Here is a 72,089-nt window from a genome sequence, read left to right on the forward strand (position 1 = left end):
AAGAAGTCTTACTTTACCCAGCTACAAGATGTTATATTTGAGAAAAAAATAAAGCTCTATGTATCAAATGTTGTTGGGATTATATTGGAAGAGACCTTGTAGATATTTAGACAAGTCTTTATACACACGGCTCTACAGAGGACATGTACTATAATTTGTGGGAAGGCATAACAGATCTGCCAAAAATAAGAATTTGTGCATGGCCCCATAAAAATGAATGGGTCAGTGTACTATCCACATAAAATGTACACGGTTGAGTGCATAAGGCCTAAAGATAAAGAAGTAAACTGTATCATTTATGATTAGAAATTCATCAAAATCCTTTTCACAAACTACTACAAAGATGTGTGACTATAGCTATTTAAATGCTTGCTTCTTAAAGAAGTGAGGTAATTTCACATTCTCAAGGCAATACCCTAGGACGGAGCCGGCGATAACACAATTTTAGCCTAGATTTAAGCCTATGGAGTATTTCTGTAGTCAGCCAAAACTGTATACAAGGCACTAAGGTTATAATATTCTGTACACTGCGCACTTATTTATATAATCAAAAACACACATTCACTTCTTTCCATAAAATCTCGGCATTCTGAAAAACAATATTATATATATATATATCTAGATAGATAAATAAATTAAATCACTGTCCTTCTGTAGGAATCCCTCTTCCAGTTGAAAGGCCATCATCTCCTGGCTGAACATAAGCTCCAATGCCTCAAGGGGAAAAAGGCAAGCTGTAATGGCAATACCAATTCCTTATATAAAGGCCTCTTATGATACAGAGCACATCCCCTTCCTCTATTAAAGTGGATGTCCACAGTTTATTATTATTTTTTTTTTCCAGAACATCCCCAAACTTGTCCACTGAACTGAATGGGGCTGAGCTGTAATACCACGTAAAGCTGTGGACATGTGGTGACGTTTCTGAAAGAACGTGGCCATCTTTTTCCAATCCTTTAATGTGACAACCCTACAGCGTCACTGGATAAGCTGAGGAACTACATTTTTAGCAAGGCGTTACCAATCCTAGGAGCTAGGTAACAAATGTATATTTTAAGCTACTTTGCACTGGCATTCGAAGCCAGTCATTTGTCCATAACTAGCTATCTACTATGAAATTGTGTTTTTTCTGAAAAAGCAACCTTTCACGATGACCAGGCACATGTGCCACATGAGCATCTGAAGCGCACCTATCTGGCATCACATGGTTAACCAGAGTAAGATGTGAACAGAACTGTATGCAGTGTGAGGGTATCCCCCTAACGGAACAGACATTCAGACGTCCATACATTTGGCTGTGACCGGTACTACAACTCAGCCTCAAATCAAGTGGCGCTCTGGAAGGCAGCAGCCGCGTCTGCTGATCAGTTGACCACCAATTATGCACCAATTGCAAAGATGTGCTTCAACGCGTTTTCTCTGAAAATCCATTTAAAGAATAAGGCCCCTTGCAGACAAGCGTTTGTCACGCTGCGAGTCCGCAGCGCAGCTCCCGGCCTGACCGGGTAACATAGCATTATATGGATTTATGATGCTATGTAACCCTTACAGTTCTGGAATGTATTGTATGACGCTGACAGCATTATGTCAGTGTCATCTAATACATTCCAGAACTGTAAGGGTTACATAGCATCATAAATCAATATAATGCTATGTTACCCTGTCAGTGCTAGGAGGTCAGGCCGGGAGCTGCGCTGCGGACTCGCTCGTCTGCAAGGGGCCTAAAGGCCCTGTTACACTAGCTTAGCATCAAGCACATAATTGCTGGCTAGCATTTGTAGGAATGCTCGTTAGCCATGAACTGCAAGTGTAAAGGTGCCACCAATTACCCAATGACTAAGCAACACGCTCTTCATCAGGTAATAAGATCATTTGCCGTCTAAACAGCACTCTGCTGCTGGCAAACAACGAATCTGTATGGGAATAAGCAATGGCATTAGCAATCACTCCTCCTCAAATTGTGGGGTGGGGGTCACTGCATGTAAATACAGCTTTCTTGAGCAGTGGAAAGGGGCCTTTAATCCTGTTCTAAGTGATAACTAAAACCCAAAACGACCTCTTGCTTTGGGCCTCATGCGCATGGCCGTATTGCGGCCTGCAAAAAGCGGGTCCACAATATGCGGGCACGGGCTGTGTGCTCCCCGCATCACAGATGCGGACCCATTCACTTGAATGGGTCCGCAATCCGGAGCTGCGGAACAGAACCCCATGGAAGCACTATGGAGTGCTTCCGTGGTGTTTCTGTCCGTGCCTCCGCACCTCAAAAAAAATAATTTTTATGCGGACAGATCACAGACCCATTGCCCGTGCATTGGGGACCGCAAATTGCTGTCCCCAATGCACGGAACGGCCGGACAATGGCCGTGTGCATGAGGCCTTAGTGTTTAGATCCTCCTGCCCCTACTCCAGAATTTAGAGCAACATTTTAACAGCTTATTTTTATTAGAAATATCTTGACAATAACCAAATTATTCCAACAGTCACGTTACTGATGACTAGACAAACTAGTATTTGGTCTAAGGGTGATTGTTGTATGATCCTATTGGAGTAAACAGCGCACCTACTGCAAGGACGCAATCTAAATATGGATTCCTAGCAGCATGAAAGCCAGGAGTATATGATGGTACAGCCAAATTTAGGATTTAGAAGGCACACCATGCCATAAGGGGGATAAACCTTTCAACAATGAATACAGTTACGATTTTATACTGACCTTATATGACAGGTCCCTGCTAGGGAACTTTAAATGCCCATCTAATACACTGTAGGCTAGGGCTTACCGCACCTAGAACTTTCTATGGAGGTCTTTACTGTGACTGCTACACTGATGTAATTGACTCCTTAAATCTAAAGTAAGCTGTCTACTCTTCGTCTCTGGTTAAAAATAAACTGCATTCATTTTCTGCCTTAAAGATTTTAAACTATTAATTTATGTGCAAGTGCTTAAATAAACTAATGTAGTAGATTATTTCAGTAAGACATTTCTGTTTTCTTCAAGCCTAAAGTTCATTTAGGTTCTAACATTCCCTTCTCTACCATTCAGATATTCTGAAGAGTCCAAATTTTTTGTCTTGCATTTTCATGTTGTGTTTATTAATCTGTCCTGCCTTCTAGCTGAAATAAGTTAATACGATCTTTTGAATTGGCTGTCTGCATACAGGGCAAGGCTTGTTCCTCCTCTTAAGTTTTTTCGCGCATGTATAACATGCCATGAGATGCCCTGTACTGCCATGGACAATGCATCCATTCTTCGCCTAGGTCTGGCAGATTACGCAAGGTTCAACACAAGAAAGTGGAAGCTCCCTTCTGAACTTTCCTGGTGAGCTGGTTCACTTTCTCTTGCTCCTCCTGACTACAAGATGCGATGCTTTCAGATGTGGAGGCTGAGAAAAGTCCTCAGTTTCCTGGATTCACAGCTCTGTATTCCCTCGTCATCTTTTCTTGGCGAGAACTGAATCTTGCTTATCGGTCAGTTTTGGCTTTTTGCCATCTGACATCATGCCTTCATCTTCCAGGAATCTTCCATCTCTTTTCTTTTCAAGGGGCAATTATTCTTTTCACTTTGGTCTGGGAGCCAGTCTTTACGAAGAGACCAACATCTTTTACAATATCTTGGAATAGGAGGATTCATCTCATCACACTGTGAACACTTCCAGTAATCCTGTAATCAGATTTAAAAAAAAAAAAAACATTAAAAGGGGTTTTCAGACATTTTTATACTGATTACTAGGGAATGAGCGAATTCGTATAAAACTTGTTTCATGTCTGTACATTAGGATGTTTTGGCTCCTATGAGCCGAAGGATATTACTTCGCGAAATCTAGGGTTTGGTTCCAAGGTACCACTTGTGGAAAAGATTCAGTAAAACATTTTTTTTTTTAAATCAGATTATTTCATTAATCAGTTTTCAGTCATTTTACATACCATTATCATGACTTTTTTTGTAGACAGAAGGACATATACCATTATCAATCATGTATAGTATATAATATATGCATTATAAAACATATTATCTACAAAAGACCTTGGCATGAATCTACGTAGAAACTCAGGTATCAAAAACATCTTCAATGTGATTGCAAACATCATCCATTAACAAATAAACCCAAAACACCCACCCCCCCACCCAAACCCTACAAGAGCAGGACACATTTATAACAGCCTGCCTTCATCATCACTCCTGGGGTGTCCGGTACCGCAGTACTCATTAGAAACCATTCTTCCAGCTTCAATTTCCAACCACCTATATGTCTATAGAGCATCACCATCCAGCGTCCATCCTCCCACACAGCCATATTGCAATTCCAAGTAAGCCAGTCACCAGCAGGCTTCTGTACATAGACCACACACATACTACCATCTGCGGCCTCTTCCCTTCCTCTCCCATTCTCAGATTCACCTCAGTATCATATGTATCCTCCACCTGCACTGCACTCACCTAGTACATATAAAACTTCTTGTAAGCACTAACCAGGAGCTACAACACCCAGAATTATCGATCCAGCTGCCCCAGATCGCTTCAAATTTGGACAGAGACTTCCTTTTTTGATAGACTCCCCTTTCTAAGCGAATCACCACATTTAATCTGGCAACATACTCTGACATATCATGGGGTATGGATTGGATCCACTTTGCTGCCAATGTTTTCCTAGCTTGATATAACATCCTTCCTATTCCAGTAATTGTAACAGATTGTAGATTATTGTCTGGTATCAAGCCCAATATGCACAGTTTGGGATCCAACTTAAGATTAGCACTATACACCTTGTTCACCAGATGCAGTACCGCCTTCCAATAGGATGTCAGTGATGGGCACGACCACAGCATGTGCAATAGATCAGCCTCAGCACTTCCACACTTCGGACAGGCCGGGTTATCTCTGTAACCTATTTTATGTAAAAACACTGGGGTCTTGTAAACCCTATGTATTAAATACAGATGGGATAGACGTGCTGCCTCACTAAGGGATAAAGTAGGGGTGAGTTCCACTACCTCCATCCACTGCTCATCCGTGAGTTCACCTAAATCTCTTTCCCACTGGCGCCTACTTGTTAGTGGATATCCTTTAAGAAAGTCCTCTAATAGGGCTTGATATACCATGGAGATTGCTCCCTTTACTGTTCCAGCAGCAACCACTATATTTAGTGTCTGATTTGATATAAACGTCACCGGGGCTATCTTAGATTGAGCTTCTAAAGCATGCCTAAGGCCTCTTTCACACTTGCGTTGTCCGGATCCGGCGTGTACTCCACTTGCCGGAATTACACTCCGGATCCGGAAAAACGCAAGTGTACTGAAAGCATTTGAAGACGGAACCGTCTTCCAAATGCGTTCAGTGTTACTATGGCACCCAGGACGCTATTAAAGTCCTGGTTGCCATAGTAGTAGTGGGGCGCGGGGGAGCGGTATACTTACAGTCCGTGCGGCTCCCCGGGCGCTCCAGAATGAAGTCAGAGCGCCCCATGCGCATGGATGACGTGATCCATGTGATCACATGATCCATGAGCTTGGGGCGCCCTGACGTCACTCTGGAGGCGCCCGGGGAGCCGCACGGACGGTAAGTACACTGCTCCCGCTCCCACTACACTTTACCAATGGCTGCAGGACTTTTAGCGTCCCGGCAGCCATGGTAACCACTCTGAAAAAGCTAAATGTCGGATGCGCAATGCGCCGAAACGACGTTTAGCTTAAGGCCGGATCCGGATCAATGCCTTTCAATGGGCATTAATTCCGGATCCGGCCTTGCGCAAGTGTTCCGGATTTTTGGCCAGAGCAAAAAGCGCAGCATGCTGCGGTATTTTCTCGCGCAAAAAACGTTCCGTTCCGGAACTGAAGACATCCTGATGCATCCTGAACGGATTTCTCTCCATTCAGAATGCATTAGGATAATCCTGATCAGGATTCTTCCGGCATAGAGCCCCGACGACGGAACTCTATGCCGGAACACAACAACGCAAGGTGTGGAAAGAGCCCTAAGTTGCAGATATCGGTAGAACTGTGAAGAGGGGCAGCTCAAATTCAGAGCACAATTGTTGGTATTGTTTAGAATTCCATTAGAATAGATATGGCCTAAATTCCATATCCCTTTATTATTTCCATGGGAGAAATCATTCAGGTCAGCCAGTTCCTGAAGTGTGGGATTATGCCATAGAGGCGAGATGTTCATTAACCCCGTTATCCCTAAAATACTCCTTGCCTTATTCCATACTTTCCTCATGAGTAGCAGGGTTGGAATGTTTCCCACTTCTCCCTTTTATTTCTCCTTCAATAGCTGTCAGCGGGGAGACCTATTTGAAGCCCATCTCATCAACCGACCACATCTTCCCTCCCATGTCATCTAATACCCCCCACCCTTTGAAGTGTTGCAGTTGGGCCGATAAGAAATATAGCATAGGATTGGGTAAAGCCAGGCCACCGGCTTCCTTATTCCTTTGTAGGATTTCATACCTTATTCTTCCTCTATTATTTTTACATATAAAAAACCGGAACAGTTGTTGTATTTTTTGGAAATAATGCACTGGGATCCATATGGGGGAATTGTGTAGAATATATAGCAACTGAGGCATGAATATCATTTTTAACAAATTGCCTCTATCATAGAGAGAGGCAATTTATGCCAGACAGCAACCTTTCCTCTAAATTTCCCTAACAGAGGCAATAGGTTATTAGGAATGTAGTCTGCAGGGTTCATTGATACAGTTACTCCAAGATATTTAAAAGAACGCACCACCTTGAGTTCAGAGAAAGTAGCATGAGTGGTATGCATCTGAGAAGATATTGGGAGAATTACTGACTTATCCCAGTTTATGAGAAGTCCAGACTGGTCACCAAACTGCGATATTATAGAGATTATAGAGATTATAGAATCTCTGGAATCTACTAGATTACCTACATAGATCAGCATATCATCTGCGTATAGGGATACACGTTCCTCACTAGAACCCCTCACTAGCCCTCTCATCAGTGGAGTAGATCGCAAAAGGCATGCCAATGGTTCAATTGCCATCGCAAATAGTAAGGGAGACAGCGGGCAGCCTTGTCTCGTCCCCCTTTCCAGTGCAACTGTGGGTGATAGTTGACCATTCACTCTAATTCTAGCTCTGGGCTCACAATATAGAAGCTTGACCCATTTTAAAAAAACCTGTTCCAAAGCCCATCCTAGTCATGACCGCCCACAAATATTCCCACTCAACACTGTCAAAAGCTTTGGCAGCATCAAGTGAGAATACCTCAGCTCTACTATCCTGACCTTCCCTCCCCTCCAATTGTAGGTTTAAGAACAAGCGCCTAAGATTCAACGCCGTGGATTTTCCAGGCATGAACCCAGACTGATCATCATAAATAATAGTTTGAATGACCCTCCATATAATCGATTAGCCAAAACTTTGGCCAGAAGTTTCACATCTACAGTCAGGAGTGAGATGGGCCTATATGAGTCCACTGTGAAGGGTCCTCAGTAAAACATTTTACTCTTAAATTCCTGCTCATTCTAGGCTTTGAAGTCCAGGAGTCGGTCCTATCAGAGATGACAGCCTTCCATCTATCACTGTGTATACAGAGATAGCTGTCAGTCACTGATAGGACCGTCTCCTCAACTTCAAAGCCCAGAATGAGCAGGAATTTAAATGTATAAAATACAAGGTTTATTGAATATTTTCCCATAAAACTAAATATCAATCTGCTCAGCTCCTCCTGCTCTATAACATACTGCCTGCAGATTAATTAGCATTTTCATTAAACCCTGTGGGGCCATTACTTTTACTTACTTGTAATTGTTTTAATAGAGTTGACTATCCATTTATTCAGTAATGTTTGGGGACTTCATTTCATAAATTTTTTTGTTACATATTGGTTTGGAGTGTTGCATTGTTTTGTAGCGCACTAGTGTTAGGACTCTTTCACGCCAGCGGATGCCATGCGGTAAGGCTCTTTCACACTTGCGTTCTTGTCTTCCGGCATAGAGTTCCGTCGTCGGGCTCTATGCCGGAAGAATCCTGATCATGGATTATCCTAATGCATTCTGAATGGAGAGAAATCCGTTCAGGATGCATCAGGATGTCTCAGTTCCGAACGGAACGTTTTTTGGCCGGAGAAAATACCGCAGCATGCTGCGCTTTTTGCTCCGGCCAAAAATCCGGAACACTTGCCGCAAGGCCGGATCCGGAATAAATGCCCATTGAAAGGCATTGATCCGGATCCGGCCTTAAGCTAAACGTCGTTTCGGCGCATTGCCGGAGCCGACATTTAGCTTTTTCAGAGTGGTTACCATGGCTGCCGGGACGCTAAAGTCCTGGCAGCCATGGTAAAGTGTAGCGGGGAGCGGGGGAGCAGCATACTTACCGTCCGTGCGGCTCCCCGGGCGCTCCAGAGTGACGTCAGGGCGCCCCAAGCGCATGGATCATGTGATCACATGGATCACGTCATCCATGCGCATGGGGCGCTCTGACGTCATTCTGGAGCGCCCGGGGAGCCGCACGGACGGTAAGTATGCTGCTCCCCCGCTCCCCACTACTACTATGGCAACCAGGACTTTATAGCGTCCTGGGTGCCATAGTAACACTGAACGCATTTGGAAGACGGTTCCGTCTTCAAATGCTTTCAGTACACTTGCGTTTTTCCGGATCCGGCGTGTAATTCCGGCAAGTGGAGTACACGCCGGATCCGGACAACGCAAGTGTGAAAGAGGCCTAATCCAATGAGTGAAAGAGTCAAGCCCCGTTCTGGACAGCAGAGACACGGAGCATTAACATGATTGACAATGCTCTGTGCCTCTCTGACCATTTTACTACAAAAGGACAGCGAGATAAAGTGGTCAGAGAGGCACAGAGCATTATCAATCATGCTAATGCTCCGTGTCTCTGCTGTCTGGAACGGGGCTTGGCTCTCTTTCACGCAGCAGATTACCTGTAGGGGATCCGCTCGTGTGAAAGAGCCCTTATACAGTATTTTGCAGTACCAACTTTTTGCATTATATACATGTAGTTACTACTGAGGACCATAAATGTGTGGCACAAGCACAGAAGCTATATATTAAAGATAAAGCCAATCTCAGCCATTTAACCACTTCCTCTGTCACACCTTAGGTGCTGATGGCTTTCCATGGAAACTAGAGGCCTAAACAATGGCAAGACCAGAATAATACACTGCAATATAGAAGTATTGCAGTGCATTATTAAAGCAAATGCATGCTCAGGGTCCCTAGAGGGACTAGAAGACAAATAAAAAGCTAAATAAAATGCCCACAAATATGAAAAAAAAATAAGCCACAAAAACAATTTTCCCTATAAAAAAAAATGCTTTTTTTATGTAAATAAAATCTTTAAAAAATTACATAATGGCAGAATGGAATTTATTTTTTTATTACCACCTCCCACGAAAAGAAATACGTTAAAGGGGTTTTCTGAGATTTTCTTACTGATGACCTAGAGGGGATAGGTCATCAGTATCTGATCGGTGGAGGTGCAATGGGACCCCCGCCGATCAGCTGTTTAAGGCGGCACCGGTTGGACAAACCCGTTAATTAGTAAGTCCTATGTTAAAATGGTATTTATGCAAACTAGCTGATCGCACAAAAAACAAGCCCTCACATAACTTTTTATGTCTTCATTTGTGTAAGACAAATACAGATTATGTAAAAATATTTTTTTTTTGCTCATAGGAGTAGTAAAACAATAAAAACCCAACCATCATCTCACAGATACACCCCAATCCAAAAAAAAAGCTCATAAAGCTATGTGGATGTAAAAATTCTAAAGTTACGGTTCTCAAAGTGCAGTGATGAAAAACAAAAACAATAGCTGCACCCTTAACCCGTAGGATACCAGTGCCGTACATGTACAGCGCTGGAAACTGGGACAGAAATCCCAGCACTGTACAGCTACGTCGCTCTGATCGGGCAGGCGCTGCAGGGGTCCGGCAGTCACTGATAGCCGAACCCCTGCTGTATGCGCCGGCAGCGGTGAAAACATCGGTGCCTGCCCATTAACCCTTGCACTGCCGCGGTCAGTGCTCACCGCGGCACGTGGGGTATCCTGCTGGGTGCAGGGTGGCTATCGGGTCCCGACGCTGCTGTGACGTGGATCCGATGGCAGGGAAGGCAGCCCAATGCTTTCCTTAGGCATTGTGGCTGCCTTCCGTAAGAGCCTGTGAGATCCAGCCCCCTGGATCTCACAGGAAGCAGGATGTAAGTGTATTACAGTCTGTAATACACTTACAGCCAATGCATTACAAGACAGAAGTATTGTAATACATTGTAAAGGGGATCAGACCCCCAAAAGTTGAAGTCCCGGAGTTGGACAAAAAAATAAAGTGAAAAAAGAAAAAAAAAAAAAAAAAAAAAAAAGGGTCCTGTATCAGCACGCCTGTATTGACTGGCTCTATAAAAATATCACATGATCCACCCAGTCAAGTGAATCCCGTAAAAATAAATAAAAAATAAAAACAGTATCAAAAAAGCCATTTTCTGGTCACCTTGCCTCACAAAAAGTGTAATACCAAGTGATCAAAAAGTCTTATGTACCTCAAAATGGTACCAGTCATCTCATCCCGCAAAAAATGAGCCTCTACCTAAGATAATCGCCCAAAAAATATTGTTTTCACTGTGTAAAACTTAACAAAAATAAAAATGAGACATATTAGGCCCGTAACAACCTGCTCTATAAAAATATCACATTATATGCCCCGTCAGGTGAATGCTGTATTAAAAAAAAAAAAAAAAAAAAAAAAAAGCGATCAGAGTCTTGTGTACCCCAAAATGGTACCAGTCACCTCATCCCGCAAAAAACAAGCCCCCCCACATACGACAATCACTTAAAAAATAAAAACCAATGGCACCCATAAACCTATCCATCAAAATCTGCGCTGCAAAAGCCATATAGCGCTCCGTCTGTTCTGAGTCCTGCCATGTGCCCCCACAGCAGTTTACCACCACATATGGGGTGTTGCTGCATTCAAGAGAAAATGGGTAACAAATTATGCAGTGCTTTTTCTCCTGTTACCCCTTGTGAAAATGAAAAATTTGTGGCTAAAGCAACATTTTATTGGAAGAAATTAAACTTTTAATTTTTACAGCCAAGTGTTTCCAAATTACATAAAACGCTTAGTGGGTCAAAGTGCTCAGTACCCCCCTAATCTATTCTTTAGGGGTGTAGTTTCCAAAATGGGGTCACTTTTTGAGGGTTTACACTGTAGGGGGTACGTCAGGTAGAATGGTGCCTAAAAACCATTCTAGCGAAATATGCCTCCAAAATCCATATGGTGCTCCTACTGCCACGTGCCCATAGAGCAGTTTACCGCCACATATGGGGTATTTCTGTAAACTGTAGAATCAGAGTAATATATATTGAGGTTTATTTTTCTGTTAACCCTTGCTGTGTTGCAAGGAAAAATTGATTAACATAAAAAAAAAAAAAAAAAATCTACCAAAAAAGTGACATTTTTAAGTTTCACCTCCATTTTCCTTTAACCTCCTCAGGACCGCCGTACGCAGGATTGCGTCTTTGCGGCGGCCCTGCTCTTCTGGGTGGACGCGCCGGCGCGTCCTCTCGCGAGACGCGAGATTTCCTGTGAACAGGAATGGAAGGTAAGAGAGTTGATCTCCAGCCTGCCAGCGGCGATCGTTCGCTGGCAGGCTGGAGATGTGTTTTTTTTAACCCCTAACAGGTATATTAGAAGCTGTTTTGATAACAGCGTCTAATATACCTGCTACCTGGTCCTCTGGTGGTCCCCTTTGTTTGGATCGACCACCAGAGGACACAGGTAGCTCAGTAAAGTAGCACCAAGCCCCACTACACTACACTACACCCCCCCCCCCCCCGTCACTTATTAACCCCTTATTAGCCCCTGATCACCCCCCTGTCATTGATTACCCCCCTGTCATTGATCAACCCCCTGTAAAGCTCCATTCAGACGTCCGCATGATTTTTACGGATCCACTGATAGATGGATCGGATCCGCAAAACGCTTCCGGACGTCTGAATGAAGCCTTACACGGGCGTGATCAATGACTGTGGTGATCACCCCATATAGACTCCCTGATCACCCCCCTGTCATTGATTACCCCCCTGTAAAGCTCCATTCAGATGTCCGCATGATTTTTACGGATGCACTGATAGATGGATCGGATCCGCAAAACGCATCCGGAAGTCTGAATGAAGCCTTACAGGGGCATGATCAATGACTGTGGTTATCACCCCATATAGACTCCCTGATCACCCCCCCTGTCATTGATCACCCCCCCGGTCATTGATTACCCCCCTGTAAAGCTCCATTCAGACGTCCGCATGATTTTTACGGATCCACTGATAGATGGATCGGATCCGCAAAACGCATCCGGACGTCTGAATGAAGCCTTACACGGGCGTGATCAATGACTGTGGTGATCACCCCATATAGACTCCCTGATCACCCCCCTGTCATTGATTACCCCCCTGTAAAGCTCCATTCAGATGTCCGCATGATTTTTACGGATCCACTGATAGATGGATCGGATCCGCAAAACGCATCCGGACGTCTGAATAAAGCCTTACAGGGGCGTGATCAATGACTGTGGTTATCACCCCATATAGACTCCCTGATCACCCCCCTGTCATTGATCACCCCCCCTGTCATTGATCACCCCCCTGTCAATGATCACCCCCCCCTGTCATTGATCACCCCCCCCTGTCATTGATCACCCCCCCCTGTCATTGATCACCCCCCCCCTGTCATTGATCACCCCCCCCCTGTCATTGATCACCCCCCTGTAAGGCTCCATTCAGATATTTTTTTGGCCCAAGTTAGCGGAATTATTTTTTTTTTTTCTTACAAAGTCTCATATTCCACTAACTTGTGTCAAAAAATAAAATCCCACATGAACTCACCATACCCCTCACGGAATCCAAATGCGTAAAATTTTTTAGACATTTATATTCCAGACTTCTTCTCACGCTTTAGGGCCCCTAGAATGCCAGGGCAGTATAAATACCCCACATGTGACCCCATTTCGGAAAGAAGACACCCCCAGGTATTCCGTGAGGGGCATATTGAGTCCATGAAAGATTGAAATTTTTGTCCCAAGTTAGCGGAACGGGAGACTTTGTGAGAAAAAAATAAAATATCAATTTCCGCTAACTTGTGCCAAAAAAGAAAAATTTCTATGAACTCGCCATGCCCCTCATTGAATACCTTGGGGTGTCTTCTTTCCAAAATGGGGTCACATGTGGGGTATTTATACTGCCCTGGCATTCTAGGGGCCCCAAAGCGTGAGAAGAAGTCTGGTATCCAAATGTCTAAAAATGCCCTCCTAAAAGGAATTTGGGCACCTTTGCGCATCTAGGCTGCAAAAAAGTGTCACACATCTGGTATCGCCGTACTCAGGAGAAGTTGGGGAATGTGTTTTGGGGTGTCATTTTACATATACCCATGCTGGGTGAGATAAATATCTTGGTCAAATGCCAACTTTGTATAAAAAAATGGGAAAAGTTGTCTTTTGCCAAGATATTTCTCTCACCCAGCAAGGGTATATGTAAAATGACACCCCAAAACACATTCCCCAACTTCTCCTGAATACGGCGATACCACATGTGTGACAATTTTTTGCAGCCTAGGTGGGCAAAGGGGCCCATATTCCAAAGAGCACCTTTAGGATTTCACAGGTCATTTACCTACTTACCACACATTAGGGCCCCTGGAAAATGCCAGGGCAGTATAACTACCCCACAAGTGACCCCATTTTGGAAAGAAGAGACCCCAAGGTATTCGCTGATGGGCATAGTGAGTTCATAGAACTTTTTATTTTTTGTCACAAGTTAGTGGAATATGAGACTTTGTAAGAAAAATAAAAATTCAAAATCATCATTTTCCGCTAACTTGTGACAAAAAATAAAAAGTTCTATGAACTCACTATGCCCATCAGCGAATACCTTAGGGTGTGTACTTTCCGAAATGGGGTCATTTGTGGGGTATTTGTACTGTCTGGGCATTGTAGAACCTCAGGAAACATGACAGGTGCTCAGAAAGTCAGAGCTGCTTCAAAAAGCGGAAATTCACATTTTTGTACCATAGTTTGTAAACGCTATAACTTTTACCCAAACCATTTTTTTTTTACCCAAACATTTTTTTTTTATCAAAGACATGTAGAACAATAAAATTTAGAGCAAAATTTCTATATGGATCTCGTTTTTTTTGCAAAATTTTACAACTGAAAGTGAAAAATGTCATTTTTTTGCAAAAAAATCGTTAAATTTCGATTAATAACAAAAAAAGTAAAAATGTCAGCAGCAATGAAATACCACCAAATGAAAGCTCTATTAGTGAGAAGAAAAGGAGGTAAAATTCATTTGGGTGGTAAGTTGCATGACCGAGCAATAAACGGTGAAAGTAGTGTAGGTCAGAAGTGTAAAAAGTGGCCTGGTCTTTCAGGGTGTTTAAGCACTGGGGGCTGAGGTGGTTAAAGGGCTTCTGTCACCCAACTAAAGTCATTATTTTTTTTTGGGCTAGTTAAATTACTTATATTGCGATATATGAAAATATAATGGTCTTACTTACTTTGATTCAGCAGTTTCTTCTAAAAACGAAGTTTTATAATATGTAAATTAGGTCTCTACCAGCAAGTAGGGCGGCTACTTGCTGGTAGCAGCTGCAGAAAACCGCCCCCTCGTCATGTTGATTGACAGGGCCAGCCGGGATCTCCTCCTCCGGCCAGCCCTGTCGGCATTTCAAAAATCGCGCGCCTGTGTTCATTCGGCGCAGGCGCTCTGAGATGAGGAGGCTCGCCTCCTCAGAACTCCCTCAGTGCGCCTGCGCCGATGACGTCTTCTAATTCGGTCTTCTATTCCGAATGAACAAAGGCGCGCAATTTTTGAAATGCCGACAGGGCTGGCCGGAGGAGGAGATCCCGGCTGGCCCTGTCAATCAAAACGACGAGGGGGCGGTTTTCTGCAGCTGCTACCAGCAAGTAGCCCCCCTACTTGCTGGTAGAGACCTAATTTACATATTATAAAACTTCGTTTTTAGAAGAAACTGCTGAATCAAAGTAAGTAAGACCATTATATTTTCATATATCGCAATATAAGTAATTCAACTAGCCCAAAAAAAATTAAAAAAATGACGACATTAGTGGGGTGACAGAAGCCCTTTAAAGGAATTCGGTCAGCCTACAGATCTTTTCATATCATCATATCAGTCCCCTTGATCTAGATAAAAATATACTAGTCTGACCCCCACGTCTTTTAATTTTTGCTAAAAAATGATTTTATTCGTATGCCAATTATCTTCAAAAGGAGCCCAAGGGGCTGTCTCTCCGGCCGTTGGACCCATGCGCCAGCTGTCTGCGCACTTCCGGGTCAAGCGAAGTACACCGCGCGGGCCCGGAGGCGTGGATCAAGGGCGCATGCGCGAGATTACGGCGCACTGGGGGTATTAGGAAGCAGAGGAGAGGAGTGAATAATTAACAGCGGGGCGGCGCTGGGCTCCAAGATAAGGGGCGTGACTGGGCTCCAATGGCAGAAAGGACAGCCCCTTGGTCTCCTTATGAAGATAATTAACATACGAATAAAAGCGATTTTTAGCAAAAAATAAAAAGACATGTGGGGGTAAGATTAGTATATTTTTATCTAGATCAAGGGGACTGATATGATGATATGAAAAGCTCTGTAGCGAAAATCTGGCTGACAGAATCCCTTTAATTCTTGTGGAACACCTCAATGGTTAAAATTTGTAACATCAGTTTTAATTAATTTGAGGGGTATAGTTTCTAGAATGGTGTCATTTATGGGTGGTTTCCATTACATAAGCCCCTCAAAAATCACTTTATAATTGAATTGGTGCTTAAAAAAAAAAATGGTTTTGGAAATTTTGTTTAAAATTTGAAAAATAGCTTCTAAACTTGTAACGTCCTGAAAAAATAAAATGACATTCACAAAATTATGCCAACATAAAGCAGACATATGGGGAATGTTGAGTGACAAATAGTAATATCTCATAAAATAGTTGTCTTAAAAGTTGAGTCAAATTTAGAAAATTGTGATTTTTTTGGAAAATTTTGATTATTTGATAAATAAAAGGTGAAATATATCGACTCAAATTTACCAATATCATGAAGTACAATGTGTCACGAGAAAACAATCTCAGAATGGCTTGGATAAGTAAGGCCCCTTTCACACAGGCGAGTATTCCGCGCGGATGCGATGAGTGAGTTGAACGCATTGCACCCACACTGAATCCGGACCCATTCATTTCTATGGGGCTGTGCACACGAGCGGTGATTTTCACGCATCACTTGTGCGTTGCGTGAAAATCGCAGCATGCTCCTCTTTGTGCGTTTTTCACGTAACGCAGGCCCCATAGAAATTAATGGGGTTGCGTGAAAATCGCAAGCATCCGCAAGCAAGTGCGGATGCGGTGCGATTTTCACGCACGGTTGCTAGGAGACTATCGGGATGGAGACCCGATCATTATTATTTTCCCTTATAACATGGTTATAAAGGGAAAAGAATAGCATTCTGAATACAGAATGCATAGTACAATAGCGCTGGAGGGGTTAAAAAAATAAATAAATTGTACTCACCTTAATCCACTTGATCGCTCAGCCCGGCTTCTCTTCTGTCGTCTTCTTTGCTGTGTGCAGGAAAAGGACCTGTGGTGACGTCACTCTGGTCATCACATAATCCATCACCATGGTAAAAGATCATGTGACGGACCATGTGATGACCGGAGTGACGTCACCACAGATCCTTTTCCTGCACACAGCATAGAAGACAGAAGAGAAGCCGGGCTGCACGATCAAGTGGATTAAGGGGAGTTCAAAAAAAAATTTTTAACCCCTCCAGAGCTATTGTACTATGCATTCTGTATTCAGAATGCTATTTTCCCTTATAACTATGTTATAAGGGAAAATAATACAATCTACAGAACACCGATCCCAAGCCCGAACTTCTGTGAAGAAGTTCGGGTTTGGGTACCAAACATGCCGATTTTTCGCACGCGCATGCAAAACGCATTACAATGTTTTGCACTTGCGCTGAAAAATCGCACATGTTCCCGCAACACACCCGCACCTTTTCCTGCAACGCCCGTGTAAAAGGGGCCTAAGAGTTCAAAAGTTATTACCACTAGTGTTGAGCGAACTTGTGTTTTAAGATCGGCGTCTAAAGTTCGGGTTATCGAAGAAACGCGTTATGGATTCTAAATTTCGTTTTGGTCCGTGGTAGTGGAATCTATAACGCGATTCTTGATAACCCGGACTTTAGACGCTGAACTTAAAACACAAGTTCGCTCAACAGTAATTATCACATAACATTTGCAAAAATCGGCCTGGGATTTAAGGTGAAAAGTGGCCCGGTACTAAAAGGGCTAATATCAGATTCCATTTTTCTTCTGCGTAAGCTCAGCAAGGTCATACTTACAGCTTCAGAAATTTCCGTATCCTCATCAAAAGAGTCTCCCGATTCTTCAGCTTGGTATATAGTCACCTGGTAAACCTGAGGCCAGAGAAGAAAATGATTTGTTTTACCAAAGGTAAAAGTATTCATTTCATATAAGGCACATTCTAAACTTAGCAACACTAGAATTAGGTTACACTAAATTGTAGCCAATAGTTCCCTCTAGGCAATACTGCAAATTAGCATCATTAACCCATTCCTGACAAGAGCCGATGCTGGCTGATTAACCCCTTCTATGCCACAGTCAGCGCTGACCGCTACATAGAAGGGGTTTGCTGCGGGTGAGGGAGCCCATCGGGTCCCCGCGCTGCTGTGACGGGGACAGTCACCCGATGTGTGACAAGGCAGCCCAATGTCGTGCAGAGACTGCCCAATGCCTTGCACGGCATGGGGACCTGCCTTCTACGGGTGCCCAGGAGATCCAGCCCCAGGCTGGGTCTCATAGGCAACCCGTTAGTGTATGACACTTAGTAATACACTAACAGGCAAACCATTACAATACAGATGTATTGTAATGCATTGCAGAGGGGATAAGACCCCCAAAAGTCGAAATCCCAGAGTGGGACAGAAATAAAGTTAAAAAAAAAAAAAAAACAACAAAAAAAAAACAAAAGAACATCAAGTAAAAATAAAAAAATACTCCTTTCCCCAGATTTTATAATAAAAAATTAGAAAAAATATCACATGATCCACCCTGACCGATAAACACCATAAAAAAAAAATAAACAATTTCAAAAAAGCAATTTTTGTCACCTTACACAACAACAAGCGATCAAAAAGGCGTATGTCCCACAAAATGGTACCAATAAAAGTCACCTCATCCCGCAAAAAATGAGACCCTACATAAGAAAAATCGCTAAAAAAAAAAAAATATATAGCTCTCAGAACATGGAGGCACTAAAACATAATTTTTTTGTTTCAAAATGCTATTAGTGTAAAACTTAAATAAGAAAAAGTATACATATTAGGTATTGCCACATCCGTAACAATCTGCTCTATAAAAATGTCACATGAACTAACCCCTCACGTGAACGCTGTAGAAATAAATTAAAACTGTGCCAAAACAGCCATTTTTTGGTTACCTTGCCTCACAAAAAACGTAACAAAAAGCAATTAAAAATTATATGTACCCCAAAATAATACCAATAAAACTGGAACCTTATCCCATAGTTTCCAAAATGGGGTTACTTTTTTTTAATTGTTTCTACTGTAAGGGTGCATCAGGGGGGCTTCAAATGGGACATGGCATCTAAAAACCAGTCCAGCAAAATCTGCTTTCCAAAAACCATATGGCGTTTTTCTTCTGCGCCCTGCCGTGTGCCTGTACAGCAGTTTACGACCACATGTGGGGTGCTTCTGTAAACCGCAGAATCAGGGTAATAAATATTGAGTTTTGTTTGGCTGTTAACCCTCGATGTGTTAAAGAAAACAATAGATTAAAATGGAAAATCTGCCAAAAAAGTGAAATTTAGAAATTTCATCTCCATTTTCCTTTAATTCTTGTGGAACACAAAGGGTTAACAAACAGTTTTGAGTAACTTGAGGAGTGTAGTTTCTACAATGGGGTCATTTATGGAGGGGGAGGAGGGGGGGTTTCCACTATGTAAACCCCACAAAGTAACTTTAGAACTGAACTGGTCCTTAAAAAGTGGGTTTTGGAAATATTTTTTTAAATTTTAAGCCTTCTAACGTCCTAAAGCAGGGGTGGGGAACCTCCGGCCCGAGGGCCGTATGCGGCCCACGGTATCATTTCATTTGGCCCCCGGCCCCCTGCCAGAACATAATGTGAAAATGCTTATGACCCCTTCCATTATGGAAGCGGTCATTAGCATACGGGAGGCACAGGAAGGTGAGAACAGCACTGCACTGGCTGTCCTCACCTTCCCTGGTCTTCTTTCAGCCCCACACTGTGTCCTGACACATCCAGCGTCAGGACGCAGTGCACGTAGACGTGCACTATGACCTGACGCTGTGCGGTGTGAGGTGACAATATAGTGCGGCAGGAAGAAGAACAGGGAGGGTAAGTGAATCTGCCAAGAGGCAGCGCCGTACGGAGCTGGAGAGGTAAGTTTATTTGTTTATCTTAAATACAGTATCTGATCTGATGTCTGATTGGGGCTGATCTGAGGCTAAAGGAGGGTGGGGAGGGTCTGATGGGGGTCTGATCTGAGGCTTGGGAGGGTCTGATCTGAGGCTGGGGGTGTCTGATCTGAGGCTAGGGTTTGATAGGGGTCTGATCTGAGACTAGGGGGGCTGATGGGGGCTGATCTGAGGCTGGGGAGGGTCTGATGGGGGCTGATCTGAGGCTAGGGAGGGTATTATGAAGGTCTGATCTGAGGCTGGGGGGTCTTATAGGGGCTGATCTGACCCTGGGGGGTCTGATGGGGGCTGATCTGAGGCTGGGCGTCTGATCCGGGTCTGGTCTGAGGCTGGGGGTCTGATGGGAGTCTGATCTGAAGCTAGGAAGGGTCTGATTGGGGTCTAATCTGAGGCTTAGAGGTCTGATGGGAGTCTGATCTGAGGCTGATGTAGGCCTGGGGGGTCTGATAGGAGGCTGATTTCAGGCTGATGGAGGTGGGGGCAGATATTTTGCTGAGAAAGGGACAAAGGCAGGGACAGTTGCGAAGAAAGAGGCAGGGAGAATGAAAGCTGGGTGAACCCCTCTCTGGACCCCCTGGGTTTAGCTTCCTGCCATTAATGTCAAATAAGTAACATTCTGAACTTAAAAATTAGACTGCTATGTGTGGTCAATATGGCGCCTGTATTGTATGTAATATACTGTATATATATAGTGCAGGCGCTATTTTGTGCTGCAAAAATACAGCCCTCTAGATTATTTTAATTGAAGTGCAATTTCTGTAACTTATCCCTAAGTCAATTATATGTTTGACCAAATACAGCAGTAAAAAATTTTTATTGAGAATTTTGTATGGCCCCCGAATGATGTTACAAATATCCAAATGGCCCTTGGCAGCAAAATGGTTCCCCACCGCTGTCCTAAAGAAATAAAATGACATTTACAAAATGCCAACATAAAGTAGACATATGGGGAATGTTAAGTAATAAATATTTTATGAGGTATCACTTTCTGCGAATTTTTCAAAATATTTGGTAAATTTGGGATTTTTTCATAAATAAAGGTGAAAGATATTGTTTCAAATTTATGACTATCATGAAGTACAATCTCAGAATGGCTTAGATAAATAAAAGTATTCCAAAGCTATTAACACAAAGTGACATGTCAGATTTGCAAAAAAATAGCCTGGGCAGAAGGGCGAAAACTGGCCCGGGGTAGAAGGAGTTAATAGAAAATATAAATTGCCCTGTCATCATGGAATGCAAAGTGGGCTGTCTTATCAGTGACTGACAGCTTTCTATAGATGACCCACATGTCTACTGAGCTCACAGAGCAGAGATTTTTAGGTATAAATTACATGTTTTGCTGAATTTTTCCTGTAAAACTATTAGGGATCGACCGATATTGATTTTTTAGGGCCGATACTGATAATCTATGAACTTTCAGGCCGATAGCCGATAATTTATACTGATATTCTGTGAATTTTCATTTTTGAAAAAAAAAAAAATCCTACACAAATCTGATGAAAATGAACATGTTTATTGTTAACGTGTAGTTTTTTTTCTTGTAAATCTTTCTTTTTCATTTATAATTAATATTTTAGTGTGTGTGTGTTTTTCTTTTTTTTTTTTTTTAACCATTAGCCCCCTTAGGGACTAGAACCCTTGTCCTATTCACCCTGATATATCTCTATCAGGGTGAATAGGACTTCACACTCTCCCTGCTGTCCTGTGCTTTGTGCACACAGCAGCATGGAGCTTACCATGGCAGCCAGGGCTTCAATAGCGTCCTGGCTGCCATGGTAACCTATCGGAGCCCCAGGCTTACACTGCTGGGGCTCCGATCAGAACTACCACTGAGGAGGAGGGGACCCTGTGGCCACTGCCACCAATGATTAATACTGGGAGGCTTGGGCGGGGGGGCGCACTGCGCCACCAATGTCTTTAATACTGGGGTTGGGGGTAGAGGGGGCGCACTGCGCCACCAATGTTTTAATACTGGGCTTGGGTGGGGCGCACTGCGCCACCAATGAAGATAACCCTCTCATTCATTCATATACAGGAGGGGGGAGCTGGCTGCAGAATCACATAGCCGGCTCCATGAGCGTTAGCTGCGATCCGCGGCACCTGAGGGGTTAACTACCGCAGATTGCAGCTACTTGTCAGAGGTCGGGAGCTGGCTATGTGATTCTGCAGCCAGCTCCCGTCTCCTGTATATGAATTAATGAGAGAGGTATCTTTATTGGTGGCGCAGTGGCCTCTCCCCTTCTCTTGTCCTCCCTCCTCACATTGGTGGCAGCAGCAGCACAGGGGGAGGGAGACACTGCTTTCTTCTCCCCTGTGCTGCTGAGGGAACACGGAGAGCGCTGTCAGCAGTACGATCCTTGTTCCCGATACGTTATCGGAATATCGGCAAAATAGATGCCGATAACGTTCAAAAGCCAGAATATCGGCTGATAATATCGGTAAAACCAATAATCGGTCGATCCATAAAAACTATACATCAATCTGCTCAGTTCCTCCTGCTTTGTAACATGCTGCCTGCAGACTGCATTTTCATTGCGACAGGTCCAGCTAATGGCTTGATAGTCTTGGTGTGTTTTTTCCCTTTTCGGCATGGACATAATTTAGGTGATGAAAGAACGTCCTAGTGTAGCATTCTGTAAGCCAATACACAATTTTACAAAGAGCGGGTTGGTCATCTAATATGTATGGGGGTGTCTTCACTCTCTGCACTGTAGGTGCACGAATACTGATGGTGTATCCTAAGGATAGGCCATCAAGTTTAAATAAGTGGATAACCTCTTCAAAGTACCATCGGCCAGTGATGATGTTACATAACCAACCAGTAATGCATCTGACAGCTAGTCGAAAATCTCCCAACTTGCTTTGCTCAAATGGAAAGGGTTGCTGTATTTCTGTGACATGTCCTCTTTATTTGCCTATGCAAGTAATTAATGAGGTATCACTCCAAATCATTGCCCAGCACAGTTCCAGCATTTAAACACTACACACTAGACTTCAGAGTCCAAAATAAACTATGTAATATACTATAAAGCTATTATAATAAACTCATTAAATGGGTGGGGGGGGGTGAAAAAATAAATAAAAATAATCTCTACATTACAACAGACAAAACAACATTATACAGACCTCAGAATAAGTACTTTATGGAGCCATGCACAATAATCATAAAGGCTAACATAACAATACAATCAGGATTATGGAACAGTAGAGACGGTTGTATTGTACAGCTGCATACCCAAATACATATTCATTAGCACCTTAAGGAAAGGGACAATTTGGCTTTTTTCCCCAATTTCTACCTTCCAACTGTCAAAACATTTTCCATTCACACATCCATATGAGGGCTTATTTTTTGCATCTACAAAGCTGTGTAAGGACTAATTTTTGCGGGCTGACCTGTATTCTTTATTGGTACCGTTTTGGGGTACATAAAGTTTTTGGTCACTTTTTATTCACAATTTTTAGGGGGATGGGGGGGGGGCAACATGGGAAAAAAAAAAATATAATAATTAAGGTTGTTTTCTCCCCCATTATGGCAATCACTGCACATGAGAAATATTGTTATATTTTAATAGTTCAGACATTTTATGGACGTGGAGATAATTATGTATTTTATATTGTTTATATTTACTGTAGTTTATTTTTATATGTAAAATTGGGAAAGGGGAGGATTTTAGTTACATTTTTTTAAAATGTAATTTTATTTACTGTAGTTATGGAATTGTACATGCAATCGTCTGATTGCTTGTCCCACAAACTGCAACAGAATTGTATTGCAGTCTATGGGATTTTAACTGGTTGCCTATCAGGCTGTGCCTTAGTTATGGCTTTTAAGGCAGCTTGCTATGGCTACCTACACACGTTGTGTATTAATTGGAAAAACCGCAATTTAAGGCCTCCTGCACACGAACCATGGGGCAGCCGCAGCGGATCGCGGACCCATTCACTTTAATGGGTCCGCGATCCCCCCGTTCCGCAAAAAGATAGAACATGTCCTATCTTTTTGCAGAACGGAAGTACGGGATGAAACACCACGGAAACACTCCGTAGTGCTTCCGTTCCTGATCTCTGGACCCATTGAAGTGAATGGGTCCACATCCGTGATGCGGAATGCCCACGGAACGGCATCAGTGTATAGCGGATCCGCAAATACGGTCTGCAATACGGCCACAGGGTGCACACGTTCGTGTGCAGGAGGCCTAATACAGTACTAGCAAAGTGTATGAGATTAGACAAATCTCATGCACACTTTGCTTTTTTCTTAGGGTGCTTGTTTCTATGGATCTTGCACTTTTCAATGGAAGGGTAAAATCTGCAGCAAAATCACTTCAAATCCTCAACTAAATATTCAAGTAACACATGCGGATTTTGATGCAGATGTGGTGCAAAAACGCACAGAATTACACGTGCATATTAGTGTGGAATTTCTGCAAGAAAACCCGCATCCGTGTGCAGGTAGCCTATGACAGGCCTGGGAACCTTCAGAAGGCACTGGCCTATTATGGCAAACAACTGGAGCCCCATAATCTGACTGCAGGGGCTTGGATCGGAGGGCAGAGAGCGCCTCCTCCCTCTGTTTAACCCCACAGATGACACGGTCGCTATTGAGAGCGATATTTGAGAGGTTAAATGACTTGGATCAGAATCTGAGTGCGCATAACAATCATTATATATAGGTACATCATCGTGGGTTAAGGGGTTAGTGATCATAACAAAATACACCCACCAACAAAACTGAGGGTTTTTCTAAACCAAAGCAACCGATTCAAGTCGACAATTTTGCTTCCATATCTAACGACAGAGATGTTTTCCATTTTCATACCTTGCAGACAACGCTTAGTCCTCTACATTGGAAGCTGTTGCTGGCAATCTGTGAGCTCAGGGTGTGTGTGGGAAGAGACAGGCCTCACTGCTTTCCCACCCACATCTGATCAGATGGCAATGATAAGAAACACTTAAGAGTGATGGCCACTCACTGAAATGCACGGCTGAAATGCATTTCAGTGAGGTCAGAAGTTTCTGATCATCTTCAGAAGCCAAAAATCTAAAACAGACCAGGCTTACAGCATCCTAAAGAAGCAAGAGAGGGAAATACTGCAATAAAAGGCATATAGACTTACAGACATCACTTACAAAAATTACTAAAATCAACTAAATATGGTTCCAAAACAGAAAGATACTCAAAATCACAATGCCTTAAACATATATTACAAGGAAATTCCTAGAAATGCTTCAAGAAATCATATGGCTACGAATCCACAGCAATGCTACTTTTGCCTAAAGAGACTTCTACATGTAAGTAGGGAATATTACTTAGTATGCTAAGGGTATAGGTACTGTGTGGCAAGTGTCAAATGTTACAATAAAGGACCTGAATGACTGAGAGGATCTGTCACCTCTCCTGACATGTCTGCTTTAGTAACTACTTGTATTCTTCATAAAATAATAACTCCGGAGCATCTATTCCTATAAGGGCTCGTTCACACGGCCGTGCCATTTTTTGCAGATCCGCAAAAAACAGATACCGTCTGTGTGCTTTCCGCAATTTGTGGAACGGAACAGGAGGCCCATTATAGAAATGCCTATTCTTGTCTGCAAAACGGACAAGAATAGGACAGGACTCAATTTTTATGGGGCCACGGAACGGAGCAACAGATGAGGACAGCACACAGAGTGCTGTCCGCATCTTTTGCAGACCCATTGAAATGAATGGTTCCATATATGGAACGCAGAAAACGGCCGGTATACGGAACCCAAAATACATTTGTGTGAACGAACCCCAACTCTGTGTTGTGCTGTTCATCTGCTATGACAACTGGGTGTTACCAGCTGGCCACAGTCTAACACTTTTCAACTAGTGCTGACAATGCCAAAATTGAGGCATGTCCCCTGACATAGTAATAGTAACAGCCAGTTGTCAGTTTATTCATACATTACCAGGAGGAAATGGCCCAATTCTGACTGGTAATAATAGATGCTTCAGAACTGTTATTTTATGGGGAAGACACACATTTACCAAAACAGACGTCTGGAAGACTAGGCATCAATGTCAGATAGGAGCAGGCCACATAGGTGGGACCTGCTCTTATCTCTAGAACGGGGCCCCCCGAAATGAAGGAGAGAGTACCGCACATGTACGGTGTGCTCTCCCATTCAGAAGTCCTATAACGGTGAATGAAGAGCACACTGTGCATGCACGGCCTCCTGTCCATCCACTGCAATGGGACTGATGGAAATAGCAGAGCCAGCCCACGGATATTTTCGGAACTTCCACAGCGGCAAACAGAGTGTGGCATGTGATCCCTTTCACTTTTGGTGGCCCATTCTGGAGATAGTAGCAGTCCCAGAGGTGAGACCTGCACCTACCCAACATTGATGGCATATCCTAGCAAAATGCCATCAATGTCTGAGATGGGAAAAGCTCTTTATTGCTCAAAAAACACATGCCTGTCTCCTATCCTGAGCCTGAATTAGACAGGTGATACACAGGCATGAGACAGCTAGATTCTGCATGTATAAAATACTAAAAGTGCCGCTGATATCCATGGTTATAAGTCTGTCTTACCTCATCATCCATGTCATCATCTGTGAGACTTTCTTCACCTCCACTAGGGCTATAATCTTCTGAATATACAGACTCAACCTCAAACTCAACACTGAACTGATCAGAAACAGAATCTGGATCCAACCAATCTGAGTCCTCACTTCCAGAGCATGCCTCATGGTCCTAAAGGGAACAGGAAAAAAAAGATCCAATATGATTTAGGCCTATTGCACACGACTGTATGGCTTTTTCAGTGTTTTGCGGTCAGTTTTTCACGGATCCGTTGTTTGTTTCCGTTGGGTTTCCGTTTTTCCATATGGCATATACAGTATACAGTAATTACATAGATAAAATTGGGCTGGGCATAACCTTTTCCATAGATGGTTGGGAAACGGAAGACATACGGATGCATTTCCGTATGTGTTCCGTTTTTTTGCGGACCCATTGACTTGAATGGAGCCAAGGAACGTGATTTGCGGGCAATAATAGGACATGTTCTATGTTAAAACAGAACGGAAAAACGGAAATACGGAAACGGAATGCATACGGAGTATATTCCGTTTTTTTTTGCGGAACCATTGAAATGAATGGTTCCGTATACGGAACGCAAAAAACAGCCAGTAAACTGGAAAAAAATACGGCCGTGTGCAGGAGGCCTAAGACTTACTACTATGCCATCCAAGGGCACCTGTCATCAGTTTTGTGCTGTCCTAACCAAAGGGCAGCATGACATCCTGGCAGGGTAACACAAATAACTATGCTTTACTCTAAAATGCTGGGGACAGGGATAAGTGTCCACTAGATGGCTCCACGGCTTGGCATGACTGACAGATCTCCCGCTGCTCTTAACCCTTAGGATACTAGTGTTTTGTTTCCTTCCCTATCTTCCTTGAGCCATAAACTTTTTTAATATTTCCGTTCACATAGCTCGATGAGGGCTTATTTTTTGCGGGAAAAGTTGTACTTTCTAATGCCACCATTTTGGAGTGTGTGTGACTTTTTGATCATATTTTATTGACATTTTTTTGGGTAAGAGAAGCAATGAAAAAATGGCAAATTGGCCATTTTGACCCTTTTTTCGTTACGCAATTCACCGTATTGGAAAAATATTTTTATATTTTAATAGTTCAGGCGTTTTAGGTCACGGTGATAACTATCATGTTTATATTTTTTTGTTATATAGGTATTTATATTTTTATTATACGGAAAGGAGGGGAGATTTAAACTTATTTTTTTATATATATTTTTAAGTTTTTTTTTGTAATGATTTTGAATCTCATATATGAGACTACAAAATCTACTTTTTAGTTTTTAATTTTGAACAATCATGTATTTTTAAACTGGACTTATTATTGAGAATTGCTCATTTCTTATGTTGGCTTGTCATCTGGTGGCCAAAATAAGAATTGCACGTTGAATGTTCTCAGCCTCTTTAGGGAGGCTGAGCCCATTCAAATCAATTACCAGCATCCCCATTAGCCACAGAGGACGCCGGTAACGCCCTCGGAAGCATGAGCTTACGGGTTTTTGCGCATTTAGGTGCGGTGATCTCACTTGATCATGGCATCTAAAGCCTTTAATTAAAACAGCAGAGACCTGCCGGCCATGACGTCTGCTGCACGTGCGAGCGCGCGCCATGTTTGCCTATCGCTTCACCTCCATACATGTACAGCGCTGGAAGCGAAAGGGTTTATAAATTTTTGAAGTTGCTCTAAGGTGGTGCTTCAGTTCTAACATTTTTGCAGTCGCTTCAACGCCTAATAGATTCTTTGGTTTATGCCAATAAGTCTTAATCATTGTACAGGGTGGGCCATTTATATGGATACACCTTAATAAAATGGGAATGGTTGGTGATATTATCTTCCTGTTTGTGGCACATTAGTATATGTGAGGGGGAAAACTTTTCAAGATGGGTGGTGACCATGGCAGCCATTTTGAATCCAACTTTTGTTTTTTCAATAGGAAGAGGGTCATGTGACACATTAAACTTATTGGGAATTTCACAAGAAAAACAATGGTGTGCTTGGTTTTAACGTAACTTTATTCTTTCATGAGTTATTTACAAGTTTCTGGCCACTTATAAAATGTGTTCAATGTGCTGCCCATTGTGTTGGATTGTCAATGCAACCCTCTTCTCCCACTCTTCACACACTGATAGCAACACCGCAGGAGAAATGCCTAGCACAGGCTTCCAGTATCCGTAGTTTCAGGTGCTGCACATCTCGTATCTTCACAGCCTACGGATACTGGAAGCCTGTGCTAGGCATTTCTCCTGCGGTGTTGCTATCAGTGTGTGAAGAGTGGGAGAAGAGGGTTGCACTGACAATCCAACACAATGGGCAGCACATTGAACACATTTTATAAGTGGCCAGAAACTTGTAAATAACTCATGAAAGAATAAAGTTACGTTAAAACCAAGCACACCATTGTTTTTCTTGTGAAATTCCCAATAAGTTTGATGTGTCACATGACCCTCTTCCTATTGAAAAAACAAAAGATGGATTCAAAATGGCCGACTTCAAAATGGCTGCCATGGTCACCACCCATCTTGAAAAGTTTCCCCCCTCACATATACTAATGTGCCACAAACAGGAAGATATCACCAACCATTCCCATTTTATTAAGGTGTATCCATATAAATGGCCCACCCTGTATAATGGAAACGTATCCATCTAAGATAAGTGAAATTTGTTACCATTTCCAAGAGCTGTTAGCACTCAGAGAATGAAAGTATTCCAGAGGATAAAGGGTAATATATTAGTCCTGTTTTCAGCTGAGAAGTGGGAATAATTTGTATTAATCTACTACAATTACGGATACAATCCAGCTAATCCTCTGTGAGCTAAACATCCTGGTTTCTAAGGATGACACATTCAGCGTATATGGACCCTCCGTGAAATTCGAGGCAAGTCCCTATCAGTTAAATGCAGATTTTGTGGCGGATCTGCAGCAGATTTCACTCTCTGCACTGCAGGGCTCTATAGGAATACAGTGTATTTCAAACAGACTCCAATGCTAATGCATTGGAGTCTATGAGAAAATCAATCTGATGATTGCTTGAGATAGGTCCCTAAGGGAATAATAAAAAAAATAAAAAAAAAATAAAAAAAAGTGTGAAAATTGAAATAAAAAAATTAAATATATATATTATATATACATATTTTTTTTAAGTATGAAAATTCAAATCACGCTCAGTTTCCCAAAATGAAAATAAGCATTAAAAAAACCATCATGGGCTTTGCCTGTACAGCAAATGGGAAAAAAGTGATCAAAAAGTCACACACCCCAAAATGGTAATAATGAAAAGTGTAGATTGCCCCGCAAAACACATAACTAGTTATAGGGGTCAGAATATGGGCACCAAAAAAAAAAAATTTACGTTTTTTTTTTTTTGTATTAAAACTCAAGAAAAACTATACATATGTGGTATCTGTTGCAGAATTTTTTTTTTTTTACTCCAGTTTCACCCTATTTGGAATTTCTTTCCAGCTTCCCACTACATAGTGTATAATCAAATTCGAAAGTGCAACTTGTCCCGCAAAAAACAACCCCTCATTTGGCTATTGTGAGCGAAAGATTAAAAATGTTATGGTCCCTAAAAATCAGGGAGTGAAAAAAACGAAAAGAAAAAAACCGCTCAAAGGGTTAATATAATTCAGCATAAAAAAAATGTGTTACATTTGTCATTTACTTTCTGTTACAAAAATGCTCCAGTTGTGAGATATTCTCTTTATTCCATTATAATGGCACCCTCTGGTGTTTAAGCTGTATAGAAGGTGCATGTCCACCTACTGAGGTGGTCGCACACACTCAATTTAAATCTTTAAAAGCCACCAGCTATATCTTCTGTGAGAAGCTGCAGCGGTTACAGAACGAGCCCCCTGAAAAAGGACACACCTATGTTTCCAATATAGAAGAGCAATAGGAGCAATGAATGGGGATATCTCTAGTCCCATGAGGTACAGGGCTGGTTCTAGCTTTGTTAGAAAGGGCTGGTTCTAGCTTTGTTAGCCATGTATTATATGAAGTCTGGTTTTCATTTTTTTGCATCAATCATGGCATAACCACGTTAATTTACATTCATGTGAATGAAGCATCACCCTTTTCCAACTGTTTAACTATATGGAATGAAATATTTTCTCCAGTAATAGTACATTCTATATTCCATATTACAAAATAAAAATAAAATAAACTACTAATATTATCTGCTGTATAATTCGTCCATTATGCTCATGTGGCCTGACTGGACGTTATTAATTTCTGTGGTCAGAATATTGTCATCTAGTAGCCTTACTTACTGCATTAGAAGAGGTGTCTGTAGAGTCACTGCTATTTCTATCACAGTTTAAGCCACTTATCACCCACCACGAAAGGCTCTCATCAAAGGTTAAAGAAATACTGTCTGACTTATGTCTCTTTCTCTGAGGCTCTGATGGTTGACCATTTGAAGAACTTTCTTCTAAGCAAAGTAAAAAAAATACAATAAAATACTCAACAAGCAAATGTTGAAATAGCACACCTCTGTAGTGCACTGCCACTGGTGCCATACCCATACGTTTAATACAAAGCCAATTACCAGATTCACTGTGGGCTTTCTTGGGGGATGATGCAGAGGGGGTTATCTTCTCTTGTACTTCCTCAGCCGAATTCTAAAAAAAAAAAAAAAAAAAAGAAGAATACGTCATTCCAAGCTCCCCATTTTACTGAAATCACTAAGAAATAATCATTTATAGGAAAAGTCTTACCTGTGCAGCACTCTCGTCTTGTGAAAAACAACAACTCGCGTCTTTCTCAAAAGTTTCTAAACAGTCTACAAGAAAACATTTAATTAGGCAGTGGTCACTGTGATACATGAGTATCATACTGAAAAAGTGCACACACGGAAATACACAATCAAAACTAATACAGAAATATAATAGATGACTAAACGTCAATTTGTATGTCCCTGCACAGACAGACAAAAAAAGTCCCAGTTATGATGGATTAAATATTTATGTAGTGATTGGCATCATTTTGATCTTAAAGAGGACCTTTCACCTCGAAAAACATTGTGAACTAAGTATCCTGACATATACAGCGGCGCCCAGGGATCTCACTGCACTTACTATTATCCCTGGGCGCCGCTCCGTTCTCCCATCATGTCCTCCGGTATGTTCGAAAACTTGGTTATAGTAGGCGGAGTCTGCCCTTGTTCTGCTGGGCGTCTCCTCCTCCTAGGCCAGTGGTGGCGAACCTATGGCACGGGTGCCGGAGGTGGCACTCAGAGCCCTCTCTGTGGGCACCTGCACCCAAGAAAAAGTCTATGGTGTACCAATATGCCTTAGACTTTTCCTGCCATTCATCAGCGTAGGAAGCACAGGCAGCGCACTGAATGTAGGCAGGCTATTATAGGTAAGTGATATCGTTCATGGAAGATATACTATTGGACTGTAGTATTCAGGTTACATTGTATAAATATGTGGGTTTTGGGTTGCAGTTTGGGCACTCGGTCTCTAAAAGGTTTGCCATCACTGTCCTAGGCTGTAGCGCTGGCCAATCGCAGCGCACAGCTCACAGCTTGGAAGAAAAAAACCTCCCAGGCTGTGATTGGCCAGCGCTACAGCCTAGGAGGAGGAGACGCCCAGCAGAACAAGGGCAGTCTCCGCCTACTATAACTTACTGAGCGAAGATACCGGAGGACTTAACGGGAGAACGGAGCGGCGCCCAGGGATAATAGTAAGTGCAGTGAGATCCCCGGGTGCCGCTGTATATGTCAGGATACTTAGTTCACAATGTTTTTCGAGGTGAAATGTCCTCTTTAAGGGCTTAGAGTAATCTGTACCTGGATTCTCACACAGTTTGCCTTTGACAGCATTATTTAGAGACCATCTGTCCCCAGGATCAACCCAATTAAGCCAGACATAGAGCTCTACCGATCTGATCAATCCTACCATGCAGTGACTCCTGGCACCTCTGCCGGTCAGCTGTTCCAAGGGGCAGCAGTGTTTGTGCAAGCACTGCTTCCTCTTCAAAATTACTGTACTTGTGTGCCATCTCCCCTGTAGAGGTGGTATAGTGTAATTGCTACTGCTCTTGCAACACCCAGGAGCACTGCTCATTAGCTGTTAGAAGAAGTCAGTGGTCCGTGAGCCTCTTCCTAGGCCATGTGATGTCACCGCACATTGATCCGCGGCACCTAAGGGGTTAACTACCACGGACCGCAGCTACAGTTCATAGAGGTCGGGAGCAGGATATGTGATTCTGCAGCCAGCTCCTGCCTCCTGTATATGAATGAATGAAAGGCTCATCTTCATTGGTGGCGCAGCGGCCACAGCCCCGCCCCCCTCGTGCCCTCTCCTGTCATTGGCAGCAGCACAGGGGGAGGGAGACACTGCTTCCTTCTCCCCTGTGCTGCGGAGGGAACACAGAGAGCGCTGAGAGCAGCGCGTTCTGTGCTCCCAATACGTTATCAGAATATCGGCAAAATAGATGCAGATACCGATAACGGTCAAAATCCTCAATATCGGCCAAACCGATAATCGGTCGACCCCTAGTAGCTACTGTTCAGGTCATCCCAACGAAGTCCATAAATAACAGAAATGTATTCTGCTCTAAAACAGAGGGGGGGGGGGATTTATCCTCTCCCTTGCACCTGAAAAGTGGCATTAAGAAGTCACAAACAAAAATTGTTGCATTTCTTACTTTTTAGGCCACCCTCACCACTTTTCAAAAAGCGGAGCTTGGCAAGGGTTGGAAGGGGCATGAACAGCGACCATAATGATTTTATCTTCATTTACACCAGTTTTCTGGCGCCAATGAAGCCAGAAATCTAAGATTTCTATTTAGGAGCACGGACTGGCGGAGGATGCACCAAATTTATGAGGCGGCCTGAGCCTTGTCACAAATTAGGCGCATCCACCAGCATTGCAGGGGATATCAACACTGGCGCAGAAAATCATTTGAGGCATTACTTTGTCACAGCATCCCTCACCAGTCAGACATTTTTAGAATCACATTAGAAATCCCATAAGGTTGGGGCTAGAAGGCGTTAAAACAGCGTCAAATATTATTATATTTAAATATTCTGTTTTTATTTTAACAACATTTTACCTTTTGAATCAGTAGTTATCAGATTTTTGGAAATCATTGCATACAGTCTCCTGAAACAAAGATTATAATTTACATATAGATGGACTTTCTACAGTGTTCAGAGCTCCATTTGCAGTAATACCATAAAACGGTCAATCGTGCAACGATGGAGGAGGGTGGCTAGGTACCTGTGCAATGTTTTATCCTCCGTCATATATATATATATATATATATATATATATATATATATATATATATATATATATATACACATATACACATACATATATACACATACACACATACATATACACACACATTCAAAATATAAAAAACACCGATTACACATCACAGATTAATTTCATCATTTAAAGTAAACCTCCACAGCATATAGTTATGCAGATTTCACAGTGGATTTACAGCCTTGCTGACATGGCTGAAGTCTAGGAGCTGTATATTTAGACTTGTTACACACTGTACAAAGCAGCCCCCCACAGATGTGCATTAGCCAAATGTGGTTGCCACTGGTGAGTGGTGGGGGTCGGGCCATAGGCGTCGGCAAATTCACACAGTCAACTTCTTTCCAAACAGACATCTCCCATCAATTGCCAAGTGTTTGGCTACATTTCACTGTATAGTTTTGGTTGAAATCATCCATTTTGATCAACTTTAGTCTAATGTGCATGGGTACATTTAGCCACAATATAGCAACCTAAATATGACCTAAGGCCAATGAGCCATTATTCAGGTTGTTTCTGCTGTACTAATAGGATGATTAACTCGACCTTTAGTGCCCACCTAAACAATCCAATAATATTACAACATGATATAGATGTGCAATTACTTAAAGGGGTTGTCCTCAGGATAGGTAATCAATATCAGATCGGTGGGGGTGATTAGCTGTTTCGGCCAGTTGCGCACCGAAAACTATACTGTGTATGGGGCGGAAGCAGAAGGGTCTGTACACCATTTCTGGAGCACTGCAGTTCAGCTCCCACTCCCTTGAATAGGAGCTGAACTGCAGTACCCCAGCAAGCCCACTACACAGCGTCTTATTCTAGCTCCATACACTGTATAGTTTAATCCAGCGCCGCAGCCACTCAAAACAGCTCATCAGAGGGGGTGCCAGGTGCTCAACCCCATTGACCTGATATTGATGAACGCTCATCAATATCTGCAAACTTGGACAACCCCTTTAACGTGTTGGAATAATATGCACAAGAGGAAATTAAAGGGGTTCTGCACTTTGTTTAAACTGATGATCTATCCTCTGGGTAGATCATCAGCTTCTGATCTGCGGGGTTCCGACACCCGGGACCCCCGCCGATCAGCTGTTTGAGAAGGCAGCGGCGCTCCAGAGGATCCGTTCATCAGTTTAAACAAAGTTCAGAACCCCTTTAAAGGATACAAGAGAATACAGCTTACAAAAAAAAAAAAAAAAAAAAAAAAACTCTGTTTCCATTCCAAAATTAAAAAAATAAAACTTAGCAATTTGTAATTTATTAACTCCTCAAACCCCATTTAAAAGTCAGAAGAAGAAACATTTTATTAAAGGGCTTTTCCCATGAAAAATATTCGAGTTTTCAAACCAGCACCTGCATCTGAATACTTTTGTAATTTCATGTAAAAAAAAAAAAAAAGTAGTATAGCCACTGAGTTATTCAATACACTATCTGTATAGCGCCACCTGTTTGTTATTCTTATTTCTTTGACCTGCTCACTGAGATGGCCGCACATGCTCAGTTCCATCCTTCAGCTGCCTCCTGAGCTGTGATAGGGAGAGCATGGACACGCCTCCTTAGCTGCAGCAGAAAAGACACTGCCCTTTAGCCGTCAGCTTGATGTAAATCTAGCAGAGCAACAAATGGGGAGATCTCTGGATCCATGGGAGGTACAGGGCTGGTTCTAGCTTTATTCTGACGAGATTGTCATGTGCTATAAGATGTCTGATTTTCAATGTTTACATTTGTCATGGGATAAACCCTTTAAGTGGAAGAGGGTAGAGGAAGTATTTTAGTGAAGAAAGATAACAGGACACCCAAAATAATATTGGGGTCAATTTAATTCTATAGACTGAAAAAATCCCTTATTGAAAATTGCATTCAAACATTCATTGTTAGTAACACATCAGTTACCTGGGTTCTTTTACAGAGAAGTTCTGTACCCCAAATAGTTCTCCAAGAGGATCATTAGAGCAGTGGACAATATGCTGTTGCTTCTTGTCATACAACTGCTTGGCCATAATGTACTGACCAAGATGGTAAATTACCTATAGCGCAAGTACGAAGACATGGTAATAAACTATACATTATACAGAATATCATGGAAAACGCACTCATATCATAATACATTTTATTATCAGGGTTTTTGCACCTACCTCTTTCATTGTGAAGGTTTCATTCTGGGCACCACCAGATTTTAACAGATTTAGCAGAAGAGAATTTGGTCTTACCTTAAAAATAAAGAAAAATGTTGCATATGAACATACAATGCCAAGACTGAAGTGTAGGTGTACACACTTACACAGAGATTACTATCAATCACTGATAACACCTGCTTTCTGTATACAACTAACAGTGTATACACACTTACACAGAGAATGCCATCACTGATAACACCTCCCCCGTATACAACTATCAGTGACTGACAGCTATCTCTGTATACACACTTACACATAGAATGCCATCACTGTTAACACCTCCCCCGTATACAACTATCAGTGACTGACAGCTATCTCTGTATACACACTTACACAGAGAATGCCATCACTGATAACACCTCCCCCGTATACAACTATCAGTGACTGACAGCTATCTCTGTATACACACTTACACATAGAATGCCATCACTGTTAACACCTCCCCCGTATACAACTATCAGTGACTGACAGCTATCTCTGTATACACACTTACACAGAGAATGCCATCACTGATAACACCTCCCCCGTATACAACTATCAGTGACTGACAGCTATCTCTGTATACACACTTACACAGAGAATGCCATCACTGATAACACCTCCCCTGTGTACAACTATCAGTGACTGACAGCTATCTTTGTATATACATTACACAGAGATTACTATCAATCACTGATAACACCTCCTCCATGTACAACGATCAGTGACTGACAGCTACAGTCAGGTCCATAAATATTTGGACATTGACAATTCTAACAAGTGGGAGGCACATATGCAAACTGTTGTAATTCCTACACCGTTCACCTGATTTGGATGTAAATACCCTCAAATTAAAGCTGACAGTCTGCAGTTTAAGCACATTATGTTCGTTTCATTTCAAATCCATTGTGGTGGTGTATAGAGCCAAAAATGTTAGAATTGTGTTGATGTCCCAATATTTATGAACCAGACTATCTCTGTATACACACACATAGAATGCTATCACTGATAACACCTCCTCTCTGTATACAACTATCAGTCACTGAGAGCTATCTCTGTATACACACATATAGAATGGTATCAATCACTGATAAAAAGCTGTCAGACACTGCTAGTGGTACATGGGGAGGTGTTATCAGTGATAGCATTCTATATGTGTAATGTGTATACAGAGATAGCTGTCAGTCACTGATAGTTGTACATGGGGAGCTATCTCTGTATACACATTACACATATAGAATGCTATCAATCACTGATAACACCTCCCCATGTACAACTAGCAGTGTCTGACAGCTATCTATATACACACATATAGAATGCTATCACTGATAACACCTCCCCATGTACAACTACGGTAGCAGTGTCTGACAGCTATGTATACACATATAGAATGCTATCAATCACTGATAACAGCTCCCCAGTGTACATCTATCAGTGTCTGACAGCTATCTCTGTATACACATATAGAATGCTATCAATCACTGATAACAGCTCCCCATGTACAACTAGCAGTGACTGACAGCTATCTATGTATACACATTACACATATAGAATGCTATCAATCACTGATAACACCTCCCCAGTGTACATCTATCTCTGTATACATTTACACATATAGAATGCTATCAATCACTGATGAGGCGGCCCCCATGTACATCTGAAGTCAGACAAAGCAGAGATTTATAAATTACGAGTTTTACTGAATCTTTTTCTACAAACCTATGCATCATCTGCTCAGCTCCTCCTGCTCTATAGCCTGCTGCATACAGATTGCACTGCATTTTGTGATGACAGATCCTTTTTAAATCCAAGTTACTCTAAGGCTGGGTTCACACTTGAGCGTTTTACAGCGCGTTCAAACGCGCTGTAAAACGCTCAACACATGAAAACCAATGCTTCCCTATGGCCCTGGTTCTCACTTGAGCGTTTTACAGCGCGTTTGAACGCGCTGAAAAACGCCCTACGCTCAAACAAGTTCTTGAGCTTCTTTGGGGCGTTTTGACGCGCGTTTGTGGCCATAGGACACTGCAGTCAATCACACAAACGCGCGTCAAACGCGCGTTTACTATTGCAAAAAACGCGTGTCAAAAACGCGCATATCAAAGACGCTCAGGTCTGAACCCAGCCTAAAAGACCATGAATACCCACTGACAGGCTGCACAGATGCCAAAATGAATTTGGCTTTAGCTTCTCAGGTTTTGGCTAATAAATGTCTGAGTTTATACCGCCAAACTAGTTCTGCTTAGGAGGTGCACCTTTCAGATAACATTTAGAAGTTGTTTTATACATAATACCCTAATCTAGAAATGACGTTGTACCTCCAGGTGCCTAAGGCCTCATGCACATCACCGTAGATTTGGTCTGGGTCTGATCTGCATTTTTTGCTGCTCACATGTGGACCAATTTCATTTCTATGGGTCCGCAAAAAATGTGCTGTCAGCATCCATATGGCAGTTCCAAAAATTATTGAATATGTCCTATACCTGTCTGTTTTGTGGACAAGAATAGGCTGTTCTAGTGAAGGGAGCGAGAAAATTATGGAAAGCGCATATCCGGTATCTGTATTTTGTGGACCGCCAAAGGTTATGTTTGAGTGCGTGAGACCTAAAGGTGCTTTCAGTTATTTTTATTATTTCAGATTAGAACATCAACCATGTGATACGTCACTCACCAGCGTCTCTTGATCTGTGGTTATGATGGGAGAATTTGTATGAGATGAGGGTACATCCATATTGCACGCTTGCCTGGAAAGACCCCCCACAAAAAAATAGGTTAATCTCTGTTCAATTCTAGATCACATCAGAATAAAAAGACATGTACATGTCATCCCTGATCAGTTCTAGATCACATCAGAATAAAAAGACATGTACATGTCATCCCTGATCAGTTCTAGATCACATCAGAATAAAAAGACATGTACATGTCATCCCTGATCAGTTCTAGATCACATCAGAATAAAGACATGTACATGTCATCCCTGATCAGTTCTAGATCACATCAGTATAAAAAGACATGTACATGTCATCCCTGATCAGTTCTAGATCACATCAGAATAAAAAGACATGTACATGTCATCCCTGATCAGTTCTAGATCACATCAGAATAAAGACATGTACATGTCATCCCTGATCAGTTCTAGATCACATCGGTATAAAGACATGTACATGTCATCCCTGATCAGTTCTAGATCACATCGGTATAAAGACATGTACATGTCATCCCTGATCAGTTCTAGATCACATCAGAATAAAGACATGTACATGTCATCCCTGATCAGTTCTAGATCACATCAGAATAAAGACATGTACATGTCATCCCTGATCATACAGCAATGCTGGATTGCCATATGTAAATGCCATATAAAGTTACAGATCTGCCCATAATATACAGCTATAACCTCAGTTGTTGATGGCATTAGATAACATTGATACATGCACTAACACAAAGCACAACGTTTAACAGATGAGCAGAGAGGAGAATATAGGGTCATCGCCATATGGCAGCAGCAGGCACAGGAGATCAGCTCTTACCTGGCATAAATAGGAATAGGTAAAGTGCTGTGGTCAGGAGCAGCGCCCCACTATGAAGAGCAGCAGCCGGGAGCGCCTATAAGAGCGAGGCAGCGGACAAGTCAGGGCTAGATCCGTGCAGAGCGGCATGTCTGAGCATGACCCGGAACACAGCGCTGACTCACCACCTGTGCCGCTCGTCACTCACCCGGGCCCTCCACCACCCCTCACCAGTCACCCTGGCCCTCCACCAGTCACCCCAGTATCGCCAATACCATCTAATACAATAGCGCCCGACCGCCAATTCCCACATCCGGGCATTTCACCACACGCGCCCTACCCGTCCTGTTCTACGGGCACTTGATAATCGGATTCCATTCACATTGTAATGTGCTCTATTGTGTGCAGGCGAAGCCGCATGTGTCCCGTCATTACATACATCATTCACACACGTCCGGAAAGGTCGCGAGAGGTAGAGCGGTTTCTGGCCAGGCAGACTGAAATGGCTGATAACACAGGGTTACTACAGGCTCGGCCATGAAAGGAAGGAAACTATGACATTACAGAAGAACCGACGTAGCTGCGGCCCAATGCTATTAGTGACCAGCGCCTGCAGCCTTCTCCGTGTTCACATGATGCGGTACCGAAACTCCGCTGTAGTCGCAGAGGCCTATTCCTTAGCTGCTCCCTCACCAGCCCACCCCGTGGATTCCCTTCACCCACCTCAGCTCGGCGGAGTTCTCGCCGTCTTCCATCTCGTCAGAACGTGGCCCCCGCTCTCCACTTTACCATGAAATGATGAAATATCAGCAAGGATGCACGTCCGCCATTTTGCAGCACTAGCGGCGCGCCACCTCACGGCCTCCCCCTGGTGGCAGACGACAGTAAGGCTGACTAAGGGGAAGACGTGCGCACGGGGCTGTTGTTATACGTAATGGTGGAGCCTGACGACAGCAAATAAAATGGCCGAGATAGCTAAACGTAGCTTTCCTCTCAAATTTAAATGTAAAGTGTCATTAAGGCTATGTCAAAGTATTCACAACGCTTTGCTGATAAGGCTTCATTCACAACGAGGCTGAAGTTGGTTTCTTATTCACTGAAGTTGGTTTCTTATTCGGCAGTTTCTTATACATTACTATGACAAATAAACCTTTTTTTCTCTTGTTCCTCTGCAGTAAATCTGTTTTTTTCTACATAAATGTTAAATATTATTTGTGAACAATCAGATTAATAAAAAAAAATCTAGATTATTTGTGTTTTTACAAAAAAAAACGATAGTGAAAAATGGATGAAAAAATATGCATTTTGAATAAGTAACTGAGGAATTTAAGGGGTTAAACGCTGTTGGGCCACTAATCTAAGGGTGGAAATATAAAGAGTAAGGACCCTCCATAACACCCAACTGTACCCAGCCTGGCCCAAACTGTGGATTGGCAAGAAAACAGGTGCCAACCTTGCCAACTATATACATTTTCAGCATTTTGAATAAGTAACTGAGGAATTTAAGGGGTTAAACGCCGTTGGGCCACTGATCTAAGAGTAGAAATATAAAGAGTAAGGACCCCTCCATAACACCCAACTGTACCCAGCCTGGCCCAATCTGTGGATTGGCAAAAAAACAGGTGCCAACCTTGCCAACTATATACATTTTCAGCATTTTGAATAAGTAACTGAGGAATTTAAGGGGTTAAATGCCGTTGGGCCACTGATCTAAGGGTGGAAATATAAAGAGTAAGGACCCCTCCATAATACCCAACTGTATCCAGCCTGGCCCAAACTGTGGATTTTGCAGGAAAACAGGTGCCAACCTTGCCAACTATATACATTTTCAGCATTTTGAATAAGTAACTGAGGAATTTAAGGGGTTAAACGCCGTTGGGCCACTAATCTAAGGGTGGAAATATAAAGAGTAAGGGCCCCTCCATAATACCCAACTGTATCCAGCCTGACCCAAACAGTGGATTGGCAGGAAAACAGATGCCAACCTTGCCAACTATATACATTTTCAGCATTTTGAATAAGTAACTGAGGAATTTAAGGGGTTAAACGCTGTTATGCCCCTGATCTAAGGGTGGAAATAGAAAGAGTAAGGGCCCCTCCATAATACCCAACTGTACCCAGCCTGGCCCAAACAGTGGATTGGCAGGAAAACAGGTGCCAACCTTGCCAACTATATACATTTTCAGCATTTTGAATAAGTAACTGAGGAATATAATCGGTTAAACGCTGTTGGTCCACTGATCTAAGGGTGGAAATACAAAGAGTAAGGACCCCTCCATAATACCCATAGAGGGGCCCTTACTCTTTATATTTCCACCTTTAGAACAGTGGCCCAACGGCATTTAACCCCTTAAATTCCTCAGTTACTTATTCAAAATGATGAAAATGTATATAGTTGGCAAGGTTGGCACCTGTTTTCCTGCCAATCCACAGTTTGGGCCAGGCTGGATACAGTTGGGTATTATGGAGGGGCCCTTACTCTTTATATTTCCACCCTTAGATTAGTGGCCCAACGGCATTTAACCCCTTAAATTCCTCAGTTACTTATTAAAAATGCTGAAAATGTATATAGTTGGCAAGGTTGGCGCTTGTTTTCCTGCCAATCCACTTTTTGGGCCAGGCTGGATACAGTTGGGTGTTATGGAGGGGTCCTTACTCTTTATTTTTCCACCCTTAGATCAGTGGCCCAACGGCATTTAACCCCTTAAATTCCTCAGTTACATATTCAAAATGCTGAAAATGTAGATAGTTGGCAAGGTTGGCACCTGTTTTCTTGCCAATCCACAGTTTGGGCCAGGCTGGATACAGTTGGGTATTATGGAGGGGCCCTTACTCTTTACATTTCCACCCTTAGATTAGTGGCCCAACGGCGTTTAACCCCTTAAATTCCTCAGTTACTTATTCAAAATGCTGAAAATGTATATAGTTGGCAAGGTTGGCACCTGTTTTCCTGCCAATCCACTGTTTGGGCCAGGCTGGATACAGTTGGGTATTATGGAGGGGCCCTTACTCTTTATATTTCCACCCTTAGATTAGTGGCCCAACGGCGTTTAACCCCTTAAATTCCTCAGTTACTTATTAAAAATGCTGAAAATGTATATAGTTGGCAAGGTTGGCGCCTGTTTTCCTGCCAATCCACTTTTTGGGCCAGGCTGGATACAGTTGGGTGTTATGGAGGGGTCCTTACTCTTTATTGTTCCACCCTTAGATCAGTGGCCCAACGGCATTTAACCCCTTAAATTCCTCAGTTACTTATTCAAAATGCTGAAAATGTATATAGTTGGCAAGGTTGGCGCCTGTTTTCCTGCCAATCCACTTTTTGGGCCAGGCTGGGTACAGTTGGGTGTTATGGAGGGGTCCTTACTCTGTATATTTCCACCCTTAGATTAGTGGCTTAACAGCGTTTAACCCCTTAAAATCACCAGTTACTTATTCAAAATGCTGAAAATGTATATAGTTGGCAAGGTTGGCACCTGTTTTAATGCCAATCCACAGTTTGGGCCAGGCTGGATACAGTTGCGTATTATAGAGGGGTCCTTACTCTTTATATTTCCACCCTTAGATTAGTGGCCCAACGGCGTTTAACCCCTTAAATTCCTCAGTTACTTATTCAAAATGCTGAAAATGTATATAGTTGGCAAGGTTGGCACCTGTTTTCTTGCCAATCCACAGTTTGGGCCAGGCTGGGTACAGTTGGGTATTATAGAGGGGTCCTTACTCTTTATATTTCCACCCTTAGATTAGTGGCCAAACAGCGTTTAATCCCTTAAATTCCTCAGTTACTTATTCAAAATGCTGAAAATGTATATAGTTGGCAAGGTTGGCACCTATTTTAATGCCAATACACAGTTTGGGCCAGGCTGGATACAGTTGGGTATTATAGAGGGGTCCTTACTCTTTAAATTTCTACCCTTAGATCAGTGGCCCAATGGCGTTTAACCCCTTAAATTCCTCAGTTACTTATTCAAAATGCTGAAAATGTATATAGTTGGCAAGGTTGGCACCTATTTTAATGCCAACCCACAGTTTGGGCCAGGCTGGATACAGTTGGGTATTATAGAGGGGTCCTTACTCTTTATATTTCCACCCTTAGATTAGTGGCCCAACGGCGTTTAACCCCTTAAATTCCTCAGTTACTTATTCAAAATGCTGAAAATGTATATAGTTGGCAAGGTTGGCACCTGTTTTCTTGCCAATCCACAGTTTGGGCCAGGCTGGGTACAGTTGGGTGTTATGGAGGGGTCCTTACTCTTTATATTTCTACCCTTAGATCAGTGGCCCAACGGCGTTTAACCCCTTAAATTCCTCAGTTACTTATTAAAAATGCTGAAAATGTATATAGTTGGCAAAGTTGGCACCTGTTTTCTTGCCAATCCACAGTTTGGGCCAGGCTGGGTACAGTTGGGTATTATAGAGGGGTCCTTACTCTTTATATTTCCAACCTTAGATTAGTGGCTCAACGGCGTTTAACCCCTTAAATTCCTCAGTTACTTATTCAAAATGCTGAAAAGGTATATAGTTGGCAAGGTTGGCACCTGTTTTCTTGCCAATCCACAGTTTGGGCCAGGCTAGGTACAGTTGGGTATTATGGAGGGGTCCTTACTCTTTATATTTCCACCCTTAGATTAGTGGCCCAACAGCATTTAATCCCTTAAATTCCTCAGTTACTTATTCAAAATGCTGAAAATGTATATAGTTGGCAAGGTTGGCACCTATTTTAATGCCAATCCACAGTTTGGGCCAGGCTGGATACAGTTGGGTATTATAGAGGGGTCCTTACTCTTTATATTTCCACCCTTAGATTAGTGGCCCAACAGCGTTTAACCCCTTAAAATCACCAGTTACTTATTCAAAATGCTGAAAATGTATATAGTTGGCAAGGTTGGCACCTGTTTTAATGCCAATCTACAGTTTGGGCCAGGCTGGGTACAGTTGGGTATTATGGAGGGGTCCTTACTCTTTAAATTTCCACCCTTAGATCAGTGGCCCAACGGCATTTAACCCCTTAAATTCCTCAGTTACTTATTCAAAATGCTGAAAATGTATATAGTTGGCAAGGTTGGCACCTGTTTTCTTGCCAATCCACAGTTTGGGCCAGGCTGGATACAGTTTGGTATTATGGAGGGGCCCTTACTCTTTATATTTCCACCCTTAGATTAGTGGCCCAATGGCGTTTAACCCCTTAAATTCCTTAGTTACTTATTAAAAATGCTGAAAATGTATATAGTTGGCAAGGTTGGCGCCTGTTTTCCTGCCAATCCACTTTTTGGGCCAGGCTGGATACAGTTGGGTATTATGGAGGGGTCCTTACTCTTTATTTTTCCACCCTTAGATCAGTGGCCCAACGGCATTTAACCCCTTAAATTCCTCAGTTACATATTCAAAATGCTGAAAATGTAGATAGTTGGCAAGGTTGGCACCTGTTTTCTTGCCAATCCACAGTTTGGGCCAGGCTGGATACAGTTGGGTATTATGGAGGGGCCCTTACTCTTTATATTTCCAACCTTAGATTAGTGGCCCAATGGCATTTAACCCCTTAAATTCCTCAGTTACTTATTCAAAATGCTGAAAATGTATATAGTTGGCAAAGTTGGCACCTGTTTTCCTGCCAATCCACTGTTTGGGCCAGGCTGGAGACAGTTGGGTATTATGGAGGGGCCCTTACTCTTTATATTTACACCCTTAGATTAGTGGCCCAACGGCGTTTAACCCCTTAAATTCCTCAGTTACTTATTCAAAATGCTGAAAATGTATATAGTTGGCAAGGTTGGCACCTGTTTTCTTGCCAATCCACAGTTTGGGCCAGGCTGGGTACAGTTGGGTATTATGGAGGGGTCCTTACTCTGTATATTTCCAACCTTAGATTAGTGGCCCAACAGCATTTAATACCTTAAATTCCTCAGTTACTTATTCAAAATGCTGAAAATGTATATAGTTGGCAAGGTTGGCACCTATTTTAATGCCAATCCACAGTTTGGGCCAGGCTGGATACAGTTGGGTATTATGGAGTGGCCCTTACTCTTTATATTTCCACCCTTAGATTAGTGGCCCAATGGCGGTTAACCCCTTAAATTCCTTAGTTACTTATTAAAAATGCTGAAAATGTATATAGTTGGCAAGGTTGGCACCTGTTTTCTTGCCAATCCACAGTTTGGGCCAGGCTGGGTACAGTTGGGTATTATGGAGGGGTCCTTACTCTTTATATTTCCACCCTTAGATCAGTGGCCCAACAGCGTTTAATCCCTTAAATTCCTCAGTTACTTATTCAAAATGCTGAAAATGTAGATAGTTGGCAAGGTTGGCACCTGTTTTCTTGCCAATCCACAGTTTGGGCCAAGCTGGGTACAGTTGGGTGTTATGGAGGGGTCCTTACTCTTTATATTTCTACCCTTAGATCAGTGGCCCAACGGCGTTTAACCCCTTAAATTCCTCAGTTACTTATTAAAAATGCTGAAAATGTATATAGTTGGCAAGGTTGGCACCTGTTTTCTTGCCAATCCACAGTTTGGGCCAGGCTGGGTACAGTTGGGTATTATGGAGGGGTCCTTACTCTTTATATTCCCTCCCTTAGATCAGTGGCCCAACAGCGTTTAACCCCTTAAATTCCTCAGTTACTTATTCAAAATGCTGAAAATGTATATAGTTGGCAAGGTTGGCACCTGTTTTCTTGCAAATCCACAGTTTGGGCCAGGCTGGATACAGTTGGGTATTATGGAGGGGTCCTTACTCTGTATATTTCCACCCTTAGATCAGTGGCCCAACGGCGTTTAACCCCTTAAATTCCTCAGTTACTTATTCAAAATGCATATTTTTTCATCCATTGTTCACTATCGTTTTTTTTTAGTAAAAACACAAATAATGTAGATTTTTTTTTATTAATCTGATTGTTCACAAATAATATTTAACATTTATGTAGAAAAAAAACAGATTTACTGCAGAGGAATAAGAGAAAAAAAGGTTTATTTGTCATAGTAATGTATAAGAAACTGCCGAATAAGAAACCAACTTCAGTGAATAAGAAACCAACTTCAGTGAATAAGAAACCAACTTCAGCCTCGTTCATTCACACCTACATCGCAGGCTCCTTTGGCAGATTTAGTAGAAAACAAAAATCCAGAATAAAATAGTCCAGCATGCTGCCCTATTCTTAATGAACACCTAACACACCCCATTAAGGTCATAGGGCACATTTACGAAGACCTGCTTTTTACGCCGGTCTTAATTTACCCCTCTGCGCGTGCGATTCGTCATAAATTGGGCGCATCTGTGGCAGTCTGTGCACCTGGAGTAAAATGATTTTAACTAATGTAAGTGAATTTGCTGGGGCTGGAGTCCCAGCCATGGCACAGCCCTCGACGCACCACTATCACGCCCAACAGACGCACACAGCCGGCCAGGCAACGATATTGTGTCGCAAACAGACAGAAAAGGGGACCTGAGACACTTTTTACGTCTTAGACTTACAAAGTGTCTCAAGTCTCTTAGGGTACTATCACACTACCGTTAGAAGAATCTGGCAGGCAGTTCCGTTGCCGGAACTGCCTGCCGCATCCGGAAATCCGTATGCAAACGGATATCATTTGTTTCTGGATGCAGATCCGTCTGACAAATGCATTACAATACCGGATCCGTCTCTCCGATGTCATCTGGAAAAAAAAGATCCGGTATTTTATTTTATGAAATTTTTCCCATTTTTAAAGGTCTTCGCATGCGCAGACCGGGAAACCAGATCAGTTTTTCCGGAACACTTGGTACCGGATCCGGCATTAATAGATTTAAATGGAAATGAATGCCAGAATTTTGGCCGGAGAAAATACCGCAGCATGCAGCATCCAAATACCGTAAAAGGGCCAAAACGGAAGACATCCTGATGCATATTGAACGGATCGCTTTCCATTCAGAATGCATTGGGACAAAACATGAAGCGTTTTTTTCCCGTATTAAGCCCCTAGGACGGAACTCGATACCAGAAAACTTTAACGCTAGTGTGAAAGTAGCCTTAGTAAATGTGCCCCAGTAACTCTTTTCAGGACCACTGGATTACGTTATTTGAGAGAAAGGCCGTTTCCGTTATTTTCATTGGTCTACTATATTGAAGCAGAACATTCATAAAAGTGTGGATGTGCAACCAACTTCACTTTGGAGACTGGCCTGGCATGTGCTGTGAGACCACTGGCATATATAGGGCTCACGCACACCACCCTATGTATTTTGCAGTCCGCAAAAAATACGGATGACGTCCGTGTGCATTCCATATTTTTTAGAACAGAAGGCTCCTAATAGAACAGTCCTATCCTTGTCCGTAAGGCAGACAATAATAGGACATGTTATATTTTTTTGAGGAACGGAAATACGGAAACAGAATGCACATGGAGTAACTTCAGTTTTTTTTTTTGCAGACCCATTGAACCCCCCCCTTAGAAGAATCCCAAAGAGGAGTTTGTTCCACCCATTTTGGGGTATGTATAGTACCAGCATGGGGATTACTAGTAGGAGCCACTGAAGAAGGAGCTTGTTGCTCCGAAATGCATTTGGTACTACAGTAATCCAGAGAGATCCCCATCCTATCGCCATCTGCCAACTAATATGCAACGCAACCTTTGAAATCCTGCAAAGATCTGAAGTGCATTGGGAAACAGCACGCTGTATCTGAAGTGGAACGAAATAGTCCGATCACGTGGGATGCCGAACAGGCGTGTGCACCGACAAACGATACGGGGAGCTGGGAGGCTTAAGAGCGGAACACCAATGAAGCGAAACCATCAATGTGGTAACATTTTATTCTCTATAGGGTCTCGTTCACATGAACGTGTGCTGCCCATTGCCATATTGCAGACCGCATTTGCGGATACGCAATACACAGGCACCGTTCTGTGGCCATTCCGCATCATGGATGCAGACCCATTCATTTCAATAGGTCCGGAAATCCGGAGATGCGGAACGGAACACTATGGAAGCACTACGGAGTGCTTTCTGGAGTTCCGTTCCGTGCTTCCGCACCGCAAAAAGATAGAACTTGCTCTATCTTTTTGCGGAACTAAAGGATCGCGGGCCCATTCAAGTGAATGGTTCCACGATCCCCATGCGGCTGCCCCACGGACAGAGTCCGTGCATTTTGGACCGCAGAAGGGCACGGGCTTCACACGTTCGTGTGAACGAGCCCTAAGGCCTCTTGCACACAAGCGTATTTTCTTTCCGTGTCCGTTCCGTTTTTTTGGGGGGACCGTATACGGAACCATTCATTTCAATGGGTCCGCAAAAAACAGAAGTTACTCCGTGTGCATTCCGTTTCTGTATTTCCATATTTCCGTTCCGCAAAAAAATAGAACATGTCCTATTATTGTCCGCATTACGGACAAGGATAGTACTGTTCTATTAGGGGCCAGCTGTTCCGTTCCGCAAAATACGAAATGCACACGGATGTCATCCGTATTTTTTGAGGACCGCAAAATACATACGTTCGCGTGCAAGAGGCCTAACAAGGGATAACAATCTATATATAGCGGCAATGATAGATCAACTCGCCATTCATATTAAATAAGGGACATAATGTGTACATAATAAGAACATTGATAAACTATATCCGGATAGAGCTAGTTGATTCATACTTACCATCATATACATTATTTCAGGTATGAAATTGGACTTCCTTTCCACTAGCAATTATGTGTTTAGATTTTTTCTTTGCCAATAATCATGTGTACTAATCCATGAACTGTCTGGTCAGACTATCGTACATATTGTGAATGATCTATCTACACATGATATTTGGAGCAAATGGACTTTTTATTGAATGTAATCCTGGTCATCCATTAGGAAGTGAAATGAAATCATGGAAAATTGATAACATTGTGTAATATTGACTCTCCCTACAAAAAGAATTTTCAGCTCTTTATTTTTGTGTTGGATGACTATACCCACTGGATAAATATAACCAATAAGGATAAACATATCCAACTCCGTTCTCTTTGGAATTGCCAATAGTGAGTCAGTTTGATGGGATGGTTTCCCGTCCTCCTCGGCTATAATATAAAACTGCTGAGCAGGACTGGAAACCATAATATCATATAAGTGTATTTTCTACAGGTTCCATATAATTTTTTATATATTTTTTATTTTAATTTTTAAATATATTTTATGCTCGCTGTTTGCATGTTTATGTGTCTTTTGGATATCATAAATATCTACAGTTCCTGGTGACTGAGTGCCTGTTAACATATTTGATATAAAAACATGATGTATACCCACCCTAACATCTTGCAACTCTTCCAGAACATCCAGGAGGCTCCTAGGAGAGATCTGGACTACCAGAAGAGCTGCCAGTCTCCTGGCCAGCAGCAGTAGGGTGTCCTCCTGAATTCAACTGTATTGCCATCCTTAGGCAACTGGAGTAGAAGGACAGAACATGGCTACTGGAGCACAGAGAGCAGCATCTGGGGAGGTATTTTTGTGCTGCTGGAGCATTATTTTGCCATAATATTGTATTGTTGGCCCTGCAGGCTTGTGTCACCCTGCCTTCTGTCAGCTTGGACCCACCTACAACATGGGGCCACTTTTATTTTTTTCGAGGGCCAATTTAAATTCATAGCTCGGTCCTGTGTCAGAATGCTGAGCCCCAGCACCCATACTTGCTCAGCAGAGAGGGCGTGAAGCATCACATAAGGGGTATAGACTATGTTAAAAAAAGGGAGTGTCCGCACACACAAAAAAACTTGACTGTACACTTTTCACGCTGCTCTCTGCCTTTTCCTGGATCCCAGCAATAAAAAGATGGAAAGCATCCTGTTCAAAGGAAGTATGTAACTTTTTTTTGGATTCCACCCAAAAATACCTTCAAGGGGCTTCTGAAAAAATAAACCTGCTGCACACTGTGTGCTGTCCGCATCATTGAAGTGAATGGGTCCGCATCAGACGCGCAAAAAATACCTTCTTGTGCATGAGTCCTAAAGAAGACAGGGATGATTTTTTTAAATTTTTTTTTACTGTTCCTGCCTTCTTGTCACGGCTGAGGATGGGGGAAATCCTCAGCCGTGTGGAGCCCGATGATGTTTCGGCTGCTTGGCCATGAAGACAGGATTAGGGAGCAGGTCACCTCCTAAGGCATCCCTAACCTGACCCTAGCTCCTAGCTGCATGGGCCAACCTTGATGGTAGGAGGGCCCATGCTCCGGAACCTAAAAGTCCCTGCTAGCCCTCAAGATGACCCTCACCTAGGAGCTAAGTAAGACAAGCCCACTCCTCCTAGACACGGAGGAGCAGGAGTCTCAACGGCCAAGCTGCAGGAAAAGGGGAGACATAAACAGCTCTATGGATATGGCAGGTGAACAAGGAGTTCCACCTACCTGCCACAGCCTTGCTGACTGGATCCCTGTGTTAGCAGGGTGCAGATCACAAGCGCATCCCTACACAGGGACCCAGATCCATAGCTGCACAAAATCACATATAAAACATCACACGGACATCACACATAACTGGAAATAACTAAAGCACAATATGGTTATGACATTAAGGTTTATGACCACAGGGGTGGCTCTTACTGGCAGGTAACAAATACATGAGGCTGCTCTCAGCTAAGCATGGCTGAAGCAACCTCAAGGCCTGCAAAAGCAGTGAGGCTTTATAGGCCAAGAAGCCACACCCCACAGTCGGACACACCCAGTGCACACACACACTAGGAAGGAGATTAACCCTTCCAACACCAGGGAAGGGAAAACACCACTTAAAGGGAACGTGCACACAATAACATAAAACACAGTGCACACATCCACACATCACACACAAAACCGCATGCGCAGCGTAGCGAGCTGCATGGCACAGCTCAGCCTGCTACGCTGCCACATACAAACTGTTGCCAGCGGCAACCACAGGTGAGGCCAATACCACAGCCCTCACCTGTGATTGAACACCAATGAAAACCGCTGACAACCGCATGCGGTTCAGGAGTCACGGTCATAGCCATGGCCGTGACACTCCCACCCCTCAAAGCCCCCCCACCAAAAAAAGACACGTGAGGGACTCAGACAAGGGGATAGGAGAAGGGGACGTCCACTCTCAGTGCCGGTTCTAAAAAGGGGTCGCTGTCAGCTGCATCCTCTCCCGGCTCACACTAGCCAGTCCGACGAGGACTGCAGCCCGCACCAGCAACAAAGGGGAAAGAACCACTGAGAGATGGACGAAGGGACTCTCCACACACGTCCCCACTCCAGTCGCTGCCAGCAGACACCCCTAACCAGCACGCAGCTGGACTACTTACGGAGTGCTGCCAGCAAACGACCAGAGATGGGAACATGGAGAGGGACGAGGGATCCCCAACACGGACACGGAAGGTAAGGTGGCGGGCAATAAGCCACCAACCGTGCCGTTAACGGAGAACCCCCAGAAACGCTCTCCCTCCGGAGAACGCGCATGCAGGCCACATTGATATGGCACTGCATGCTGCACCCTCTTTCGAAGGTATGCATACCGCATACCAGACACACACCACGTGTAATAAAATCAGGGGGACGCCAAACGAGGCAACGGTGAAGGGATGGCGGGGAAACGCCACTCACCGCGCCGTCAGAGGCGAAACCCCCAGAACGCTCTCCCTCCGAAGAGCGCGCATGAACCCCTTCCACAGACGGCGGTACATGCTTCACCCTCTTTCGAGGGAATGCATACTCCCACCCCTCAAAGCCCCTCCCAACCACAAAAAGGGGAAAGTTGGTGAGGCATAAAAAACAGTGGGAGGGGGGGGAGGGGAAAGACAAACAAAAGGGGACACCAACACGGACAACGGTGAGCGAGGAATGGCGGGGAATGCCACTCACCGCGCCGTAGATGGTGAGCCCCATAACGCTCTCCCTCCGGAGAACGCGCATGCACCCCATCCGCAGATAGCGGTGCATGCTTTACCCTCTTTCGAGGGAACGCCACGTAAGAGCGACTGTGGTCATACTGTCACGGCTGAGGATGGGGGAAATCCTCAGCCGTGTGGAGCCCGATGATGTTTCGGCTGCTTGGCCATGAAGACAGGATTAGGGAGCAGGTCACCTCCTAAGGCATCCCTAACCTGACCCTAGCTCCTAGCTGCATGGGCCAACCTTGATGGTAGGAGGGCCCATGCTCCGGAACCTAAAAGTCCCTGCTAGCCCTCAAGATGACCCTCACCTAGGAGCTAAGTAAGACAAGCCCACTCCTCCTAGACACGGAGGAGCAGGAGTCTCAACGGCCAAGCTGCAGGAAAAGGGGAGACATAAACAGCTCTATGGATATGGCAGGTGAACAAGGAGTTCCACCTACCTGCCACAGCCTTGCTGACTGGATCCCTGTGTTAGCAGGGTGCAGATCACAAGCGCATCCCTACACAGGGACCCAGATCCATAGCTGCACAAAATCACATATAAAACATCACACGGACATCACACATAACTGGAAATAACTAAAGCACAATATGGTTATGACATTAAGGTTTATGACCACAGGGGTGGCTCTTACTGGCAGGTAATAAATACATGAGGCTGCTCTCAGCTAAGCATGGCTGAAGCAACCTCAAGGCCTGCAAAAGCAGTGAGGCTTTATAGGCCAAGAAGCCACACCCCACAGTCGGACACACCCAGTGCACACACACACTAGGAAGGAGATTAACCCTTCCAACACCAGGGAAGGGAAAACACCACTTAAAGGGAACGTGCACACAATAACATAAAACACAGTGCACACATCCACACATCACACACAAAACCGCATGCGCAGCGTAGCGAGCTGCATGGCACAGCTCAGCCTGCTACGCTGCCACATACAAACTGTTGCCAGCGGCAACCACAGGTGAGGCCAATACCACAGCCCTCACCTGTGATTGAACACCAATGAAAACCGCTGACAACCGCATGCGGTTCAGGAGTCACGGTCATAGCCATGGCCGTGACACTTCTACTGTCAAAACGTAAGACATAAACCCTAGTGGACAGTGATTAGAGCAAAAGGGAGCTCCAAATCCAATTTTTTTTTTAACCTTTGGGGCCTATTATGGCTTCATAGACTGGGCCCACTAGAGGATCATCTGGCACTCTGGTGGCCCAGTTCAACCCTGCTGCATTCTCCATCACTGTATACACAGCGCACCATGAGTGGTGTGTATACAGACCAGAAAACAGCAATGCTGCTTCCTACTCTGATCCTAGTGTCTCCACAAGCTGCTGGGTCTTAGCAGATCCAGATAAGCTCTGCAGAGAAGCCCAGCAGCATTGTGAGGCCTCTGGTACCTTTATTCCTCCTCTAAGGGCTGTTTCACACAAGCGAGTCCATTGTGGAAATCACGCTCTGTGTGTGCGCGTGATCCTCCGTTCTGGACTTGCAGGAGCGCAGGGCATTATACTGATTTATAATGCTATGTGCCTCCGCTTGACCTTGCAGATACAGAATCATAGTGACATAAAGCTGTCAGTATGATTCTGTATCTGTAAGTTCAAGCAGAGGCATATAGCATTATAAATCATGATAATGCCGTGCGCTCCTGCAAGTCCAGAACAGAGGATCACACTCACACACTGAGCGTGATTCCCGCAGTGGACTCGCTGGGGTGCAACAGCCCAAAGGCCCCTTTCACACGGGCGAGAATTCCGTGCGGGTGCAATGCATGAGGTGAACTCCTTCACACAATTAAAATCCGTTGCCAGTTTCCACCATGGAATCCACTATCAAAACACCAATGCTACATGGCACCGTTTTTTTTCATCACTAATTTCAAATTTGCCTCAGAAGTGGCATGTTACTTCTTAGAGGAGGATTGAGTGGTTTTTGCATTGAAGTCAATGGGGTAAGCACAGAAGTAGTTTTACAAGCGTTTTTAGCAGTGTTTCTGCCACTGACTTTAGGGCTGGATTAAGGAAAAAGTTGCAAAATGCTTCAAATCTTTTTTCCAAATCCTCAACCATAACCAAAGACTGTTCTAATACTCTTGTAAATACGTGCTCCTCTAAAACCGCCACCAAATAAAAAATCGGCCATCCAAAATGCTTCGGATATTGCTGTGTGAACATACCCAGACCATAAATTGGTGTAAAGCACTCTTCAAGTCATGCCACAGATTCTCAACAGCAGGGACGGACTGGAAACTTAAAGTGGGCAGGGTCAGCAACATCATATTGCAGCACATTATACCACCCTAGCAGAGCCAAATATCACAGTGCCTCACAAAATACCTCCTCAAAAACTGCCCCTCTGGTGGCTAGCGCCAGCTGTCACATTCTGTCCTCCTACTTCAGTTGCCTTAGGATGGCAGCGATGAAGAAGGTTCAGGTGGCTCCCTGAGCATTGGCCCACCAGGAAGTTATTCTGTAGGGTCAATGACCAGTCCACCCCTGCTCAACAGGATTGAGATATGAGCTCTTACTAGGCCATTCTAAGATATTTAACCCCTGTAGTAAGGCGCAAGGGTCCATAGTTGACGGAAGGTATGTGTCACCAAGGTTTGTGGCCTCGGTGAAGTAAGAGCCGGTATTTTTATGTTCACATTGCTTTATTATTTTTCAAGCATATCTTTCTTGAACAAGGTTTGCTCAAGATTCAAAAAGCAAAATACAAATATAGGATCTCGCAGGATCTAAACTTTTTGTGAAAACAAAGATATACATTTAAAGAAAAGGGGTATATAATACAATAAAATTAAAGATAGGAGTTCCGCTGAGTCAGCATTATACATATCATGTAAATGATTAGAAACCCATCTCCCTAAATCTAGGGTTTGCCTATATCTTGAGTGAAAAACAACTCGCTTATCTAGTAAGTAAAATATAAACCGACCAATCAGGGCCTAAGAGGAGAGAGTGAGTAAGAAATAAAGAGGGAAAACAATATGTATACGTCGCCAGGCAACCGATATACAGATCAGGAAGAGGAAAATGTAAGAGAGGGAATTGTGTGGGCATTTTACAATTCTAATAATCCCTGGACCTCATCCCGTCATCTATATTAGTATTTTCTCCTACCAATCTCGAGAATTCCGAAATCCCACTAATGAATTCCATCTAGTGTAGAACAAGCCTTCCAGACTATTCGAGTGTGCTGTGAGTTCTTCCATTCTCAGTAGATGTCTGAGTTCGGACGCCCATGCACAGAGAGAGGGAGCACCCACCTTTTTCCATTGTCGTGGAATTACCATACGTGCTGCTATAAGAAAGAATCGTAGCGGGTTCTTCTTTAGACTAGCTATCGAACCTGGGATTAGCGATAAAAGAGAAATTTTAGAGGAGTTGGGAATGGTTTTACCTGTGAATTTGTTGTAGATAAGGAAAACTTGGTCCCAAATTTTTTTTATTATTGGACATGCCCATCAAATGTGTAAAATTGAGCCTACCTCAGATTTGCACCTCCAGCATAGGTTAGAAACATTCGGGAACATTTTGTTGAGAGTCGAGGGGCAATAATACCACCTAGCTAGGATTTTGAAGTTCTTTTCCTCTGCGTGAGCTGCTATAGACAATCGATGAGAGAGTGTACACATCTTAAAGGGATTCTGTCACCTCCCCTAACCCAAAAAACGATTTTAAAGCAGCCATGCAGCACAGCTTACCTTGATTAGGCTGTGCTCTTTGATCTTGTAATCCGTCCAGCAGTTTCTGCAAAAAACGACTTTTATTGATATGTAAATGAGTCCTGAATGTGCCCAGAGGGGCGTTTTGTTCCTCTTAGAGAGCCCAGTACCGCCCCTCTTACAGTGCCCAGCCCGCCTTCCTTGCACTGTCTATCCGCCCCCAGCCTGCCACAGCCTCTCCTCCCTCTCCTCCCCCTCCCTCACGCCAAACGAACTTTCGCACAGGCGCAGTACCCACTGAGGGCTGCGCCTGTGCGATCAGCAGGAGACTGAGGGCAGGAGCTTCATCCTCGTCACTGGGCATGCGCCGAGCCCAGTGACGTCCGATGCTCGCTCTTCCCTGCTGACTGAGGGAAGAGCGAGCATCGGACGTCACTGGGCTCGGCGCATGCCCAGTGACGAGGATGAAGCTCCTGCCCTCAGTCTCCTGCTGATCGCACAGGCGCAGCCCTCAGTGGGTACTGCGCCTGTGCGAAAGTTCGTTCGGCGTGAGGGAGGGGGAGGAGAGGGAGGAGAGGCTGTGGCAGGCTGGGGGCGGATAGACAGTGCAAGGAAGGCGGGCTGGGCACTGTAAGAGGGGCGGTACTGGGCTCTCTAAGAGGAACAAAACGCCCCTCTGGGCACATTCAGGACTCATTTACATATCAATACAAGTCGTTTTTTGCAGAAACTGCTGGACGGATTACAAGATCAAAGAGCACAGCCTAATCAATGTAAGCTGTGCTGCATGGCTGCTTTAAAATCGTTTTTTGCGTTAGGGGAGGTGACAGAATCCCTTTAAAGGGCTTCTATCACCAGATTTGGTCCTATTTAGCTGACTGACACTAGCGATGTGCTAGTGTCAGCAGTCCATAACAGTGTTCTTACTTATCATCTGTCTGCTGCCGTTCACCTTAAAAACGTACTTTTATAGATATGCTAATGAGCCTCTAGGTGCTATGTGGGCGTCATTAGCACCTAGAGGGCTCCGTCCACTAACCATTTCAGCCGCCCATCGCGTCCCTCCAGCCCGCCCCGCTCCTGTTGATTGATGTGAAACTTCTCAGTATCTCGTACCAATTCCCGCACCTGCGCCGTGCGCTTCTGTATTCTCCCGGCGCCAACTACGTTACAGTGAGGAAGTTGGCACCAGGAGCGCGGCATTCACTCACTGCGCCTGCGCCGAATACAGAAGCGCACGGCGCAGGCGCGGGAATTGGTACGAGATACTGAGAAGTTTCACGTCAATCAACAGGAGCGGGGCGGGCTAGAGGGACGCGATGGGCGGCTGAAATGGTTAGTGGACGGAGCCCTCTAGGTGCTAATGACGCCCACATAGCACCTAGAGGCTCATTAGTATATCTATAAAAGTACGTTTTTAAGGTGAACGGCAGCAAACAGATGATAAGTAAGAACACTGTTATGGACTGCTGACACTAGCACATCGCTAGTGTCAGTCAGCTAAATAGGACCAAATCTGGTGATAGAAGCCCTTTAAGGACATCCTCCGACGAAAAAGTCACCTGAAGGTCAGACTCCCATTTTTTGAAGAATGGGGCTATATCAGGATTGCTGTAGTCCATTAGGAGCCTATATAATTGTCATATAAGCTTGCAATGAGCATCATAAATCTACTGAACCAAAATGCTGTCAAAGGCTGTTAAGTCAGGACATGACCTTTGGTCGAACAAACTGTGTATGAAAGATCTTATCTGGGCGTATGCGAACCACATGGAACCGTTTCGTCTATCCTCAGAGACAAGGGATACATAAGTTTGTATGTTTGTTTTTACCATAATATCTCGAACCCTGGGGCATTGAGATTTGTGCCATATCAATAGATTGGATGCTTTTTCACCAACCAGAAAATCAGGGTTACCTATGATTGGGGTCATAGGACCCTTTTTTGCGAGATCTGAAACCTCGAGGTCCAATAATCCCAATAGGCCAAGGTGTGTTTCACCAAAAAAGGCCAATTTTCATGAGCTGGTCTATTATTCGCCCAGGGTGCTACTGACAAGTCTATTGGGGAAAGCTCCCTTTCCATCTTAATCCAAAGTTTCGGGGAATTCCTATCTGACCAATTTATGATTCTCATCAATATCGCTGATGCATGATATACCTTAAAGGGCTTCTGTCACCCCCACTAAACAGTTTTTTTTTTTTTTTTGGGTACTTATAATCCCTATACTGCGATTTATCCATACATATTGTAATTAATCATTTTGGTTCAGTAGATTCTGCTAAAAACATACTTTTATAATATGTAAATTACCTGTCTACCAGCAAGTAGGGCGGCTACTTGCTGGTAGCAGCCGCATCCTCCTATCATAATGACGCCCCCTCCGCATGTTGATTGACAGGGCCAGCGAACGGGATCTTTCTCTGCTGGCCCTGTTTGCATTCAAAATCTGGCGCCTGCGCCGTACCTGTCTTCAGTCGGCGCAGGCGCACTGAGAGGAGGACGCTCGCTCGGCCGCTCCATCCTCAATGCGCCTGCGCCGGGTGTAGATGTGACGTCATCGGCGCAGGCGCATTGAGGATGGAGCGGCCGAGCGAGCGTCCGCCTCTCAGTGCGCCTGCGCCGATTGAATACCGTTACGGTGCAGGCGCGAGATCTTGATAGCAGACAGGGCCAGCCAGAGAAAGATCCCGTTCGCAGGCCCTGTCAATCAACATGCGGAGGGGGCGTCATTATGATAGGAGGATGCGGCTGCTACCAGCAAGTAGCCGCCCTACTTGCTGGTAGACAGGTAATTTACATATTATAAAAGTACGTTTTTAGGAGAATCTACTGAACCAAAATGATTAATCACATTATGTATGGATAAATCATAGTATAGGGATTATAAGTACACAAAAAAAAAAAAGTTTAGTGGGGTGACAGAAGCCCTTTAAGATCTCGTAGTCCCAATCCTCCCTTATCTCTATGTTTGGTCAATATTGAAGAGCTGATCCTAGCCCTATTGGACCTCCAAATGAATTGTGTAATGGCTTTCTGAAGAACTATAAAATACCCTCTAGGTACGCTTATTGGGACTGTTTGAAAAAGATACAGAAATCTCGGAAGGATGTCCATCTTAAAGGGTTTCTACCACCACATTTTCACCTATTTAGCTGTCAGACACTAGCGATCTGCTAGTGTCTGCTCTACCTAACCATGCTATTGTAATTCCTTTCTCTGCAGCGGTTACCCTAAAAAACGTATGCAAATAAGCCTCTAGGTGCTATGGGGGTGTCTTTTCAGCACCTAGAGGCTCCGTCCACTCACCATTTCTGCCGCCCAGCGCGCTCCAGCCCGCCTCTCTCCTCTAGATTGACAGCCTACTCGCGCCTGTGCCGTGTGCTTCTGTATTCGGACTGCAGTGACTGTTGGAATGCTCCCGGCGCAGTAAAGATGCCGGCGCAGGGAGACAGTCCCTGCTCCTGCGCCGAATACAGAAGCACACGGCGCAGGCGCGAGTAGGCTGTCAATCTAGAGGAGAGGGGCGGGCTGGAGCGTGCTGGGCGGCAGAAATGGTGAGTGGACGGACCCTCTAGGTGCTGAAAAGACACCCCCATAGCACCTAGAGGCTCATTTGCATACCAATAAAACTACGTTTTTTAGGGTAACCGCTGCACAGAAAGGAATTACAATAGCATGGTTAGGTAGAGCAGACACTAGCAGATCGCTAGTGTCTGACAGCTAATTAGGTCAAAATGTGGTGGTAGAAACCCTTTAATGACTCCCAGTCTGCCAAACCATGAGATGTGCTTCAAGGAGTATTTCTGTAGGTCTTCCAATACTTTTTTTTGCAAGGGTAGATAGTTGAGAGGGTAAAGCAGATGGAACTGCCTTGGAATTTGTAATCCTAAATACGGTATACTAATATTCTGCCATTTAAAGGGAAAGTTACTTTGAGTCTGAGAAGCTACATCTGACAGTGAAATATTGAGCATCTTGCTTTTAGTGGGATTCATTTTAAAGTTGCTAAGAAGGCCAAACGTTTGGCATTCTTGTAGAATACAGTCAGGTCCATAAATATTGGGGCATCGACACAATTCTAACATTTTTGGCTCTATACACCACCACAATGGATTTGAAATGAAACGAACAAGATGTGCTTTACCTGCAGACTGTTAGCTTTAATTTGAGGGTATTTACATCCAAATCAGGTGAACGGTGTGGGAATTTCAACAGTTTGCATATGTGCCTCCCACTTGTTAAGGGACCAAAAGTAATGGGACAGAATAATAATCATAAATCAAAGTTTCACTTTTTAATACTTGGTTACAAATCCTTTGCAATCAATTACAGCTTAAAGTCTGGAATGCATAAACATCACCAGACGTTGGGTTTCATCCCTGGTGATGCTCTGCCAGGCCTCTACTGCAACTGTCTTCAGTTCCTGCTTGTTCTTGGGGCCTTTTCCCTTCAGTTTTGTCTTCAGCAAGTGAAATGCATGCTCAATGGTATTCAGGTCAGGTGATTGACTTGGCCATTGCATAACATTCCACTTTTTTGCCTTAAAAACCTCTTTGGTTGCTTTTGCAGTATGCTTTGGGTCATTATCCATCTGCACTGTGAAGCGCCGTCCAATGAGTTCTGAAGCATTTGGCTGAATATGAGCAGATAATATTGCCCGAAACACTTCAGAATTCATCCTGCTGCTTTTGTCAGCAGTCAAATCATCAATAAATACAAGAGAACCAGTTCCATTGGCAGCCATACATGCCCACGCCATGACACTACCACCACCATGCTTCACTGATGAGGTGGTATGCTTAGGATCATGAGCAGTTCCTTTCCTTCTCCATACTCTTCTCTTCCCATCACTCTGGTACAAGTTGATCTTGGTCTCATCTGTCCATAGGATGTTGTTCCAGAACTGTGAAGGCTTTTTTGGCAAACTCTAATCTGGCCTTCCTGCTTTTGAGGCTCACCAATGGTTTACATCTTGTGGTGAACCCTCTGTATTCACTCTGGTGAAGTCTTCTCTTGATTGTGGACTTTGACACACATACACCTACCTCCTGGAGAGTGTTCTTGATCTGGCCAACTGTTGTGAAGGGTGTTTTCTTCACCAGGGAATCCACCACAGTTGTTTTCCGTGGTCTTCCGGGTCTTTTAGTGTTGCTGAGCTCACTTGTGCGTTCCTTCTTTTTAAGAATGTTCCAAACAGTTGTTTTGGCCACGCCAAATGTTTTTACTATCTCTCTGATGGGTTTGCTTAGTTTTTTCAGCCTAATGATGGCTTGCTTCACTGATAGTGACAGCTCTTTGGATCTCATCTTGACAGTTGACAGCAACAGATTCCAAATAAAAATAGCACACATGAAATGAACTCTGGACCTTTTATCTGCTCATTGTAATTGGGATAATGAGGAAATAACACACACCTGGCCATGAAACAGCCGAGAAGCCAATTGTCCCATTACTTTTGGTCCCTTAACAAGTAAGAGGCACATATGCAAACTGTTGTAATTCCTGCACAGTTCCCCTGATTTGAATGTAAATACCCTCAAATTAAAGCTGACAGTCTGCAGTTAAAGCACATCTTGTTCATTTCATTTCAAATCAATTTGTGGTGGTGTATAGAGCTCAAAATGTTAGAATTGTGTTGATGTCCCAAAATTTATGGACCTGACTGTAGATGGGACAGCAACATGAGGGTTTGAGATGTACATAAGGAGATCGTCGGCATAGAGGGCCAATTTATGATGTGTGTTTCCTAATTTTATGCCTGTGATATCCGGGTTAGCTCGTAAAGCATTAGCTAGATGTTCCATAGCTATTACATACAGTAAGGGTGAGAGTAGACACCCTTGACGGGTCCCATTTTTAATGTCAAAAGAAGAGGCAAGTATACCATTGGTCCGCACTCTGGCTGTGGGATTCGTGTACAAAGCACAGATTTTCCCTATTACTGTGGGGCCGAAACCAATCTGCTTCAGTGCTGCAATCATAAATCTCCAGTTAACTCTGTCAAACGCTTTTTCTGCGTCGACTGCAAAGAGACAGAAAGGATCCCCAATAGTTTTTGCCCTAGAGATGAGATTTATCGTGCGAATGGTATTGTCCCCAGCTTCCCTACCGGGGATAAACCCTACCTGATCTCCATGGATGACACTGGAAATTACTTTATTGAGGCGATTCGCTAAAAGTTTGGAGTATAGTTTGATGTCACAGTTGATTAGGGATATGAGGCAATAATTAGTGCAGACTTTTATCAGATCTTTATTAGGCTTCGGGATTACGACTATGTGAGCTTCCAGTGACTGCTTAGGAAAGGGACACGTAGGTGAAATGCTATTGAATACTCTTAAAAGAAAAGCTGATAACAGATCTTTAAAGTCCTTGAAGAAGGGTGCAGTGAAGCCGTCTGGACCTGGGCTTTTTCCCCCTTTTAGTGATTTTAGGACTTCTCCTATCTCATTGTCTGTAAAATCTCTGCTCCCGTCTCTGTGGGTATCATGGGAAGAGCTGTATCTTCTATGTATGTTTTTATTCGCTTATCAAGCACCTCCTCCTGCATGTCCGCGAATTGCCCTCGTATGTCATATAAACCCTCGTAGTATGTTTTGAAGGTTTCCGCTATTTGTCTCGGATGGTGTACTAAAGCACCTCTATCATCCATTATGGTTGGGATTAAGCTAGCTTGTTGTCGAGGGTGTATATAACGTGCCAGAGCCCTCCCGGGTTTATTGGAGTGCGCGAAGAGATAACTTCGAAAGCGTTCAGTGCTTCTAAAAATAGAGTCTGGGAGTAATCTTTTAAGCTGATCTCTAGCCGATGTGAGTTCAAGGAGGGTGTTTGGGTCTAATGATTGCTTGTGTGACTGTTCAAGGGTAGCTATCTGCGTTAAAAGTTGTTGTATCTTTGCTCCCTTCTCCCTCTTGAGTCTAGCTCCATGGCATACTAAGACACCCCGTAACACGCATTTCAATGCTTCCCATTGGAGAGGAAGGGCTGTTTCGTCTAGTGAGTGATTCTCAAAAAATTATTTCATGTTAGATTCTATATCAGCCCTACATACACTGTCTTTCAACAAGGTTTCATTCAACCTCCATGTCTATTCTTTGGCTATCAGGCCAGGAAGTTCTAGAGATAGGAATATTGGCGCATGATATGACCAAATTAGGGTGCCTATATGTGAGCAAGGAGAGAGGGATAACGCATGATGGGAGATTAGAAATCTGTCCAGTCTGCTGTAGGATTGGTGCACTGGGGAGAAGTAAGTGAAATCTTTATCCTTAGGATGGAGTATCCTCCAGACATCTACCAGTTGTCTGGCATGTAGCAGATGTTTGGATCTAGTAATTGTTGACCAGGGAACTGACGTTCTACCCGTATAAGAGTCTAATGAGGGCTCCATGATCATATTGAAATCACCTCCCAGCAGCACTACTCCCTCAGCGAAGGTGTCCAACTTGGTGAGAATACCTGATAGAGCTTTGCTTTGTCTGGTGTTTGGTAGGTAGAGATTCCCGATGGTGTACACTCTCTCATGGATCCGCAGCTTCAGGAACAGGAATCGACCCAAAGGATCCATTTGTGACTCTAGAAAAGTATAAGGTAGTGATTTATGAAGAGACTCCTTTAGATTTAGAATCTGGATTAGTACTATGAACCCAATAAGTATAGTGTTTCGATAGGATTTTTGGAACATGGTCTCGTTTGAAATGCGTTTCTTGCTACAACAGTATTTGCGCTCTCTCTAAGTTATTATCACGTGGCGAGATTAAGGAGCTTATGGACCAGTTCAAATTGACTAAATGGTACCTGGAAGCGCAACTTGCTAATAGATTAGGGAAACTGGAAGCATAATCTGGCGCAGGAGAATTTTAGCTTTAAAATATGATTGGCATCTTTATATAAGGCATACTGAAATCACTATAGTCTCAAATCAGTGTTCCTAAATTGGGAGGTTGTGGGAGGCGGGAGGGGAGGGAGGAGGGTTGAGGTTGGGAGGGGAGAAAAATTTAAAAATTTGTGGAATTGTGAATTTGAGAAATGACCAAAGATGTTTGCTTGTGCAATAATACCTGCCAAACTGTCATCATTCCATGTCTTGTACTTGCATATATACCGTATGTAATCTTCCACTTTAATAAAAAGATTATAAAAAAAAAAAAAAAAGACCCCTGAGCATTTCTCCGGAGTATTAAAACCCCAAACATTTAAAGAGGCCAGTTTCACTCCAGGTGGGCCCACCATCATGAAAACCTCAAGTCTTTCACTCAGATGCACTCAAGAATGCTGTAATGGTAGAAAGTCAAGGGATCGCCCAAACCGCCCCAAGATTATGTAGCGTCTTAACCACTTCCCATCTGGGCCATTTGCCCCCTTCCTGACCAGGCCTAATTTTGCAAAACTGACATATCTCACTTTATGTGGTAATAACTTTGGAACGCCTTTATTTATTCAAGTCATTCAGAGATTGTTTTCTCGTGACACATTGTACGTCATGATAGTCATAAATTTGAGTCAAAATATTTCACCTTTATTTATGAAAAAATCCCAAATTTACCTAAAAATTTGAAAAATTCGCAATTTTCTAAATTTCAATTTCTCTGCTTTTAAAACAGAAAGTGATACCTCATAAGATATTACTTAACATTCCCCATATGTCTACTTTATGTTGGCATCATTTTGGAAATGTCATTTTATTTTTTTAGGACGTTAGAAGGCTTAGAAGTTTAGAAGCAATTCTTCAAATTTTTAAGAAAATTGCCAAAACCCACTTTTTAAGGACCAGTTCAGGTCTGAAGTCACTTTGTGGGGCCTACATAGTGGATACCCCCATAAATGACCCCATTGTAGAAACTACACCCCTCAAGGTATTTAAAACCGATTTTACAAACTTTGTTAACCCTTTATGCGTTCCACAAGAATTAAAGGAAAATGGAGATCAAATTTTTAAATTTCACTTTTTTGGCAGATTTTTCATTTTAATCCAATTTTTTCTTTAACACATCGATGGTTAACAGCCAAACAAAACTCAATATTTATTACCCAGATTCTGCGGTTTACAGAAACACCCCACATGTGGTCATAAACTGCTGTATGGGCACACGGCAGGGCGCAGAAGAAAAGGAACTCCACATGGTTTTTAGATGCCATGTCCCATTTGAAGCCCCCTGATGCACCCTTACAGTAGAAACTCCCAAGAAGTGACCCCATTTTGGAAACTAGGGGATAAGGTGCCAGTTTTATTAGTACTATTTTTGGGTACATAGGATTTTTTGATCATTCATTATAACACTTTATGGGGCAAGGTGACCAAAAAATTGGTTGTTTTAGCACAGTTTCTATTTATTTATTTTTACAGCGTTCATCTGAGGGGTTCAGTCAAGTGACATTTTTATAGAGCAGATTGTTACGGACGTGGCGATACCTAATATGTTTACTTTTTCTCATTTATTAAAGTTTTACACAATAATAGCATTTTTGAAACAAAAAAATTATGTTTTAATGTGTCCATGTTCTGAGAGCTATAGTTTTTTTTATTTTTTGAGAGATTTTCTTATGTAGGGGCTCATTTTTTGCGGGATGAGGTGACGGTTTTATTGGTACCATTTTGTGGGACATACGCGTTTTTGATCACTTGGTGTTGCACCTTTTGTGATGTAAGGTGACAAAAATTGCTTGTTTTGACACAGTTTTTTTTTTTTTTTTTACGGTGTTCACCCGAGGGGTTAGGTCATGTGATATTTTTATAGAGCTGGTTTTTCCGGACGCGGCAATACCAAATATGTCTATTTTATTTTATTTTTTCTATTTTTAATATTATTTTTTTTATTCCAACCCTTTATTTTTTTATTTTTTTATTTGACACTTTTCGTCCCCCATAAGTTCATACAAGACCTCTGGGGGACATTTGCTTCACTTTTTCTTTTTTTTTTCACTGTTGATTTCTCCTGTAACTGGGGCTGACATAGTAGCCCCAGTTACAGAAGAAATGCACCCCCAGAGAGGCTGTACAGCATAATACTGTGCTGTACAGCCTCAGTGCAGGGCTGATCGAGGTCTGTGAAAGACCTCACACAGCTCCTGCACTCTCCGGTCCCGGGCCGGAACAGGAAGCGCACAGCGCTTCCTGCTCTGCATACACAGCGCTCGGTGAGCGCTGTGTATGCAGCGATCCAGAGGGCAGGGACACCTGGGCACTGTCCCTGCCTTCTCTCTGGGTTGTCCTGCTGTTACTGACAGTAGGCAACCCGATCAGCAGCTGCACGATTAGCGTGCAGCTGCGATTTCTGAAAGGACGTTTTAAAACGTGCTTTCAGAAATAGAGGTCCACCCATAGGACGTTTATATCCTATGGGCGGACGGAAAGTGGTTAAGGAGGTCTGGTGTTCCCTGACTATTAGGGCTAGGGAGTTGGAGTAAAGGGGATAGAAGGGTAAAAGAAAGAGAAAGGAAAATGTAAAATAAAGAATCCAGTAACCGTCCCAAGTAGAGGGACTGACTCGTCTTATCCCCGATAGGACGAGAGTTACAGTAGGAGACGGACTTCCAGTGACAGAACGAGGAAGCCGCCACAAGGCTGAGAAGCCCGTGAGAACTTTGGCTTATAGGTGAACATGACAAATGTTCTCATACAAAAATCAACATTCAGCAAAACATTGCCTAAACATTAAACTCTGGATGAGAAATAAATCTCTGTAAAGCAAGAAAAGGGAAGTTAGCATAAGGCATATATGCATCTCATTTGGAGAAGAGAAGGTACGGTAAGTGAATGGAAACTTGCAGCTGCATATGCATTATCATTCATGACGTCTGATCTCTTGCTTCTGAAAGTGTCTATGGAACACTGTGAGAGACATTTACATATAAGTCCCCGCATCTAATTCACGTGGACTGTTGAGGATTCGCCCTCCTTGAGATTGCTCTCCTTGAGTTACCACCTGTGGAACGGGATGGCAGGGCTGGAATAACCTGCCAGTCAGGTAATTGGATTGGTGGCAAGTCCAATGCAGTTAGAAACATATTGAGGTCGTCGGGGTCCTGTAATTCCACACGGTGTCCGTTCCTGCAGACTATAAACTGAAATGGGAACCCCCCATGAATACGGGATGTCCTTCGACCTCAAGAGGTCCAGTAAGGGTTTGAGTGCCCTTCTTTGGGCCAAGGTGGTTCTTGATAGGTCTTGGAGTATCGTCAGAGTGGCCCCATCAAAATCAATTGTGGTAAAATTGCGCGCCTTTTTCATTATTGCTTCCTTTACCGCATAATAGTGGAGGCGGCAGATCACATCCCTGGGCCTAGAGGGGTCCGAGCCGATGGGAGCTAAAGCTCTATGTGCTCTGTCCATTTCCAGCCGGTCTGTGATAGGTTCCCCCAGAATAGTGCTAAAGAGTCCCTGTAATGTAGATATTAAGTCCTCCGTCTTGGTGGCCTCAGGGAGTCCTCTAATTCTGATGTTGTTCCGTCTATTGCGATTTTCAATATCGTCGTGCAGACTGTAAAGGTGGCTAATGTGACGATCTCTTACTTCCCCTTTATTCATAAGCTCTTCCACCTGAGCTGCTGTGTGATCATGCAGAGAGGCCACTTCTTCCAATTTCTCCTCAATAGCTTGCACATTAGATTTGATTGTGGACAACTCTTGCTTATATGAGTTTTCTAGCCTCTCCACATACTTTTCCATCTCTTGCTTAGTAGGCAGGAGTTTAATATACTCCTTTAAGTCCCAGTTCTCTCCTGAGCTCCCTCCTTCTGCCATTTCTATGGTACCTGAGGCTTGTGCTGCAGCGTTGCAGAGCTGAGAAGGTTGAGCTGCGCCCCAAGATGGCGACTGCCGCGTGGTGCCGCTTTGAGGGTGATCCTGCTTGGTCTGGAGCGGGTCAGGTGAGCGCCTTGACTCCTTGCTACTCGGGCTCTGATGTTGTGGCCCCTGAGTCGGCTGTATCTCCGTCGCTGAAGAGTTAATGTGCCGGTGCTCCGGTGTGAAGGGAGCTGCACTCGGGTTGCGGCCTGTCTTGTCTCCAGCCGTCCCCGCCGTAAAGTATTTGTGTAATCCGCTCCTACCGCCGGGGGATCTTGATGAGGGATCATCTGCTAGTGACCCTTTACGTGTGCGCACCATAGGAGCTTTTTCAGGCACTTTTAGAGGAATTGCCCCTGTGTTCTCAGCTTTGTGGCGGGAGCTCCACAGTCGTGCGTCCTCACACCGCCCAAGTCAGGCCACGCCCCCGAGCCGGTATTTTTAGGTGTTAGCGGCAGCTAATGCTGATTGACACTTTGCTATTTTAGTATGGCTATATAGCTGATCTGGACGGCTCACATCAAACCAGCGAGATTACAACCCATGTCCCTCGACAAAATGGAAGCTGTCGTGAAAGCCCTCGTAGAAGCTAATCTGCAACAGCAGGAGGCCAATAAGCAACAGCAGGAAACAAACCAGCTGCTGTTTTAACATGTGATGACTTTACAAGCAGCAGGAGCATCCCAGAGCGTCCACAATGATGGGAAAGCGGTCTGTGCGGCGATCCCCAAGATGACCTCCGCAGACGACGTTGAGACATATTTGTCGATCTTCGAGAAAGTAGCAGTAAGAGAGAAGCTACCCTGCGAGCAATGGGCTGAGGTTGTCGCTCCGTTCCTGGCGTCTGGACCCCAGCAGGTGTATTTTGACTTTCCGGATGATCAAGCAGCTGATTACCCAACAGTAAAGGGTGAGATACTGGAGGTAAATGTATAAGTCCGGGCCCAGCGGGTGCATCAGTGGGAGTTTAACCCAGCTGAGCACGCAAGGCCCCAGTATTATACCATATTACACCTGTTGCAAAAATGGCTGTAACCTGACGTGCTGAGTCCCACTGCTATGTTGGAACATCTGTTGGCTGATGTGTTCTGGAGGGCTTTGCCGTACCCCCTCCAGCACTGGATCAGCCAGGTGTCTCCTGGTAATGCTCTTGAGATGGTGGAACGCTATGAGGCTACCAGGAATTTGGGAGGGGGGCAGCCAAACCCTAGCAATCTCTATCCCAGACCCAGAGACTTGTGCCAACCAAGCCCGCCCGGGTTGTACCCCCGTAGACCTGGCTCCGATAGTATGCTGGCGGTGTCAGGAGCCTTGCCATGTAAGGGCAGACTGTCCTCATCGGGGCGAACCCATGGAGACTAACTATGGATAGGCCAGGAAGCTGTGTGCATCAGGTATCCGAGAGACTATAGACAATAACCACCTGTGCCAGGTAGAAGTGGGAGACACTCTGGCAGTGGCTTTGTTGGACTCTGGTGTCCCTTGTAAGAGCTACCCTGGTGCGGCCCGACAAGTATACTGGCTGAAAAATTGGGGTTGTGTGCATACATGAAGATTTAAAGTTCTATCCCACTACCCTGGTGTCTCTATCCACGGGAGGCGGCAAGTGGACCCACGAGGTGGCCATTGCCACCACTTTACCTTATGAACTAATAATAGGGAGAGACTTTACTTCCTAGCCCTGTGGCTGGCTTTGAGAGTTATTGATGCCCCTGAGTCAGGGGTAACTTCAGCAGAGTGGCCTGGCTCGGGCGGGAGGCCAGAACCCTGGAAACCCGAGGCCGAAGGGCCAGTGTTAGGGGTGACCGCCACTTCGGTGGAAGAGGGGGAGACAACCCCGCTGAGTGCGTTGGTGGGAGACGTTGAGGACTTGCCGCCGGGTCCTGAATTGGCAGACCTCAATGTCTCCAGTGAAAATTTCGGAACCACACAACACCGGGACCTAACCTTATCCCAGGCATAGGAGAATGTGGTAATAATTAATGGTGAACCACAAAAACCTGGGGCCGAGTCAATGTTTCCCCGTTTTGTTCACCAGGAAATGCTGTATCGGGTAAACCAACTATGGGGTGAGCATATTGAACAGCTGGTGGTGTCCAAGGCGTATCGCAAGCTCGTATTGGAGCTTGCCCACCAACATGTTCTTGGAGGTCACATGGGCTGACATAAAACACAGGACCGGATACTACAGCAGTTTTACTGGCCCAGTGTTTTAAGAGAGGTAGAAGAGTTTTGTAAGTCTTGCCCAACCTGTCAGATAAATAGCCCCCAGCCACATTTTCGAAGCCCACTGGTGCCTCTCCTGCTTATCGAGGTCCCATTCGAGCGAATCACTATGGATCTCATAGGCCCAGTCCCAAAGTCTGCTAGAGGGCACAAACACATCTTGGTCATCCTTGACTACGCCACTCGGTACCCGGAGGCGGTGCCACTGCGACATACATCAGCCAAACTCATAGCTAAGAAGTTAATGGAGATGTTTTCCAGAGTGGGACTACTTAAAGAGGTTCTGACTGACCAGGGGACCCCTTTTATGTCCAAGGTCATGAGGGAACTCTGTAAGTTGCTCCACATGAAACAGCTACGGACGTCCGTGTATCATCCGCAAATGGATGGCCTGGTAGAGAAATTAAATCAAATTTTAAAAAACATGTTAAAAAGAGTGGTTTTTAAGGATGGGAACGACTGGAACTTCTTCTGCCCTATCTCATGTTCGCAGTGCGAGAGATGCCCCAGGCCTCTACTGGGTTCTCGCCGTACGAACTGCTATATGGCAGACACCCTCGCGGTCTGTTGGACATAGCCAAAGAAACATGGGAACAACAACACATAAGTGTTATTGAGTACGTCACCCAGATGCAAGGACAGATGGAGACAGTGTTGCCTCTGGTCAGGGAGAATATGGAGGCAGCGCAGCGAGCCCAGAGTGGGGTCTATAATCGGCAGGCTTGGGTCCGGAACTTTAACCCGGATGATCGGGTTTTGGTTCTGGTACCAACCATAGACAAGACAGTAAGTTCCTAGCTAGGTGGCAGGGGCCCTACGAGGTACTCGAGAAAGTGTAAGAGGTAAATTACAAGGTACACCAGCCGGGGCGGCGAAAGCAGGTGTACCATGTGAATTTACTAAAACAATGGAAAGATAGGGAGTCCTCTACTGAAGACAGCCCGCGGCCAGGTTTTGTAGGAGAAAAGGTTCAGGCTCCTCGGTCTGATGCAAGAGAAGCTGTTGCCAGTAAAAATTTCTGACAGACTCTCCTCTAAACAGGCTCAGGAAGCCAGGGAGTTCATTAGTCGACACACGGATATGTTCTCGGACCTCCCTGGACGTACTTCTATTATTCAGTATGACATTGTCACTGAGCCTCAGGCAAAACCATACCGGGTACCCGAGGCTCGGCAACAAGCCATCAAGGAGTCCAAAAGTGAATTGGCCAGTCCGATAGTCTTAATACCCAAGCCGGATGGCTTCTGTAACGATTTTCGCAAACTAAACAAAATCTCCAAGCTCGATGCGTATCCCATGCCCCAGGTAGATTAGCTTATCGAGAGATTAGGACAAGCCCGATATTTTTCTGTTTTGGACCTCACGAAAGGTACTGACAGGTGCCCTTAACGGAGGCTGCCAAAGAGAAAACTGCCTTTGTCACCCCTGAGGGGCTGTATCAGTATAAAGTGTTACCCTTTGGTCTGCATGGTGCCCCCGCCACGTTCCAACGACTCACTGACATTGTACTTCGTCCACATCGTTGGTACGCGTCGGCTTACCTGGACGATATTGTCATCCACAGTACCGACTGGGAAACTCATCTACCCAAAGGGTAGGCTGTAGTGGACTCCCTTAGGAAGGCTGGACTGACCGCTAACCCCCAAAAATGTGCAATAGGGTTAGAGGAGACTAAGTACCTGGGGTACGTCATTGGACGTGGAGTTATCAAACCCTGAATGAATAAAATAGAGGCGATTCAGAATTGGTCCCGACCTGTCCCCACTAGGCAAGTAAAGTCGTTCCTGGAAATGGTGGGCTATTATATGAGGTTCGTTCCCCATTTTTCCACTTTAGCGGCTCCATTGACAGGGCACTTGAAGGGATGGAAGTCCGTGATGGTCCGCTGGAATGACCAGGCGGAAGAGGCTTTTTCCGCGTTGAAGTCGGTCCTGTGCGGGTCACCGGTTTTGGTGACGCCCCGACTTCAAGAGGGAGTTTGTGGTACAGACCGATGCCTCTGAAGTAGGCCTCGGAGCTGTACTCTCTCAGGAAATCAATGGGGAGGAACATCCCATTTTTTTCCTGAGCCGCAAACTATTTTAGTATGGCTATACAGCTGATCCGGATGGCTCTTACTGGGAGTAGTCAAAGTGATGGGTGGGTGACTACTCCCCACATTCCAGGCCGGGTCTTGACTGGCCTATAAAAAACCCAGCCAGCAGTGTCAGCTGTTAGTGATTACCTCTCTCTGACAGAGGAGCTCTGGCAATCGCCGGTGTGGGAACTGAGCCCTGTGCCGGGCTGAAAAGCTGAGACCTGTGTGTTGGGAGAGCAGGCCACCTAAAGCCTGCATTTTGACTGCTGGAGGCAGAACCGCCAAGATGATGTTTTTTTGTTATGCACGAACTTTCTACTTGGTGTGAACAAACCTTGCAAAGAGTGTTTTTTGTTTGACCTTATGTATGAATAAACATGGACATTTGAATTACGAACTTTGATTAACTCTTTCTGGGAGGGAGATGTAAAAAAAAAAGCCTG

The 72,089-nt window shown here is 43.9% G+C and overlaps 1 protein-coding gene across 1 annotated transcript; it reads right to left on the reverse strand.

Annotated features, from left to right (window-relative positions):
• Positions 1-3,062: 3,062 nt before the first annotated feature.
• Positions 3,063-39,923, reverse strand: MDM2 (MDM2 proto-oncogene). The gene is given in 14 exon segments (XM_040409761.1): positions 3,063-3,329; positions 3,331-3,380; positions 3,383-3,512; positions 3,515-3,661; positions 17,385-17,459; positions 26,089-26,250; positions 30,366-30,526; positions 30,644-30,716; positions 30,813-30,877; positions 33,157-33,206; positions 35,271-35,404; positions 35,513-35,587; positions 38,205-38,277; positions 39,766-39,923. Coding segments are annotated over 14 exon segments (1,446 nt in total). The 5' UTR covers positions 39,798-39,923; the 3' UTR covers positions 3,063-3,110.
• Positions 39,924-72,089: the final 32,166 nt, after the last annotated feature.

This window comes from Bufo bufo, chromosome 1 (genome assembly GCF_905171765.1).
Source record: "Bufo bufo chromosome 1, aBufBuf1.1, whole genome shotgun sequence".
NCBI lineage: Eukaryota > Metazoa > Chordata > Amphibia > Anura > Bufonidae > Bufo > Bufo bufo.